Source organism: Adiantum capillus-veneris, chromosome 18 (genome assembly GCF_014529385.1).
Source record: "Adiantum capillus-veneris isolate H3 chromosome 18, ASM1452938v2, whole genome shotgun sequence".
Taxonomy (NCBI): Eukaryota; Viridiplantae; Streptophyta; class Polypodiopsida; order Polypodiales; family Pteridaceae; genus Adiantum; species Adiantum capillus-veneris.
In genome coordinates, this window is record NC_140948.1 from 91,946,230 (window position 1) to 92,018,318 (window position 72,089).

The window sequence follows — 72,089 nt, forward strand, 5'->3', positions numbered from 1 at the left end:
ATGCCTCAACGTTTGGCAGGACCAGGTTGCACGCCAGCCTACATTTCCGTCTATGGTCATAAGGCTCCACTAAAGATTGAAATATCTTTACACACTTGCAATAGCTCTGTTCACCTCCAGTCTTGCGTACAAATCAAAACCTTAATAGGATACACTTCAACACAGTTTGAAGTCAATACTCCAAAAAAGCCTATAGATTATGAAACTTACCTCTAAAACTAAAATCAAAATTTGAAATGTAGTTCTAAAATTTAAATTTGAAGGTGGGAAAAGTGGACTTTTTTTTGTGCAAAACTCATGAACGTGAGTATATTATATTAGTAGCCCAAAATAATTACAAATACTAGTCATGGTCATGAGGAGCCATGCCATCTTCAAGCAGACACTAGTACCCCGTGGTACTACTAGACTATACTTGTACTGATATTGGCACTATACACTACTGGCATTGATACTGCTATACTATTATATTGCTATACTAGTACTGGTACTATTGGAGTTGTACTGGTACTGTATATACTGGTACTGGTATTGGTACTTACTGTTACTGATCCTTGTATGCACGCACACACACACATATGGCTATTTATAGCGTGTTGCTATTTTCCTAGTATATTTTTGTTGGGACTATTGGCCTGGGGTACCTTAGGGAATAACTCACTAAAATTCACTACGTAATTTTTGTAAGGTAATACCTTAATGGTACCTAACCATTAGATACTAAATGGGTCATGGGCGGGTGACTCGGCTCTGTAAATGATATTGTCTTCTGCTTAATAGCGAGGTGGATCCCCCTGACAGGTCTGCGATACTGTTCTCTTAAGTGCTCTCTCTCTCTCTCTCTTCCCCCCTCTTTCTCTCTCTCTTTACATGGTGGCGTTGTTACACCATCCCCCTCTTGAAGACCGGAACTTCCATACATCTAAGAAGGAAGGTGGCCACTTGCTCCTAACCGTATAAAAAGGTGAGCTTTACATGCTCACTTAACATTGGTGGCATGTGTATTTGGGAGAAGTGTCTGTACATTAGGACTGTGAGGACTTTATTTGCAAAGGGGTAGTGTTAAGTGTCGGATATATGGCAAACAGCATGGATGAGCAGGCTATTGTGCAGGTGAGGTTACCTTCTCAACTATGGTTTTCAAAGTTCCTTGGCTGGTAGATGTGGACTATTATATCTTCTAGCTCTTGATTTTAGCACTAGTGTATAAAGACTGTTCTATACTATGAATTATACCTCCTTTTCATTGAAATAGTTTCTAGTGTCTTTTGTGATTTGAAAGGATTCTTTGGTGTATATGTTATTGTTATTGAAACACACACACACACACACACACACACACACACACACACACACACCTAACACCAAGAATAGATGTGATACTATTCAAAGATCTAGTTACTATATTTTAATCCCGTGATGTCTATCCAAGATTTTTTAAACCTTGGAATGATCCTTGAGAGATGGGGCTCTCTTCACACGGCCTTTATAGGTTCTCCTGATTGGTTGAAGGCTGAAGAGGCTACCAATTTTCTCCATTGATGGTATATTTCTCTAAATAATATTTTATGAACTATGTAGAGCTTAGCACTATCTCAAGGGCTAGAGATTCCTCATGGAGCCTCTTTCTAAAGCCTCATTACAGGTACTTAGATGGTTAATTTATTTTATTCTAATGATTTCAGGAACACGTTACTTTTAAACAAATCAAGGGACCTTGTTGAACATTTCAGCAGCTCCTGCAGATACTGCAAAATCAAGCAATTTTTCATCCACACATGCAGGATTTTCAACACCATCCACCCCTTCCTCCTTACAATTTGTAGCTCGCTCATAGGCAGAAGAAACATCAATGTATGTCTTTTCGGTGCTAGTCACTTGAAGCTTCAAGATTACAGGCACTTCTTCATGTTATGATGCTTCTGAGTCATTGGGGGGTTCCTCTGTCCCCATAACATCATCTCCAAGAAATATATCTTTGGCCTGCGCAAAGTCCACATCTCTCTTTAAAGAGCCTCTCAACAACTGAGGTGGTCTCCCTTCTGCTTCCTGTTCACCTAAGACAATTTTTGGATCGACCCTCTGCCTCTTGATTCTCTGAGATCTTAATCCTAAGAAAGACATAATACATGCAATAATAGGTAAGTATCAGGACTAAGAAGCTTCAGCCACATACCATAGACACACCAATATTTGAATTTTTTATTAAATATTACAACACATTTTCTCAAATATTGCAAGTTATTCCTCTCTCTCTCTCTCTCTCTCTCTCTCTCTCTCTCTCTCTCTCTCTCTCTCTGACAAAGTGGCATGTTAAAGAGGTTAGTAGAGCAACTCATTTTATTTGAGTTCCATCTCCTCTCTCCCCCTGGTTTGCTACCCCTTATATTCTCACGGGGCAGGAAGGACAATCGGAAGACCAATAGTACATATATGCACCCCCATAGGAAAACAACAAAGTTCCATTTCTCTCTCTGCGTGTTGGTCTCTCTCTCTCTCTCTCTCTCTCTCTCTTTCGTTCTTTCTTTGGGTGACAGATTGGTCTCATAGGTCATGTTGGTATTTTAAAGAGGTCAGTAGAGCATCTCCTCTTATTTGAGTGCCTACCCCCCTCTCTCCATGATTTGCTAACCATTTTGTGCTCTACGACACGCGAAGGAGAATCAATGGACCAACAACCCCCATTTGCGTGCCATAAGACGAGAAAAAGTATTCTCTCTCTCTCTTTCTCTCTCTCTCTTTCAATATTTACATCAAACCATGCGTAGAAGAAATAAACAACAATATGTGTTACCTTTTCCTGGACTTGGCATGGCGACCTTCTAGAGATGAAAAACTCACTGGTACCTTGGGCATAGTTCAAGCCTTCTCTCCATTTCATGCACAACATTTTTGGGTACCTCTCTCTCTCTCTCTCTCTCTCTCTCTCTCTTTTTGTATGACCTCTACCTAAGTGCATCTCTCCTTCTCTCTCTCTCTCTCTCTCTCTCTCTCTCTCTCTCATAATCTAATTGCCACCGTGCATGATAAATAACAACTACATGCTTTACACGTGTCAAAAAGCTAAAATTAACTAGTGGGCATTTATTGCACCGTATAATTTTGATAGAGAGGTCACTTTCATACTTAATGGGTTGTACAACATTCATTGGCATACTTATTGAAGCACCTTAGAGAGAGAGAGAGAGAGAGAGAGAGAGAGAGAGAGAGAGAGAGAGAGAGAGAGAGAGAGAGAGATAGATTTTATTATCGTCCTCGAAGGTCAAATATGACCTATGGGACCAAAGTTACATGTGATGTAGTATGTGTATGGCTGATGAGTGACTCTCGATGCTCCAAAATTGTAGTGATGAGAGTCGCAATGGAGAGCCCACACTTTGGCTGGGAGAGGAAAGTGTGTAGGTCTAAGTTATGGCAGAAAATGTGAGAGAAGCAAGTTCGGATGTGATCAAAAGCTGAGCACTCTAGTAGTGTGTGGTACCCAGACTCTCGAACTTGCAGTGAGCATAATGTGCACAATTGATTTGACTCTTCTCCATTGGCCCAACGCCCTATCTCGCATCGAAGGAAATGGGAGCTAAGCCGAATTGCTGCGATAGTGCATATCGCGGACAAGGGAATAGGCTCAAGCATGTAAGTGTGAGTACGATTTCCTCTCTCAGCGAAGAACATGGTTTTGTAGTTGGGGGCAATATAGGTGGTGTAATGTATGAAGCGTGACCCACCGGATTTCTCCCAAGCCGTAATACATTGGCGTTGTAGAAAAGCTTCATTCACTTGAGAGTCAATTGAAGCATCATGTAGCAAGTGTAATGCATCCCATCTCCCAAACCACTTCTTTATGTCTTGCATCCATCCCGTGCTCAAGATCTTGCTTTTATGCGTCTTTTGAACTTTTTTTCTTGCTTCCCATGCAATTGTAGGAAGTCGATGTGAGGGGTTTTGACGCATCTTTATCATGTACTCCACAACCCTTTCCATGCCCATAACCTCAATTGGAAGAGATCCCGACTCAAGAAGTAGGAGCATATATGGTGTTTGTGTCTTAACTTGGAGAAAGTTTGTAAGAAAACGCTTTTGGACATTCTCAAACTCTTTCCAAGTAGACTTTGAGATGCTCCCGCCCCACACTTCAACTCCATAAAGAAGAACCGGTGTCACCAATGCATCAAAAAGATACTTCTTGAGAACCCAACACTTGATGTTTCCCGCATTACACATGTTCTCAAATGCATAATATGCTCTCTTTCCCGCTTCCAAACAACGCATAGCACATTCATGCCACTTGTGATTGGATGGAACCTCAAGGCCAAGGTACTTAAAGCTCTCAACAACTTCAAGTGTCTCGTTGTTGTACACAATGCATGGCTTCTCCTTATGGTTGGTTTTCACAAGCATAACCTTTGTTTTGGATTCATTTACAATCAGCCCACTATGCAAGCAAAAGTTCTCAAGGACAACCATAAGATTTTGTTCATCTTCTAAAGTGTGTGCTAGAAGCACTACATCATCCGCATACAACAAAAGCATGATTACCACATTGCAAATAGTGACCTCTTCAATGCCTTCTTCTTGCATAAAGTCAAGTACCATTTGTTCCAATTGATCGATGCATAGACCAAAGAGAGTTGGTGACAATGGACATCCTTGTTTAACCCCAATAGTGCTTACAAAAATTTCTGAAATTTCTCTTCCCACGCGCAATTGACAAATCACCTTCTCATAGATTCGAGAAACCGCAAGCATAAACTCACTTGGCACTTGGAGTTCTTCCATCCTTCTCCACAAATTGTTACGTGGAATCATATCAAAGGCTTTCTTAAAGTCCACAAAACAACAATACAATCGCTTGCCTTTCAACCGACTTTCCTCCATGAGAACACGAAGAGTGACAAGATGATCAATGGTGCTATGGTATCGACGAAAACCCGCTTGTCCCTTTGCACACTTGTCCTTCTCTTCAGCCCAATCACTCAATTTCATCTCCATTATGCACCCAAACAACTTTTCCATAAGAGACCCAATCATTATAGTCCGGTAGTTGCTTACATTCTTTACATCCCCTCCTTTATGCAAAGGCTTAACCCAATTAGTACTCCAATCATGAGGCATACCATGTTGAAGTGCAAGATTGAACATATCACACATCCACTCATGGGTAAAATCTCCTGTCCATTTGATCATCTCCAGCTTGATACCTTGAAGATCTCCCGCTTTGCGAGTGGCCAACTTTTCAAGCCCACCGCATACATCCTCAATAGTAAAAAAAAGACGGCATACATGGGAGTGAACCATAAAATGGCATTTTTTCAGTATTTGCTTGCTCATATAATTGCCTACAATGTGTGTACATATCCACTAGACTCAAGTTACCAAAATTCTCAACCCGCTTGCCTCCCAAGTTTCTCCAAAATCTTCCACATGCATGTGCCTTTTCTTGGACTTGAAATTCTTGTTGCTTTACTTCCCATCTTCTTCTCTTCTTTTGAATCAATGCCTTGTATGTATGCAAATGACTTTGATAGTTGTCTTTGTCCATAGTTGCATCAAGCTTTATCAAGGACTTTCGAACATCTTGACATTCTTTATCAAACCACCTTTTGCGTGATCTATCTTTGTTGATACCATGGAGATGCTTTATGGCAAAGAATTCTTCCGCACAAGAACAAATAGCTTTCTTGAAAGCTTCCCATTTAGTTTCCAATGGTGCATCACGTTGAAGCTTTGTCATCCATAATTTTTGCTCAACCATTTCAATGTACATTGGTGCCCGTTTGAAATCCATACATAGTGATAACTTCTCTTTCCTTTGGCTGAGATTATCATCCTTAGTTGCTTCTCCACATGAAAGGTCAATACATAAGGTGCGATGGTCGGATTCCGAGGTCCATTGACCAAACATAAAACTCTTTATGCGATACATGATGGCTTCAGAGAGTAGCATATAGTCAATCACACTATCGCCATTATGTCTCCTACATGTAAATCCATTGGTTCCACTCCACAAAGATACACCATTGGCAATGAGCATACGCGTGCTATTACACATGTGTAAAAGTAACTTTCCATAGTGATCCGGCTCTTTCTCATCCATTGAAGTACGATCATACAAGTGAACTTCCTCCAACTCCCTTAAAATGTATGGCATATCAAATTGTTGAGTATCATGTTGCTATGTTTTTGTGCGAGCATTCATATCCCCAAATACAATAACATCACCTTCACCTTTGAAATAAGCAATGTCCTCTTCCAAATCAGAAAATGGTTGATCTCTATTCATGCAAGCATAAAAGGGAGAATCATGATGAGGAATGTAGCAACCGGCTACAAAAATGGGTGCTCTTTTTGGTGTCATAATTTTCAGCCATACATAACGTTTGTACTTGTCATCTTTCACAATTGATACAAAATCTTCCAATCCTTTCTTAACCATACATGCTAACCCTCCTTGTTCTCTTCGTTGCTTGAGATTCTTTGACCACATCAATGAATGTACATTGTAATCCTCCAAGCCATTAATCCTTTGTGTATCATGCTCCCAAGTTTCAACAAGAAGTACAACATCGGCTTTGCTTGTTAGTTCATCAATGCCAACCCCCGCATTCCATGGGTATCGATTACAATTCCAAAAGCATATTTTTGATTGTAACTCGGTCTCATAGGTCACGCATCCCTATTTGCTTGAGAGACTTGCCTCCTCCTTGGGCACATTTTCTTCATGAGAGATCTCCTTGTTTTTATTATTCTTTTCCTCATATGCCTTGCGACGCATATTTTGTTGCTTAATAGTGCGATCTTCACATACAAAACATTTTGTATCCCTCAAATAGATCCAACTATTATCAAGGATAATCTTTCGCTTGGTCTCATCCGGCATGGTGCATACAATTGGCCGTTCTCCCAAGCGAGGAGCTCCTTGCTTCCCCACTCTATGTGCTCCATAGACCATAACTCCGGACATGCCAAAGTGGGTTTTGAAGAAATCTTCAATAACAATGGCAAGAGAAGGAGGTGTCTCTAACTTCTCTTCGGGAATTCCACGAATAAAAATGTTCTTGGAATGTCGCTCCCGTTCCTTCAACTCCTCCACATCCACATTCTCAACATTCTTTGTTTGAACCATAGCTTGCATGAGTGAGGAATTAGAAACCACATTGCTACCACATACATCAGCCCAAGACTTGTTTGTGCATACATTTTTCATGTCGCATACATCCCGGCTCATAGTGTCAAATTTCTCCTCTTTCAATACATGGTCATGCTCTACTTTGCTCATCCGCTCCTTCAAAGCATTCAAGTCCACAAGAGAGCGTTTACATTCCTTGACTTCCTCTTCAAGTTGCATCAAACGCGTTGTTTGCATCTCAAGTGTCCTCTTGAGATTCTCATTCTCAACCACAAGTACCCTTAGTGTGCCATTCTCCATTGCAAGTGCTCGTAAGTCTTCGCCTTGTTTGTTTACGGTCTCTTGCAATGATACCAGGTACGCCATGATCATGGTTTCCGATGTCGTTGGTTGGGTGGTTGTGTTGCTATCTCCACACTTAGGAGAAAAACCACAACTCAGAAGAGCATCACACAAGGTGACAATGTAGAGGTCTCGTTGTCCATCAGAGCAACCCAAATATTACATATACATGCTGCTATGAGAGAGAGACATAGAGAGGGAAGTAGATTAAGGATAGGGAAGAGAGAGAGAGAGAGAGAGAGAGAGAGAGAGAGAGAGAGAGAGAGTAGAGTTGTGTGTGTGTGCTTAACTGAAAATGGTATGTTATTGACACTATTTCATAAGCCAAAATGACCACTACCCATAAAATTTTCCAGTTTGCACAATGGTGTGCGGAGACCATTCTATTATTAGCAAAATGTAATACATGTGCCATAATGCCACTTTGTCACCTTTAGATAGACATATATGGGAATGAAACGAGGGAGAAGAAGGAGAGTCAGGGTACAGAAAGAGGGGAGAGAGAGAGAGAGAGAGAGAGAGAGAGAGAGAGAGAGAGAGAGGGTAAATGTTTGTGTCCTTGTGTGTAAAGAAGAAATGAAATGTTATGGCAGTCCAAAATGATGTATGACAACGACTTGGACTAGTGTGCACAATGGCGCATGGATATCAATCTATCTTCTCAAAATCGCACCTACGTGCCATAATTCCACTTTCTCAAAGAGAGAGAGAGAGAGAGAGAGAGAGAGAGAGAGAGAGAGAGAGAGAGAGAGAGAGAGAGAGAGAGAGAGAGAGAGAGAGAGAGAGAGAGAGAGAGAGAGATTGGCTTACATGTAAATGGCAAGAACAAAGGTGTCATTAGAATCAATATCTAATTCTCCTAAATGATTTTCTCATATTAAACTGATCATTTAATGTGGGGAAGTGCCGGGGGAGAAAAAGCTAGAATATTGGTTAAGCTAGTAGACCGGCCACAGTAGGAATCCAAAGGAGGGAAAATAGGGATCCAAAGGGGGGGCCATCTGCAAAAGAGCCATGTGCAACAATGGGCTAAAAAGACCCTAAGGTTCAGCCCATTAAGACTTCCAAAATGCTAAGGTTCCAAAATTCAAAGGTTGTGTCCAAAGGTCAACCCTAGGGGAAATTGGATGCTTTGTGTGTAGCTAAAAAGTCTTTGCATATCCCTACATGGGAGGGGGCGAGCCCTTCTTCTAGGGGATGAGAGAGAAAGTCACACACACACACACACACACACACACAGAGGCTCCCTTTACACAAAGGGAATTAGGGACACATGTCAGCTCCCTAGCCCAGATGCCCACAAGGTGTGCCCAATTCCTATTGGATGGCCTTGGAGGTGGACCAATGAGAATTAGACTAGAGTAAATCTAGTTTAATTAATTTAAAAACACATAATTAAAGAACCAATGAGAATTAAGTCTCCTAGAAGACTATTGGACAGTCTCCCAAGGGGACCAATGAGCATTCAAGAGCCCAATGGCTTGCCTGATTCCTATTGGCCAGGAGGCAAAGGGGTCCAATGAGAGTTTAGTTTAATTATTAAATTACCTAAAGCTCTCACAAAAGGGGAAAGGGGGACACATGTCAGAAGGCTATCACTTATGCTGCTAGCTAGATAACACCTAGCTAGATAGCATCAACAATACTTTCAAAAGAGAGAGAAATTAAGATATTGACAACAGTTGAGGACCGGATTTGCATGGAGCCGGTCCCCCCTCCAAAAGGCTTTGTATTATGGTTTCTCCCATCAAGAGAGACATTGTACAATACAATTCTTTGTGTTCCTTCAAGACTAGCTAGTGCAATGAAGATGAAAAGCTTCATGCAGTAAGCAAAACACTTAGTAAACACAACTTTAATTATCCCCGTTCTCAGACCCAAGACCTCACACACCTTCGAAGATGGTGAGAGCTAGTAGGGTATGAGAGTAGATTGAGAGGAAGAAGTAGTATCTTACATAATCACTCATATTAGCATAGGTTTAGCTAAGTAATTAGCTAAGTACATCTCCTCACATAATCACTCATATTAGCATAGGTTTAGCTAAGTAATTAGCTTGGTAGAGGAGATGAGCATGCATTGAAGCTTGGCTCTTGGTTGGATTTGCATCCACAAGCCAAGAGTGTGTCGATGTAGGCTTCTATCTCACAAGCCTGAAGTAGGTGATGAGCTCTCCATTAAAGCTTGGGAAGAGATAGTCTTCTCTTTCTTCACACATGAGATTGTGTGAATGTGTGTGTGATAATGCCTTGCAAAAATCAGCCCATTAAAACTTCCAAAAGGTTAAGGCCAAAATTTCAAAGTGTAAAGTCCAATGGTCAATTGTATATGGAATTGGATGCTTTGTGTGTGTGCAAAAGGCCAATAAGCTAGAGGACAAAAGAAAAAACGTTTTGGGAAGATGACAAAGCTTAATAAGGACTAGACACACACACACACACACACACACACACACACACACACACACACTATGCACCTAAGCTTACCCTTTCCACAAAGTAAAGAGGACACATGTCAAGCATGCAAAGAAACCCCCAATTCTTGCCTGAATCCTATTGGATGGGCACAGAGGTGGACCAATGAGAAGTTAGCTAGTGTAAACTAAAATTTTATTTTTATAAATGCTCAAAAAATAACCAATAAGAAATAGTCTCCCTAAAAGACTATTGCACAGTCAAAAGGTCCAATGATTTTTATCTAATTCTCCTAAATGATTTTCTCATGTTAAACTGATCATTTAATATGGGGAAGTACCAGGGGAGAAAAAGCTAGATTATTAGTAAAGCTAGCAGATTGGTCACAGTAGGGGGCCCACAGTAGGGATCCAAAGGGGTACCATCTGCACAAGAGCAATGTGCAATGTGCAATGAATGGGCTCCAAAGACCTTAGGGTTCAGCCCATTAAGACTTCCAAAAGGTTAAGTTCCAAAATTTCAAAGTGTAAAGTCCAATGGTCAATTGTAAATGGAATTGGATGCTTTGTGTGTGTGCAAAAGGCCAATAAGCTAGAGGACAAAAGCAAAAACGTTTTGGGAAGATGACAAAGCTTAATAAGGACCACACACACACACACACACACACACACACACACACACACACACACACTATACACCTAAGCTTACCCTTTTCACAAAGTAAAGAGGACACATGTCAGGCATGCAAAGAAACGCCTAATTCTTGCCTGAATCCTATTGGATGGGCACAGAGGTGGACCAATGAGAAGTTAGCTAGTGTAAACTAAAATTTTATTTTTATAAATGCTCAAAAAATAACCAATAAGAAATAGTCTCCCTAAAAGACTATTGGACAGTCAAAAGGTTCAATGATAATTAAGTAGTTCCTAAAATTGCTTAATTCCTATTGGCCAAAGGACTAAAAGGTCCAATAGCAAAGCAGATAATTAAATTAATTATTTGGCATTTACAAAATGGAAAAAAGGATGGACACTTGTCACAAGGCTCTTGACTGGGCCTCTCAAAGGCTATTGGCCAAATTATTTACGGGCCAATAGGAAGCCAGCAAGAGTAAAACTCATACTCAAATACTATTGGCTAGGCTTTTCAAGGGCCAATAGGAATGCAGCATGAGTAATTGGCAAGGGGGGTCAACCAAGAGGAGAGAGGGGGCTGTTTTGGAAGGGCATTATTCCACACACACTCACACAACTCATGTGTAGAGCAAGAAAATCATCTCCTTCTCCAAGCTTTAATGGAAAGCTCATCTTCTTCTCCAAGTTTGAGAATGGAGGCCTACACTAACAACTCTTGAATATGGAATGCAAATCCAACCAAGAGCTAAGCTTCAATGCCATGCTTCTCTCCTCTATTATCTAATTACCAAGCTAAGCAAAGCTACAAGAGTAATGAGTAATTAAGTGAGGAAATACTTCTTTCTCGTAAGAATACTCCTTCTTCCTCTAGATCTACTCTCATACCCCGCTAGCTCTCACCATCTTCGAAGGTGTGTGAGGTCTTGGGTCTGAGACCAACGAGTAACTGATGTTATGTGTTATCACATGTAAGTTTGGTGCATGAAGCTTCCATCTTCATAGCACCGACGAGTTTTTACCAAGGAACACAAAGAATTGTATTGTACAAAGTCTCTCTTAATGGGAGAAGTTATAATACAAATGCCTAATGGAGGGGGGACCGGTCCATGTAAATCCGGTCCTCAATAGTTGTCAATTGTTCTATTTCTCTCTCTCTTTCAAGTATTGTTATGCCAAACTAATTAGGTGTTATGCTAATGTTGTTATCTCCAACCAAACACTCTTGTATGCTCATTAGGAATTTGCTCTTAATGAAATGCTCATTATGTTAAGTTATTTTCCGCTATTTACAAGATTTATAGATCAGTAATTGTTACAAAGAGCATCTCTTTTCTTACCTATGATGGCACCTTTGGTGCTACGGACAAAGTCTTGGCCTTTATCCATCAATTTGATGCGGCGTTTGGAGATGAGGGCTTCACGGAGTCCTCTAAGCTACGCCATGTAGCTATGCACTTTCAAAAGTCCGCCAGGCAATGGTGGTCTAGCCTATGAGCCAACGATGAAGCTCCACGAACATGGAAAGCTCTAAGAGCTTCCATTATGAAGCAGTTTTTGGCCACCGATGCCAAACACAAAGTACTCACCGAATGGCGAAGCTTAAAGCTCTCTCCCAGTGAATCCATCCACAAGTATGTAGACAAGTTTTGGGACCTACAACTCAAAGCCACTGTCTTTAAAAAGCTGGATTTTGGAGAGCAAAAGCAACAATTTTGTGCGGGCTTAACCGAAGAAATGGCGGAGTATGTCAACTCCCAAAGGCCACGTACCATATCGATGGTAATACACCATACTATGGTGGCCTCACGAATGAATTTCCAAATGGGGGCTAAAAGGAATAAGAAGCCCCCGGAAAAAAAGGTTTCCAATGAGCCTAAGGGAAAGGACAATGTCCAAAAGTCTCCTAAGGGCAACTCCAACAAAGCTAAAGAGAAGGGAGTTTACAAAGGTAATAACAAACTCTCTCCTGAAGAGCTGGAGTGTTATCGCAAGGATAACCGGTGTTTCAAGTGCGGCGAACAAGGGCATGCATACCGCGCTTGTCCCCAAAAGAACAACTGTCAAGATCCTCCTAGAGCTTCCTTGGTTGAAATCCAAGAGGAGGAGACTCACCAAACTCATCACAAAGGATCTCCTCTATGCCATGCTTGGGGAAAGGTAAGAGAACATGATGCTTTTATTCTCTTTGACCCTGGTTCTACTCACAATTTTATATCTATAGAGTTGGCCACCAAGCTAGGCATACAAGCCTATGAGATGCTAGATGTCCTACCCCGCAGACAGTGCCTTCAAGGGGCAAGAAGCTTCGGTCACTCCCTTAATCGGGAAATTGAGGGTTCATGTCCAAGGCTATGTGGACAAAGAGGACTTCTTTATCTCTCCTCTCAAGCATGAGGATGTAATCCTAGGGGCACCATGGTTTGACCGCCTGGCTGCCGATGTTAAATTTCCTGAAAGGAGAATCTCCTTTAAGTTCAGGGAAGAAGACATGTATATAGATGCTAAGGAAATGGGTAACACTATCCCCATTGCATATACACCAGCTTTCAACAAGTCAATAAAGAGCTCTATTTCCGTGTACATGATTTTTGTTAAAGATTCTCAAAATGAACCTAATGCTTTAACAAAAGAAAATACAAGCAACCAAAAGGAATTAGAGTTATCCAATTTTCTCAAGGGGTTTCAAGATGTTTTTATTGACGACATCCCTTGTGAGCTACCTCCTAAACGAGGTAATGATGACCATGCAATTGAACTTCTTCCAGGAAGTTCACCGCCTAACAAACCTCCTTATAGAGTTTCTCAAGCTCAACAAGAGGAGATTATGCGGCAAGTGCATGAGTTAGTTGAGAAGGGCATGGTTAGGCCTAGCTCATCTCCATTTTGCTCACCGGTGCTATTAATGCAAAAGAAAGACGGCACATATCGTATGTGTGTCGACTATAGAGCACTAAATAGGATCACTATCAAGAATAGGTTTTCCGTTCCACGGGTAGAAGACCTATTTGATAAGCTACAAGGATCAACCTACTTCAGTAGGATTGACCTAAAAAGTGGCTATCATGAGATAAGGATAGTTGATCTAGATATTGTAAAGACCGCATTTCGCACCACATTTGGTCTTTACGAATACATTGTCATGCCTTTTGGCTTGACCAATGCACCAGCCACATTCAACCGCTTGATGGAGAAGCTGTTCCGGACTCATCGAACCTTCATTGGAGTGTTCTTTGATGATGTTATCATATGAACACAAGCCACACCTCCAGGTAATATTTCAAGTTTTGAGAGAGAATAAACTTTATGTTAATCAAAAGAAAACTGAATTTTTCTTGCAAGAGATTCAGTATTTAGGTCACATTATCTCTCAAGATGGCATCCAAATGGATCCGTCAGAGTTAGAGGTAATAAAAGGATGGCCTAAACCAAGGAATCTTCATGAACTAAGAAGCTTTATAGGTATGTGTGCATACTATAGACGCTTCATAGAAAATTTCTCACAAATTACGGGACCATTACATGACCTAACAAAGAAAAGCGTTAGGTACACATGGTCTGCTAAGGAGAACAATGCTTTCGAAAAGCTTAAAGGAAAGCTTATCTCTCAACCTGTGCTTACACTACCGGATCTCTCAAAACCATTTGAGGTCGAATGTGATGGTTGTGGTGATTGCCTTGGAGCTGTTTTACTCCAAGAAGGGCACGCCATAGGCTATGAGAGTCGAAGGCTCGACCCTGTTGAGCAAGCTCTAGGCATATATGAAAAGGAACTCCTTGCAGTTCTACATGCCTTAGACTCATGGAAGCACTATTTATTGGGGAATCCTTTCATTGTGCGAGAACGGATCACCAAAGTCTTAAGTACTTCATGACACAGACCAAGCTCTCCGACAAACAAATGAGGTGGGCAAATTTCCTTTCGCAATTTCATTTTCATATTGCTCACGTTGCTGGCAAGCATAATCAAGTAGCTGATGCACTCTCAAGACGGCCGAGAGTGAATACGGTTTCCATAGCAACTCACAATGATCTATCTTCAATGATAGATGAGTATGCTATTGATCCCGATTTTAGAGATGTGATTTCAGCCCTTGCATTAGGGAAGAAAGAAGAACTATTTACTTTACAAGATGGTTATCTTTTCTATGGCAATAGACTATGCGTTACTAACTCACTACGTGAGAAAGTAATGTATGAATCTCATGCTCCACCGTATGCGGGGCATAGAGGGATTCAGTCTACCTTAAAGGGAATTGAAACATATTTCTATTGGCCTACCATGAAAGTGAACATACAAGAGTATGTTTCTAAATGTGTGGTATGCCAAAAGACAAAATTTGATAGAGGGAAGCAACTTGGATTGCTTCAACCCTTGCCAATCCCTAATTCACCATGGGAGAGCATATCCATGGATTTTATCTTTGGATTGACTAAGTCTATCCATGGGAATACGAGAATATGGACGATAGTAGACAGGTTCAGTAAACAAGCCCTTTTTATACCTGTCAAAAAGACTATCAAAGCCCATCAAATGGCAACCCTCTTCATTTCACAAATTTTCAAGTACCATGGCTTGCCAATGTCCATAGTGTCGGATAGAGATCCTAGAATGACCAGTAATTTCTGGAAGGGTCTCTTTGAGAATTTAGGGACAAGGCTAAACTTCTCTTCGGCCTATCATCCACAAACGGATGGCCAAAGTGAAATAGCTAACCTAACAATTCTCAATCTACTAAAAGCCTATGTAACGGAAGTAGATCAAAGATCCCAATGGGAGAAGTACTTACCCTTAGTGGAGTATGCTTACTATAACACTGTACATACTTCCACGGGAAAAGCACCTTTCGAGGTAATTGAGGGAAGATAAAAAAGTCCCTCGCTACTTAAGGTAGATGGCAAGATCTTCGCTATTTCTATCTCATAGCAAAGGCAAAAGGCTACTTCTGACAAGCACAGAAGAGCCCAAGCCTTTAAAGAAAACGATTGGGTCTTATTAAAGTTTCCCAAGGCTCGATTAAGGCACACGACGGGCAAGAATCCTACGGGCCACCAAAAGTACTATTCTAAACTAGAAAAAAGGTACTATGGTCCCTTCCAGATTCTTAGGCCAATCAATGAGATGGCCTATCAACTCAAGTTGCCCAATCATTGGCTCATACAAAATGCTTTCCATGTGAGCCTATTAAAGCCTTACAAAGGAGAGCCACCTCAAGAACAAACTATTGAAGACCCACCGGAGATCGAGGACCAAGAGGAGGTGCTACAGTCCGAGTCCATTCTCCGACATGAAGACAAGGTATTAAGAGGCGGTAAGACTATCCGACAATATCTTATTAAGTTTAAGAATTATCCTTTTGAAGATTCTAGATGGATGCAAGGCATACAATTAAAGGATAACCTAAACCTCGTCAATGCTTACAATGCTTCCCAAGAGTAAGCAAATGTACAAAATGTTAAAAATGAACAAAGTTTTTTTTTTTGTCTTATAAGACTCTCTTTTTCTTTATTGTGCACAAAAATGAAGTAGTATGCATGCTTAGATCAAGTTTGCGGAGACGACGTCTCCCAAACACCAAGTAGAGCTTGTCACTCTACTATGGAAGACTGATAGGACTAATGTGCAGACATGCTTGCGGCAGCCTCAGGCTCTCAAGCGCCAAATGGACTAGTCATCCATTGTGGAATGATGTCGTAGGGTAACATAGGGATCCTCTACCCGCTAAGAAAAGGACTCATGAATATGCTTTATCTTCTCTACACCATAGTCGAGGACGACTATGCTTTCAAGAGAGAGGTATTGTCATAATAATCAATATCTAATTCTCCTAAATGATTTTCTCAAATTAAGCTGATCATTTAATGTGGGGAAGTGCAAGGGGAGAAAAAGCTAGAATATTGGTTAAGCTAGCAGACCGGCCACAGTAGGGATCCAAAGGAGGGAAAATAGGGATCCAAAGGGGGGGCCATATGCAAAAGAGCCATGTGCAACAATGGGCTAAAAAGACCCTAAGGTTCAGCCCATTAAGACTTCCAAAATGCTAAGGTTCCAAAATTCAAAGGTTGTGTCCAAAGGTCAACCCTAGGGGAAATTGGATGCTTTGTGTGTAACTAAAAAGTCTTTGCATATCCCTACATGGGAGGGGGCGAGCCCTTCTTCTAGGGGATGAGAGAGAAAGTCACACACACACAGAGGCTCCCTTTACACAAAGGGAATTAGGGACACATGTCAGCTCCCTAGCCCAGATGCCCACAAGGTGTGCCCAATTCCTATTGGATGGCCTTGGAGGTGGACCAATGAGAATTAGGCTAGAGTAAATCTAGTTTAATTTATTTAAAAACACTTAATTAAAGAACCAATGAGAATTAAGTCTCCTAGAAGACTATTGGACAGTCTCCCAAGGGGACCAATGAGCATTCAGGAGCCCAATGGCTTGCCTGATTCCTATTGGCCAGGAGGCAAAGGGGTCTAATGAGAGTTTAGTTTAATTATTAAATTACCTAAAGCTCTCACAAAAGGGGAAAGGGGGACACATGTCAGAAGGCTATCACTTATGCTGCTTAATAGCCATTGGCTTGACTTGGGGAGGTCCAATGGGGAGCCTGCAAGAGCAAATAGCAAGAGGGCTCGCCCAAGAGAGAGAGGGGGCTGATTTTTGCAAGGCATTATCACACACACACTCACAAAATCTCATGTGTGAAGAAAGAGAATACTATCTCTTCCCAAGCTTTAATGGAGAGCTAATCACCTACTCCAAACTTGTGAGATAGAAGCCTACATCGACACACTCTTGGCTTGTGGATGCAAATCCAACCAAGAGCCAAGCTTCAATGCTTGATCATCTCCTCTACCAAGATAATTACTAAGATTAAGCTATGCTAATATGAGTGATTATGTGAGGATATGTACATCTTTCTCGTAAGATACTCCTTCTTCCTCTCAATCTACTCTCATACCCTGCTAGCTCTCACCATCTTCGAAGGTGTGTGAGGTCTTGGGTCTGAGAACGGGGATAATTAAAGCTGTGTTTACTAAGTGTTTTGCTTAGTGCATGAAGCTTTTCATCTTCATTGCACTAGCTAGTCTTGAAGGAACACAAAGAATTGTATTGTACAATGTCTCTCTTGATGGGAGAAACCATAATACAAAGCCTTTTGGAGGGGGGACCGGCTCCATGAAAAATCCGGTCCTCAACTGTTGTCAATAGCTTAATTTCTCTCTCTTTTGAAAGTATTGTTGATGCTATTTAGCTAGGTGTTATGCTTTTTGGTGCTCTCAACACCCAAGCACTCTTGTAATTCTCATTAGGAATCTATTCTAACGAAATGCCCACTATGTTCATGCTAATTTCCGCTACACACAAGTTATTAGGCCATTAAATGTTACAAAGGTGACTGCGTAAAAGGTAGGCAATAGACCAGGTTTGGCTGCTAAAGCAGGAGGAAGATCTGCTAGTAAAGAGAAGAGACCAAGAAAGCCCATGAAAATCTTGAAAGCTCCAAGGATGAAGAGTCTACAAAGACACATCGAGTTGCTCAAGGAAATCATGAAGGCTTAGAAATGTATTCAGCTTCTAGCACCAAAGCTTCCATTCCAAGGACTAGTCAGGCCAATATGTGAGGAAGCATGTTTTGGGACCATGAGGTGGAAACCTATTGCACTGTTGGTACTACAAGAGGCAACAAAAGATTTTTTGCTAGAACAATTCAATGACATTATAATTTTTGCAGAACATGCGCACATGGAAACGATTATGGACAAGGACATTGAAAATTTGAAAAGAGTAAGGTGGAGATATGATAAGATGCTCTAGCCCAATGAATTATAGACAATAAAATGAAGGAAACTTTCCTTATTTCTCCATCAAGGCCACATGCATAGGTGAAGATTGTAGAAGTCACCCATGATGTGAATACCAGGGCCAGGGTTGAGCAGGAAAATTGGCGTACAGAGGAGATGAATAAACCGAAAGAGAAGGAAAAGGTAGCAAATGCTATAGAAGAAGAGATTAATAGCTACCACATTGTTACACACAAAATTAGTGTAAAAAATAACAAAATTTTATCATCTATGGAGGAAGGATTAATAGTAGATATACAGCTAGAAGATGGCATAAGTAGACCTACATTAGATTCTATGGATATCAATATATTGTGGGATCCAAATGCCATAGATTCAATTGTCTATATCTTCCTGATGTAAGATGATTTCACCAGCTTCAACATATTTTTATTCAGTCTTGAGGCTAGATTGTCTTGTAGTTTGATCAAGAGCCAACTACCTGCACAAAGTCATGCAGAAATATATCTCTTGGATTCCCAAATTTCTATCTTTCTTACAATGAAAAATACCCCTATCGGCACATTCAAGAAGTGGCTTGCCCATTGTCCAATGATACAAGTAACAACCATAGTTTTTCCATATGAGAGCAACCACCATTGGAGCCTTGTTTGCATTGAACTTGACAAGCCAACTGTCTAGACACTAAACTCAATTCGAAGAACGCATCCAAAATTAAGGCTGTGAGTATTGAGAATTATAAATTGGTTTTATTTTGGATAAAGTAAGGAGACAATTACTGTGTTGGGTTCATACCAACTCCTCCTGCCTGCAGATGCATAACAAGACTATTGCACGTATATGGAAGGCTATGCAGAAATCTAGAGCTGTACATGTCACAAATTAAGGAAGTCATGGTGCCTTTATAGATGGATGCCAACTCGTGTGGACCTCCTCCATGCTGAGTATATACTGCATAGCTTTTTTGCACTAAAGCCATTCATGTCAAAGGTATACATTTTGCACATCATTACTATAACGTTGTGATTGTTTGGACAATAATGTGTCTCAGTTCCTTTTTGTTTTTGTTTTTTCTTTTGTAGAGTGCATTGGAGAACAAAAGAGTGCATTGGAGAAGTACACCGTACAATATTTGCACCAATATCGTGCCACCCTAATCAAGCATCTGATTTCAATTTCACATCTTGTGAGCATGGATGCAAAATAGACCCTATTGGATGACCACATTGTAGAGTCAATGATGATTGATGAGGGATAGTAGCAAACAGATTTCATAAGGACAACTGAGAGAGAACAACAGCAGGAGGAGGGAGGAACTTTTGAGAAGAGAAATGCTACATCGGGAGAGTTGAACAAGGAGAAAATTCAAGATGAGGGGAATCCCACACAGGAGAAAGATCACACAGATCGAGGGTCTGAGGAAGAAAATAAATGTTGAAACTCCCTCTACTCTTGAAGAGTTTCAGAAGGAAGAAGTCTATGTAGAGGGAGGGGCTAAGAAAGAACACCCTAACCCTCTAGCAAAGCACACCTCTGCCACAATTCCACCTGTTGAGATTGAAAATCAAGAGTCATTTATGCCTGACACACAAACATATCATAGCACATTAGAAGCTAATTCCGGTGCAATGGAGCCCTCAGCATTGGAGACATAAGTGTCTCGAACAACAAAGAACAAGGGACTAGTGAGAATAAGCTCAAGGAAGTCAACACTACACAAGACAACCTCCACGGCAAGCAAACCAAGTATGGACCTTTGATAGAGATTGACATGATTGTTCCGGTAATAACCAATGTAAAAGAATATGAAAGTCAACCTATTGTCCAACTACTTATTTGTTTTACAAAATTTTTGCAGAGACTAATTATTTTGGACGTTAATGGATTGTTGTTGTTTTGGGAGCCATATAATCCCCACACAAAACTTGTCAACCACGCAGCTTCATGATATGCAATCACAGAGCCATTGTGCATCTGAGAACCAAGGAATTTATACATTTTCTACTTCCAAGGTTCCGAGTTGTGATATGGTCCTCTATGCAGCAGAGAAACCTCAATCCCCTTGTAAATATGATTTGCAACGTAGCAGGAATCAAATTTTTGCAATTTGATTTTTTGTATTCATAGGAGTGTGTTTTCATTGATGGCCACTACCACCCTACCAAACCAGATGTATTCCTATACAATAAACCTTTTTATCAAATCTATGTCCCATATGATGATATCAACACTTTGTTGATAGATGACACACCCCATAAGGGCTTGCTAAATCCACCGGGCACCACCTCTCTCCCCACCATCATTTGAAGGGCATGAGCATGACTCTTATCTAGAGGACATTTTGATCCTTTATCTTCGGAATTTGTATTTCAGCCCATTCACTGTTTCAGAATTTGTACTTACAAATACTCTAAAAAAAGCTAACTACGTACATTGATTCTTTGTACTTCTCAATGTGGTGCCATGTAAATGTGTGTGTGTGTGTGTGTGTGTGTGTGAGAGAGAGAGAGAGAGAGAGAGAGAGAGAGAGAGAGAGAGAGAGAGAGAGAGAGAGAGAGAGAGAGAGAGAGGTAGTGAGACAATTTCATCTTGTAATTGAAATAAAGATATAACCAAACTGTGGGAATCATCTCACAACAAAAAAACAAAAGATTTAAATTGCAAGAAACATTGCAATGAAAGTCATGAATATAGATTTCAAGTAAAGAAGAAGTTACACCCAAAGGAATTCGTTCAAGTTACATTGACACGATTTGAACTCGGCTAGTTAATTCTCTACAGACAATCTCTTTTCCCTATGTTGAATTACTTTGCATCCATTGATTAAGAAATAGAACTGCGAGGGCTCGTTCTCCGCAGTCTCATCCACTATGTCATGCCGAAGTTGCAGAAGGTTGCATTGCTCTCTTATTGTGACCAGTGTCACAAGGTTGAGCTCTTTGTCAAATACCTCCACATATATAACCTTGAAGGGTGAACTATGTAATTATGTTAATGTATAACGTGAGTTCAAAAGGAAGGGTGTTAAAATGCATAACATTTACGCAATTTAATAGACATACATTAAAATAAGGGGTTTTTGTATTCAATTTTGGAAAAATTTCTTAAAATAAGGGGTCATTTTATTCATTCAAACATGTTAAAAGAGGGGTTCTTTTAATACCCCATGAACGCATGTTATATAGGGGGGTACTGAATGCTGAACCCCCCGAGTCTATGGCACCATTGTTCTCCACGCCTCTGACTCTTGATCGATAGGAATAAACTTAGAGTAGCCTGCAACAATTTGAGAGCGTTGGTACGAGAAGGAGATGAGAAGGGACTGTGTTCCAATCATGTACTTGGCCACCAAAGTGTCCACCGCAACCTCGTAATGTATGCCGTCCACCTCTTTAACATACCACCCTCTATCAAGAAGCTTGTCACACAGAAGAAAGCATCTAGAGATTTACATACAAACATTATCTTTGCAACATGTATGTGGTAGGTGTGAAATAATTCCACAAATAATCTTATAGGACAAAAATTAAAAATCTTTACCAATTTAGTGGACATTGAATTTTGTAGTGACCTCTGCACATCCGTAAACAACTTGCTTTTGAGAGCTTCAGATACTGTGGTGTCCGGAACTGGCCAATCAATACATCTCCAATTGACAGGGAGAGGGAGTTTAACCAGAGTACCTTTTTGATTTTTTTGGTTGAGCTGGTAGAAATGCTGGTCGTAGAAGAAAGTCCCTCATCTGCAAGACTCTTGCTAATTCTTCCATCATACTGTAAAACACCAATGTCAGCCTGGATTACAGAGACGATACCTATAATACACTCAACTGGCTCCCATTCTTCATATGATGAAGGATAGACATCTACAATTGCAACAAAAAAATGTAATCGACAACCTAGTCTAACAACTGAATAGAATTTAGAACTTATGAAAACTTGATCTACCTCTGTTATTATTGTTCTACCTCTTCAAAAAGAAAAAAGAAATTAAGAGAACACCAAGGTTTGAAAGAAATAATAGAGATGGAAGGCTATGAACACACTTACAGCTACATCGAGGATGATAAGCCAATGAGACATCTCCGCCATTAGCAATCACATTGGAGTGACTATAGACATACTGTACCAAAACTTCCTTTACAGTTTTCTTGCCCAGCTCCACTTTGAAATCTAGCACTCGTGGTTTCCATGCTGATTGAAATAGGATTTTTGTTGAGGATCTTTTTGTGATTCTTGGTTGCGTAAGAACCCAAGAACCTTTGTATATTAATTTTTGTTGCCACTGGCTATCTATATTGATGGAGTTTGAGATAGTGATAGAGCCTATGGTGCTACTTGGCCTCTTTGGGAGACTAATGGCGAGGCTAGCTGGGGAGAGAGCACAACAACCCCTAGAGCTATTAGGGTGGGAAGAAGAAGAAGAAGAAGAAGAAGAAGAAACCATGGCTCTTTTTGAGTGGTAGAAGAAATCATGAACTTGCTTGCAATGGAGGGAAATTCAATTTTGAACGCTTAGTTAATTGTGGGATGGGTGTCTAACCTCACTCCTATCTTATTGCAGACGTAGCAAGAACCACGATTAAATTGTCAATCCATGGGATGAAGTTGACTCAACTAGTGCATAGAGGCTACAAGAGGTTGCCAATCTCTTGGAAAACAACAAACAACTCACATCTAACTCAGGCTACACTCAAGTGACTGAAATCACCAAAAGCCAATCGCTCATCGGTAAACAAATCACATCCGTTACAATATCAAATGATATCCAAATGTAACAAAAATTCTAGGACATGTTTATAAGACCTAAGCACACATGCTTATGGTCTCAAATCCCACTGTAGGTCAAGTGCAAAAATTACGATTATTAACAACATTGGATTTTTGAGCTAGTCGTTTTTGACCCAGAATGCATCTAAATGCTTAGAAATGATGCCCCAATACCCCACCTATGCTTAGTTTTTGATTTTTTAGTGTAAATTCCTACTTATGATGAAATTATGCGGAAGGTCGGTGATGCCAACAACTATGAAATACTATGAAATGCTTACGTCAATGCATAGAGCTCTTACCTGTGGTTGCAATGCAACATACACGACTGCAATGTGACAATCGAAGAGGGAGTAGGAAGCACGAGAAGGAGAGAAATGAGCGTTGTTAGCTCATGCTGTGTATTTCATTATCCAAAACTTGTAAATAACTTGCAAAAATTGGCTTCTAAATCTTAGCCAAGGTTTTTGGTGATCAAAACTAATAATCTGGGAGCTCTAACTAAAGATAGGTAAAGACAGGTTGATACAATTTAGAAGCTTGTAGCTCCGGCTCATCAATTACAAGGTTTATCCAAAAAATAGGAGTTACAATATTCTTGATTCATCAAAATAATAAATATTTTTACAATGAGAGCTCCAAAAAATGGTATCCGAGTTAAGCTTGCGGCTAACATCCCCCCCCTCCTCGCTTGTGTCGTCCCTTGACACAGCTTTATGGGCTGAAATAATCTCGGGTTGACGGCTGGCGAGGCGGTCTTTAAGTGCATGTAGAGCCTTTTTGTATCTGATCTTTCTCTCTTTGTCTGGCACCCTCAAAAATTTCATAGTGACTTTGTTTTTTTAGCTCGACTGCGGAGTAGCCTACAAATCCGGAAGTCACGTTGGTGATCACTGGCCTAAAAATCTTCATTTTCCAAGTAGAAATCCTGTGTAGAAAGCTTCCTCAAACGCCAACATATTATGAGATGGCAAGAACATGCAGTGGACATAGAAGACATAGAGGACTTCTTCGGAGGGCTAGCCACTGAGATTGTAGCATAAACCCTTATTGCCCTCAAGGAAGGACATCCATGGTGCTCCTGCTTGCTCTGGCTCATGAAAGACTTTGATGCATGTGAGAAACATTTGATAAATTTTGTAGAGCATAGAACATGAAGGATCAGGGAGACTTTTGAAGAATGATATGGCACCCGTTAGGGTTTTCACCATGTATTCTTATGTCAGCGTTCCATGCTCTGGAGCTGGAAATCTCGGATAATTCATCCATGTAGGCCACTTCTTTGTCATTACCTCATGTGCTTTCCACATCCTTACTCTTGGTACAAGGACAAAAAGTTGGGTCTCTTTGAAGTGCCCCAGGTGCTCTTGTGAACATAATCAAGTATCTAGGATTCTTGTTCAGCCAGATCTTTCTCCACTTGGGGTGGACTTCATCTGCGTCTTCTACTTGCATGTCTTTATAAAGTCTCTCCTTGACCTAGCAGCTCGACCTTGATCAAGGGATATGGCAGTGATTGCTAATGCCATTGTGCATTGATTTGGTTGGAAGTGAGCTGAGTAACACTGAAAGAGTGAAGAACTCTCAACTCCAAATTCATTGCTCATCCGTCTCTTGGGTAACCTTTTCCTTAAGTGCATCTTTCTCAGCTTTTGACAGCTAGACCATTGGCACCTCATCAATATTTGTGAATGGTACTTCAAATTCTTCTTCGCCACCTAGCCCTTCTGCTAGCTGTGTTTCCATATCAATGAAAGAGACTGAGGGAATATCAATATGTGGATTCTCTAACGTACCTACTTCTTCTTGTGTCTCTTGCTATCCATCTCGCAGTAGCTGGTTAACTCTCTTCAGCTCGGCTATTTCCTTGAGCAATTCTTCCTCTCTTTGTACCCACATTAATGCAAGGTCTCTGCGTTGTGAATGCTCCAGCTTTAGCTCTAGCTCAAGATCTTTATTCTTTTTCTCTAGTGATTTATACACTTTGTCTGTACCTTTGATCGAGGCAACTGTGGAATTTTCTCTTATCTGTCGCACAAAGATTGCCTGATTATTGATCCTCTGCTTTGAATATTGCAATGAGATGTTTGCTACTTCTAGTTGTACTTGGATCTTCTGAACTGACAGAGTTGTAGTTAAGAGTTCGTTAGTAACCTTTGTCAGCTGTTCGTCTTTGGTTTTGCAGGCATCTATTAACTTCATGAGAAGTTTGCCTAACTCTTCCATTTCCTTTTGCTATTTTTCTTGAGCTAGCTGGTGTTGTTCAGCTTCAACTTTTAATTCTTGGACTTGTTTTTATAGAGCAGTGATGACATTTAATCTGTCCTCTAAATCTCCTTGGAGAGCTTTGATCACCATTTCCAATTCTCTAGCCTTGGTACTGCGGCTAAGTGCTTCTGATCTCATTTTTTCTGTCTTCTCCTGCATCTGCTTTGCATATTCATTTACTTGGAGAATCACCTTATCAATTGTCTGTCAGTCTTAAGTTCTGTGGGTTGCCTAGATGTTTCGGCAATCTCTTGTGATTCTCTTGGTGGGGGTGTGGCGGCTGTTTGTTCCTTCCCTTGAGGCTGTGCTTGGACCTATTCTGCTTTGTTTTTTTGAGGCTTCGTAGATGCCTTGGTTGTTTCCTGCTGAATGGTGGGAGATGGGATTTCCTCTATTTCTTGTTCCTTTGTTTGCTCAAACCTTGTGGACTCTTCTAATGCAGAACTTGCTGCCCTTTTTGGCTTTGGTTCTTTTGCTTTAGCTTGGTCAGAAGTAGTTGTTGCTTGTGAAAAATCTGTTGTCTCTTGTGGTTCAGGCTCCTTTTCTTTGGTTGGCGTGCCCTCTATAGGTCTATCTATTGGTGATGGTGGAGGGGTTGGCATGGGGTGGTCGTGTTGTGATGTAGCAGGTGAAGACCGTTGAGGAGACATCTCACTTTGGTCGTGCTGGGTCTCACCTTGGTTTGTCGTGTGAGCTTGTTTTTTCTTGCTCGGATGCATCTTCTCTAGCTTTTCTTTTTGCTTCTTGAGCTTTTAATGCCTCTCCTTCAGCATACATGCATTCCAAAAAGTATGTGGGGTCTTCAGCCTCTTTCCTAGTAGGGTGCTTTGTTCTTGGTCCTTTTACTTCTTTAGGAACCCACTTTGCAGGGTCCTCTCCTCAGCTTGGTGGCTTCGTTCATAAGTGTGCTTCTCCCTTTCAAACCTTGATTTCTTCTGTTGAGGCTCCTCTTCGTGTGCGGCTACTGCTTTTCTTTTCATTTCTTCAATGCGAGCACTTTTCTCCTTGTTGTGTGAGATCTCATTGCCATGTGCTTCATGAGAGCTCTCTGCTGATTCTTCATCGGATTTGTAAGTCCTTTTGGTGGACCTTGTGGTTCAAGGAGATAGCTGTGCAGACACAATCCATGTGTTCTGATCTGGGGCAGGTGCCAAGTTTTTTGCCATGCCGATAGCATGGTATGCTATTCTTGTAAGTACTTTAGGTGCTCCCATATAAGTTATCTTGCCCTCTTTCTTTGTACCTTTTAGTGTGGATAACACATACTGTGCGTGGTCGATGGGTTGCCTGGTTGTCGACTTTAACACGTGTAAATGTAGTCACAACTGCATGATGATTGGGTGTTGTGTATCTTGGAGGTCTCTTTGCGAGAAAGTGGAAGTGTTGGTGATATAATATTTCTTGTTCTTCCACTTGCTTCTGAATGAGATCGGCAAAATTTACCGCAACAGTCTCCTTGGTGAAAGTGCCTGCTGTCTTTTTGTCTCTAGCCCTCATGGTCATCCCTTCTGTCGGCAACTTGAGAGCTTCAACCACTATTTATTTTGACATGACTACTTCAACTTTGTGCCCTTGCTGGTCAGTAATCTGGGCTGTTCCATCTTCTTTGATTGTGGACAGGAGCTCATAGGCTTTCTGAAAATCCACACCAGATGGCTCTTGTTCGTAGAATTCTCTAAGTCCAAGAGGTCTATTAAATTCTTTTATTTCTGGCTTTGCCGTGACACTGTAGACCTCTTTTGGCAAAAGCTTTAGTTCTACCTGATGTCCTTCTTCACTTTTGAATCTACCTGTGAAAACTGTTGCATTGTTCTCCTCCAACTGTTCTTTTGATAGATAGGTTGCTTTGACTGTTTTTACTAAACTGGGGTCCAGTTGGTTTAGTAGCTCTTGCGGCTTCTCTTTTTGAGTGACCCTCCTCGTGGCTTTCTCCACAGCTTGCATGGCTTCTGTTAAATGCATAGGGTGTCAAAGTTAGAAAATTTTACAGATTCCTCTCTGAAATGTCCTTCAGTTTAAATTGCCAACAAATTGAGTCCAATTTGAAATCAATTTTTGAACATGCATAGATGCATAAAAACATGTAAAGATCAAATTCTTGAAGTTCAAGCAAAAATTTGCACAAAAGTAAATAATCGTGATTATTTATAGCTGAGGAATTTTTTCAACTTTTTGCAATTTTGGTATTATAGGCTTGAAGTATATATCAAATAGATGCTCTGAGTAAAATATGGGCTCATCTGAGTGCACAGAGTGAAAATGGTGCCAGAATAAGGCTTTAGGTCTCTGAAACAATAGATATAAAAGAAATTTGAGATTTTGAGCTCCAAATTTGTTCAAAATTGGTAAGTGGACTTAGGAAATCATGTGCTTTGGTCCCATGAAGTCAAAGTTGCAATTTCCTCCCATCTTGGCCAAAATGTAGCTAACTGCAATTATTAACTTTTTTATCAAAATGAACAATTTTTGAAGCAACTTGGTTCTAGGCATGATGTAGACTGTGTGTATGAGATTTGAGGTGATTTGGATCAAAAAATGTGACACATAACTCAGAGATTAGTTTGAAAGGATCTCCTTATATTTTTCTTGGCAATTTTCCAAGTTATCATTGATCAATTTGTCTCATACTTGAAATGTGGCATGTAATAGGTGTACACAAGTGATAGACGAGGTAATGATACCATTTTTAAGCCAAAATATTACAAAAGTAAATAATGGTGATTATTTACAGGTGTCAACATTTTCTTGCAAAACTTGAAAATTTGACCTAAACATATTCTATACACCTAAAACAAGTTCTAAGTTGAATTTGGTAAAGTTTTGTGTTTCCAGTATCACTTCGTGCTTTGTCGACTTTGAAATCATTGATTTTTGTGACTACATGGCATGCAGAGTTGTTTAGTCACTTTTGAGGCTATGGATTTGTCCACGACATAGTCCTGAAGCAACTCATCCAATTTTGGCCCATTTGGAGTCAGTTTGACCTCGTATGTTAAATTTGACGCTTTGTAGCCTTCGAGCTTTTTGAGGACTTGGCTTGATTGATTTTATGAAACCAACCATATACATTGTATATACACCCCGTATATAAGCTGTCTGTGGAGTCAAAATCCAATTTTGGCATTTGCCAAAAACCTAGCTTTTCTACTTGGGACCCCCCTCGACCCCTGCCAAATGGTCAACTGGTGATATTGAAGTGTTCTATTATGTTAGGGCATGCTACAGCTCAAGTCTCGTCCGATTTGGTTGAGTTGACAGGCCGCTATGGTCAATTTTTGGTCGTAGGTCTTCGTGTACTGCTCTGATTCTAGGGTTTTTTTCAAGGGTTTAGACTAGCTACCAACCGTACAAAATGGATCATTGATAAGTATAAAACTTACCCCTCATGTCTCGTGTAAGACGGTGCTATAAAGAGGCAACTGTGGACTCTAGAAAATGCGTGAGAAGAAGGTCGAAAAGCTCTCTCTCCAAAGGCAACAAGTGAAAATGAGGTGGTTTTAGCCTACCGTGGGTATCTATACTCTGACTTCCCGAACCATTTTTTCCCAAATTCCCATGTTACTCTACTAGGCAGTGAAATCTATGTTAGAGTCAAATTTTCTTCAATCGGATTCTTGTAGCTCATTCTGCAAGAATTTTGCAAAAGTAGGTTTGGTCGCCTAATTTAGGCTTCTCGCTTCTATCTGCCGATTTGATTGAAATTTTTTGTGTTTGTCCGCCTTGTTCTTCTGATCATTAGTGTGTCTTTTGCTTTTCCATCTGAGCTCATTTGCTATTTATTATTATTTTTGACGTGTTTATTAAAAAATCAAGGAAAATAACAAAATGCGCTAAAAAGGTAAAGTGAAAATCCAATAATTAAAAATATCTATTGAAAAACACAGCTTTATTGTTTTTTGTTGGATTTCTCCATTTTTAAGTCTCAATATCAAGAAAAATGATGAAAAATAACAAAAAAGGACTAATTTTTGATGACTTTTTGATAGTATATACACTATGTACACTCATCGAAAAGATATTATCAGTTAAATTTTCCCCTAATGATGATTTATAATGGCATTATTCGGTAATTTTGCAAAAAATCACACATTAACATCAAACTCTTTCCTCCCTCTTCAAACATTACCCTTAACTACTTAGTTCCCTTCCACCCCTCCTAGATGGCGTATTTCGGGACGACTGTGTGCATCGGTTGAACAATTGTGTCTATGCATAGCCTTGGTTGGCTGTACCATGCTTTGAAGATCAATGCAGTTCAAACCGTCATGCTGTGCAAGAGTTGGGTCTTGAGTAATTAACTCAAGGGTTTCTGATGTCGAGGTTTTCTGATGATGTTTGCCAAAGAGAAAATCTTGTAGCTAGTGTGGCCTTTGCTTGATTGTACCCTCAGGATGCTTTGGCATGCTGATTTCCTGAGCTGTTGGTATCAATAATGACTACTGGCGAACTTTTAGTCGCCATTGATATCTTGGTTTGTCTTGGACAGAATGGTGTGGTTGAGTCGTCTGCGACTTAACTCCCTATTGGTTGATTGGTTTTGCAATTTGCGGAGAAGATAAGTGCTTTGTCTTCGTCCAAATCCATTTCGTGTTAGGCTTCTTTCTCAAAGATGCTCGTCGCTGTTTTTTGAACCTTGGTTCCATCTTCAGTACAGTAGATGATGTTTTGGGCACCCAGATTTGAATCGGCTTGTCCTTAAGCTGTGATTTTGGTACCCAAATTTGCCTCGCTCTTTGAATGCTACTTGTAGCATTTGCTTGTCAATAGGATGGATAAGATTGATTGCTTTGTTTCTTGCTTTGTTGATAACTTCCTTTCCATTTCTCCTTGATGGGCATAATTGGAACAATGAGTTGTCCGCCTTTAAGTGATAGCTTGAACTGATTGGTATCCCAATCTGGTACTACCTTGTATGTCTGCATCCAAGCGATTCCAAGAATCATTTTCTCATTCATGTGTTCATCTGGTAAGCATAAAAATTGATGAGGGCATGAACATCCGTGTGCTATCACATTTAAGTTGACTACTCCCAAAGTTGGTGTTGGGTTCTTGTTGCATCCCTTGATAGTCGCTATTCCTGTTGTCAATGACTGAATTGTTGCTTTCTTGTATGTGGAATAACTGATTGCATTTACTTGAGCTCCTGTGTTGACCAATGCATTTGTGCTATGGTTGTTGAGCTATACTTTGATGCAAAGGTCCTTTCCATCTAACCATTCATCATCTGTTGACATTGCATCTTTCTGCAATTCCCATTGTCGGTCATCTATTTCCAGAGTGTTGATGGGAATAGGTATTTGTTGATTCTTGAGAGAAACTTTCCTTTTGAGTACCCGAAATCGAGCTTCTTCTTGGGCTTCATCAATAACCTACTATTGTTTTATCTTTCTTTGCTTAGCTACATGCATTCTTTCTAGCAATTCATTGGTTGGTGAAAAATTGTACTTCTTTAAATGACATCCACTAATCCAATTAGCCATCGGTTCACCATCTAGGGTGCACAACTTAACTGCTCCACTTGGAGATACATCTTCGATGACAAATGGTCTATTTTCCTTTTCTTAAACTTGGAAATGTGTTGCTTAAGGAAATAGACTAAAACTAAGTCCCTTTCTTTGAAGATTTTTGTAATTAGATGGGAATCAAAAAACTCTTATGTGATTTTACAAACACAAGAGTGGGTGTTATAACTTGTGGATGATGGTACCAACCATTTTGGTTACTTTTTCTCACATTGTCTCTTTATTGCTTGATTTTTTGTGCAGGTGGAATTTTACAGGCGGTTTTAGGAAATGCATCCGACGGTGCGCATTTTGTTGAGATGGTTTGAGAATTTGAAGCCCTTTTTTGTTCGAAAATTGCAGGACCGCAATATCTACTGCTGCAAGTATAACGTGCAAGCTATCTACTTGCAAGAATCTTTCAACCAAATGTGTCAAGTTAGGTTTGGAGTAAATGGAGGCTCTTATCAGTGTGCTTGTGATGTTTGTGACCCTGCAGTAAGTGCCAGTATATGTGTGGCTGCAAAGTCAACATTTGAGAGCCTCACAACACTATGGGAGTCCTTTTTGTGTCTTGAACCAAAAGATTCCATGTTTCATTTACACATCTGCTTGATGGGAAAATGTGATCAGTGCGATGCCAAACAACTTAAATGTTGTCCTTTTGAAGTACATAATGACAACTTTTAGGTGGCTGCAAAGGTTTTTGTTGGTGTGGAGACACGATCCATAGATGAAGATGGCCAGCACCACAAAAGGAAAGATCTTGTTATTCAGCAGATTGGGTGCTCCACTTTCATTTCATTCATGTAAGACAAGCTGACCAAGTTTATCAAACATAACTACATCTACAGATGGCAGGCCAACCAATTCAAAGAGTATCTATAGAGTTTTCCAAGTGATGTGGTTGCCTCTATCGTGGACTTTGTAGAAACTTACAGTTTTAAAATTCAGACTGAGATCCAATCCATGCACTGGTATTCTAGTGAGGTGAGCATTTTGGTCCACATCTGCTATGTGCGCTCGACAATGGGCAACATCATAAAGATTCTCTTTTTTTATATATCCAAGGACAATGTGCATGACACATTGTTCGTTCAACACTGCTTCCTTTTGCATGATCAATGGTTGAAGGATCAGGGTTTTTGTTTAAAGTGACACTAGGTATGGTCTGATGGTGCAACATCACAATTCAAAGCACGACAGCCTTTCTTTTTTGCTGCACAACTTACTGGGCTTGAGATGATGCACAACTATTTTGGGTCAGGTCATGGAAAAGGTGAACATGACGGTGCTGGCGTGGTCATAAAGAGGGCATTAACCCATGGGCAATTGAAGGTGGATGGACACCCCCTGTATAATGTAGCAATAGTGGTCAATTACCTCACCCTAATGAAAAATAGTAAAGACTGTTGGTCATCCACAAACAAGGTTGATAGGATCTTCTAGGAAATCAAGGTGGGTGATGTGCTGAGAGATATAGAATGGGATTGAAAGAAAATCAGTTGATCACGTTCGATGCATTGTGTGAATGGTTTCTCTTCAACATATATGACTGCACTGAGGTGTAGAAATCTGTCCTGCTTCTGTGCATGGTCGATGGAGAAGATGTGCAAACAAAGCTCACGTAGAAGCATGACAGTACTTGAGGATCATACCAACAGAGCCTAACATAGATGAAGATATTTCAAGTGACGAGGAGATTGATGCACCTATGCATGTTGGCCATCATGATGATTTAAGCAATGCCTTACGAGTTGGAGATAACTTTGCAGTCAAAGCTAAGGAGGAAGACTCTGATTTTTATATACTGAGGTGTTGCACAAAGAAGAGGCTATCCACCACGACTCAGAAGGATGAGTGGCACAATCAGATAAAGAAGAACTCTTACTATGTTGAGGGACACTTTTATGATAAAGTCAAGGGACGCTCCGATTGATATGTGTTATTAGATGATAGGCCTCTTGGTTCCATGTATTTGTGCCTAGTTCAATGCCTTAAGTTCCCCTTGTAATGAGCCTAATGTCTACACTTTGAGTGATACCCTGTATGAGCATATTGGATAACAACATGCCCTCTGATACCAAGCCTATTTAAAACACATTGACCTCATAAATTATACTTGGGTACCGCTTTCTTGTATCTGTTCCTCACAAAAAAATATGTTCCTCATCCAAAAGCTGAAGTGTTTTTGACACTTTTATATTCTTTTGAGTACATGTAACTTACAAATTTCCATCCACTTGCAAGTGCTTTAAACTACCTTCAACCAGATTTTACAAAAATATCTAGCCCTTTAAGCCACCCAAAAGTTGTTAAGACACCCTTATATACGTAGTTTCAATATCATTGACCACCTACAAGTGCTATCTAAACCACTAGCAAGTGGTTCAGAACCTTTTCCAAACTACTTGCAAGTGGAGGAGAAGACCCAACAAGTGATCTAGAAGCCCTTTGCAAGTTCTTTAGAACCACTTGCTTGTATATGTAGTTTTAATCTCATAGACCACATGCAAGTGCTATCTAAACCACTAACAATTGGTTTTGAACCACTATCAAGTGCTATCTTAACCACTAGGACTAGCTAGTGGTTTTGAACCACTAGCTAGTCCTATCTTAACCACTAGAAAGTGGTTCAAAACCACTTTCAAGTGGTTCTTAACCACTAGCAAGTGTTATCTTAACCACTGTAAAAAGGCTATCTTAACCACTGCAAGTGGTTCTGAACCATTGGAAAGAGGTTCTCAACCACTGGCAAGTGCTATCTTTACCACTAGAAAAAGGTTCAGAACCACTGCAAGTGGTTCAGAACCATTGGAAAGTGCTATCTTAATCAGTAGCAAGTGGTTCAGAACCACTTTCAAAGTGCTTGCAAGCCTGAATAGAAGACCTAGAAAGTGGTCCAGAAGGCTGTTGCAAGTGGTTTAGAACCTCTTTCAAGTGGTTATTAACCACGTGCTAGTGGCTACCAGCTTACATAATGCAAATGGTTTTCAACCACTTGCATGTGGTCCACAGTTCACAAGTGATATATCTTACACTTCTGCCCACTAATCGTTGATTTTTATCTTCTACCAAATCCCTAAGAAAAACTGCTAAAACAATTTAAAATCAACTTATAATATGACATCTTGCAAGGAACACAACAAAATGGTCGATTGAATAGCAAATCATGTTTCTACATTAGAAATCGGTATAAAATTCCGCAATACAATGTTGATTTTTTTTCCATCTTACAAAACAAAAGAAGTCCTCATCATGAGTTACACTATCAAACTCATCATGGGTATCTACATACATGATCACACGTACACAACTCTTAAGATTTTTGTTCAGACAAGAGATCAGAATGTGGCCTTTTATAACGTGGTTGTGGAGGTAGCACTTTGCCTTTGCCACTTGATAATGTTTCCCTCACAGATTCAACGTTTTGAAGTTGCTGCCACCTTCTTCTTCTAGCATCTAGTTTACAAACAATAATAAACTTAGATCAATTTTTTGTTTTCTTCCACTCATAGATAAATGGTAAAACTTCATGATGCATAAACTTCTCGCATTGGTCTTCCATTTGGTCCTCTAGAGAAGGCAAGATAACATAGAAGTCTTCATTGTTCAAGTAGCACTTGGGATATTTGTCATCTAGCAGAGGGTGTTATCTTTGTTGAATTGTGCAAAACTCTTTCCAAAAAGTGTCCAAGACTAGAAAGAGAATTTGTTCCCCTTGCTCGTCAAGCCATGAGATTCTACTATATGCCTCCTTTGCAATCCACCCATTCAAGCACCTGTGGACCTGAGAAAATCACAATTCTAATCTCTTTTTCAGGTCTTGGTAGGGGCTTGTGTTCCAAACTGTTGCAGCAAGCTAACACGGACACCATTTTTTGGAGTTCTCCTTGTAAAAAATTATTAATTTGATAAATCGGGAATATTGTAACTCCTATTCTCTTGGATAAACTTTGTAATTAATGAGCTGGGCTACAAGCTTCTAGATTGTATCAGCCAGTCATTTTCCAGCTTTGGTAGAACTCCAGATTATTAGTTTTGACCACCCAAAAACCTTGGCTAAGATATAAAAGACAATTTTTGTAAGTTTTTTTATAAGTTTTTAGATAAGAAATACACAGCGTGAGCTAACGGCGCTCACTCCTCTCCTTCTCGCGCTTCCAACTCCCTCTCCGGTTTTCACATTGTGATTGCGTTTGTTGCATTGCAACCGCTAGTAAGAGCTCTATGCATTGATGTAAGCATTTCACGATATTTTGTAGCTTTTGGCGTCGCCAACCCGCGGCCTCTAATTTCATCATAACTAGGAATTTACACTTTTAAATCGAAAAAAAAGCATAGGCGGGGTATTGGGTCATCATTGCTAAGCATTTAGATGCATTCTGGGTCGAAAACAACTAGGTCAAAAATCCACTGCTGTTAATAATCGCGATTTTGGAGCTTGACCTAAAGTGGGTTTTGAGGCCATAGGAATGTGTGCTTAGGTCTTATAAACTTGTCCTAGAAGTTTCATTACGTTTGGATGTCATTTGATGCTATAACAAATGTGATTTGCTTGCCGATGAGCGATTGGCTTTTGGTGATTTCAGCCATTTGAGTGTAGCTTGAGTTAGATGCGAGTTGTTAGTTGTTTTCCAAGAGATTGACAACCTCTTGTAGCCTCTATGCACTAGTCGAGTCAGCTTCGTCCCATGGTTTGATAAATTAATCGTGGTTCTCGCTAATACTGCAATAAGATAGAATGGTGAGGTTAGACATGCGTCCCACATTTGGCGCTGCTGTCGGGGATCGAAGAGACCTAAAATAGGAAAAACCACGAGCTGTTGTGTAGTTATCCTTTAACTTCCTCTAGGTTCGCCTAGAGTTCAAAACTTTCTTTTAGAAACCGCATAGCTTAAGATTGTTATCTTTTGCTGTGTTTCAATAGAAGTTAGAGCTACTACTTGAGGATAAGGATGAGGAAGAAGGATTAAAGACTAATTTGAATGAAGTTGAAGATGACATTTCATTGCTAACTAAGAGATAATGACAAAGAGACAAGATGATAGTCAACCCTACTCAAGTCCCAAGTGTTCCTAAGAGTCCCATAAAGCCTGTTATTGTGGTTCCAAAGAGTGACAAGTCCATTCTAGATGATATTGTTAAGGGAATGCAAGAGCTCAAGATAAAGCTTACAAGGATAGAAGAAAAGGGGAAACCATTAGGACAATCTACAAGGCAAAGACCTCAAAATAGAGAAGGCTTTGTAAATAGATGCATATGGTGTGATAGTACTGACCATGGAAGAAGGGATTGTAAAATTTTTAAAGACGCTTTGACAAAGGAGCTTGTTTTCTTTAAAGATGGAAAAATTCACTTAAGTGAAACATGTAAGCTCTTGGGGACAAAATTGGGGAAAGGCAGGATGAAGAAACTAGTTGAGGACATGGCTGTTAGCCATGCCATCTCAATGGTTGAGGCAGCCACCTATGGGTTGAAGGTGGATCCTATTAAGAAAAAAATATTAGTCAAAGTTGGAGAAGAGGAATCTAATGGTATTGGAGAGATATGGCTGTGCGCTATAGAGTTTGCTATGAAGGGTAAAATGACTTCAGAGGTTTTACATGAAGCTCAAGATTGCATTCAGCTTGAAACAAGTTGGAATGACCCTATGGACTCTTTGTCAATGCATGCATACATTGCCAAATGTCAAGCAAATGAGGCCATTGTTGAAGAGAAATGTAGGCACGAGAATGGGGATGAAGGGCCTTCAAAACGGGCGATGAGGAGTGGAGGCAGAAATGACACAGTGCCTCCTAGATCACCTTCCCCGCAACAGATGTTTGTCCCCGAAGTGCCTATGCAAAAAGCCACTAAAGAAAACAAGAAGGATGGAACAAAATCCAAAGCAAAGGGTTCGGACTACAAACTCCAATCTGATATAGAGTTAGTAATAGATCTCAAAAAGGTTTTGGAAGAGAGGATTCTAAACAGTGTTAGCAGGTCACCGCAACGGACGTCTGCAACATAGCTTTCTGGCACTAACATAATGTCAATACTCAGGGAAAGTGACCCGGATGGGACGCAGAGACTCTTTGAGATCATCGATCTAAAGAAGTGAACCTAAACAAGCAAACACAATAACTCTACAAGCAAACCAACACTCAATGATCAGGGAAATTTGCCTGTGTCCTTTCTCACAACTCTAGGTCATCACGCCATTTCGACACATCCTTGCTGGATAGTTTTTTTGAAGCTTTCAGGACCTTTTTCATGATGGATCGTGATTTTGGTACTTTATCGGATTGCAACCAGACTTGCTAGGATAGTGCAGTCTTGTCATAGGTTTGTCTTCAGATTTGTCTGCAAGGTTGGACTTCAACTTGGGAAGTGCTTTGTTGTTGATGACACTCCCCCCTTACTTGAATGATTCATATCTGTCGTGAAGAGTTCTTTTGATGTTTTTTGCAATACTTCACTAGCTTCAACACTATGGAGCTTGTTATGTTTTGCTATTGGGAGTTTTTTTGCTGAAGTTATCATTGTTTTTCTGTTGTCTTTGTGTGACATTCTTCATCTTCCCATTGATCGTTGAATGTTTGTCTTCAAGGTTGGTCTTTAGCTTCGGAAGATATTTGGCATTGATGAAACTCCCCCCTTCCTTGAGTGATTCATATCTTTTCATTGCACAGTCTTCTCTTTGTTGCCAATCTTGGCCGCCGTGAAGATGTATTTTGATGTGTTTGAGTTTGTAGAATTGACTCTCTTTGTGGCATGGACTTTATGAATTTATATAAAGGGCAAGACCCGCCCTCTAGAGGTTTATGTTCATACACAGAGAGGAAGAAGAAGTAGAGAGATATGGAGAGAGGAAGACATGAAGACATCACTCCATTAATGCTTATTCTTAGAATTCCCGATCCCGCGTACAAGGAGGACTCCTCCCCTATATAAAATAAAGGTACCCTTTGATATCCCATTGTGACCCGTCGAGATGCTCTTTGGTTACACCCTTTGAGATTCCTTTCTAATAAGAGTGCATTCCCACATGAAGGTACACGAAGGTACTCCCAATATACAATGCGGTCATGTGCGGTACATTCCGGGCACATACACTTTATGATGGGTTTGCTTTCCATGTCCCCTGCAATTTGAGTTGTCTACAATAGGTCACCAATGTTGAAGCAATGTGTGAGCTACTTTTGGTTGTTGTTGATGACTCTCTTGTGGAATTTTTTATTGCTTGTCATTGTAGGCCATTGTTTGACTTGCCATTGTTTGATGTAGCTTTGTTGTCGACTGTGAAGATAAAAGATGCTCTTGATAAGCATATGGAGACCTACAATGTTTGCTCCAAGTCGTTGTCGATTGATTTGAGTAGCTATTTCTTTATTGCTGATGTAGAAGAAATATATACAAGACGATGATGTGATTCTAGATTAGGGTCTAAAACCTGGATGACCAAAGGGAAAAAAACCCGGTGGGAAAAAAGTGCCTTTGGTATATGCTCTTATTGGAGTTGAGCATTTGGACGTGAAGTACCTGTCATGCAAGGTGAGTGCTTGGGAGAAACAAAGAAAGAGTGCCTAATGCAAGTATGAGAAATTTGTTGAATAAAAGAATGTAGTGTAAGAGATGGAGTTGATGGGTGCTTGAAGGAACAAATGTAGCACATGTAACATCAAAGGATGTCTCAATAGATTCCACGTTTCCAAGAAGGGTTCTTGATGTAGAATCTTCTCCACTCATTCCTCACTGTGTTGAGTGCGTGAGTGTCTTTTGGGCTTCCTGCTTTACTTACCACTATAATACAATGACTTTGACTCTTATGCTCACCTATACCAGCATGAGCGACATAACATAATTACTCTCAACTTTTCTAGCTTGAGTAGTACCTAGAATAACTAAGACGCGTAGACCATAGAGAATATTACATGAAGGTTTGGGACTAATGTCTCGCTCATTTAGTGGCTTAGCTGCCTGACTTTGACTTTTATGCCATTTATTTTTAATGGCAACTTGGACTTACCTGTTCAAGGCCAAAAACCCAATTCCATAAGTTTTGGAAATTTAGACCTTTTCCATTGTGTTGGTCTTTGGATGCCACCATTTTGTCGAGTAGGTTGGCATGTTTTGGCTCCTCTTGACTTGCTTGTTGTGTGTTCACAGTACTTTGTGAAACAAGTCTTTCAGCTGCTTAGAGACTGATGTAGCGTTTGCTTTATCTTGCATGAGAAGTGGTTGTCGAGATGTGTGGGTTCTTTGTGATTGCCTCTCCAACGAGCAATTATGGAACCAATCGTGTTTTTGGTCCTTGCGTGATGTCTTTTGAATTTTCTCTTTTTGTGCAATGACTTGATGGACACTAAACTTCGGTATCCATAACTAATTGTTTCCTTTGTAGTGGCCTTGATTTTGATGTTAATGATGAGGTATCCATGGAGATATTGCAGCAGCCTTGGTGGTGGCTGGTTGTTGGCTATGCCTGTTGATTGTGTGCCTTTGGGTGGAGCCTTGTACTTCTTGATTGATCTTTTTTGTTCCAGGTTGAGCTACAATTTTTGCTAACCATATTTGTGTGTTACCTTCATAAAATCCTTGTGCTTCAAGTAGCTGGACTGGAATTATCCGCTATTGCATCTGTTTGTGGTGGGTATCTTTGTTGAAGTCTAATTTCGGTACCCAAACTTTTCGCGTTGCCCGCTAGGAAGGTCTTTTTGTTTGTCTTTTGTTGGTGTTCTTTCGCTTGCCTGAGTATTTTGTATTCCATTGATAGCGCATCTTGTTCCTTGTAGAACTTGTTGGTTGAGGTGGGTAGGTCCAGGCTATTACTTTAGGATTTCTGGCCCAAACATTAGTGTTTCCTTGGAAGTAGCCCTGAGCAATGATTGAGTCATTTGATGCTACCCACCCTATCACCTTTTATTGATGTTGAGCTTGTGCTTCATGTATCCAAATTGGGTCTTTGACTTTGATGTGCTCATTGGATACCAACACTTGGTTGACATTCTTTGGATTCTTCCTAATGCTTTGATGTGATGGAAACTTTGGTTGGTAGACTTTTTGCTTTGGTTTCCATTGCATTGTTGATAGTTTGGCTCTTGATGTAAAAGCTTCATTGGAAGTTTTATGTAGGCTCGTTGAAGGTAAAGTCTTCTTGTAAGGTTGATATAATTCAGTGTTTAACTTTGCTTTACCTTTTTCTGTGATGGTTGGCAATTTCTTCTCTGCATGGATTTGAGAAGCTTCATGAACTATTACAGTTGTTGTTGTTGAAGCTTTTGATTGTTGTCGAAAGAAGATGTTCATCCAGCTTTCTATCATGATCAGACTCTCTTTGATGTGATGAGAGTCCATTATGTGGAAAGTATCCTTATACTCCCCAATACTATTTTTGAACTTGTGTACATGATATTCTCTAGCTCTATGATTGGCAGCTTTCCCATCATTATCCACGTATCATAACACATTAGATTCTTTGTTGCTTTTGGATCTATCACAATTGAACATGTGATTTTGAGTCGTGTTTCTCCACATATGCTGAATTTGACCGTCGTAGGAGACAATTGATCTTCTTCCTGGTCCCTGTTTTGCTTTTGATCTTGCATTTTCTGAACATTTGATGTTGAACTTGGAAACTTCGCTCCTTCATCTGATTTCATTTGCACTTTTTCTGTTGTCGATTTCTTTAAACTAGATTTTGTCGATTCTTCAGGTATGTCAATGATGACATATTCTCATTGTTTCTCTGCTTCCTTCATGTGCACTTTGGCACCATGCTCTAGGACGTAGCTATCTGTCAGAAACTTTTTGATTTCATAGTCACAAACTTCATTAGCTTCGTTCAACACCTTTATCGTAAACAAGGGAATTATAGCATATCCATCTTCATTGCAAAATTTGGTGTATGTCACCTCATTTACGCACACATCAAGAGTGGCCAGTATTTGATCCCATCCAAAGGGTTCAAATAACTCCTCTGGAAATGGTTCTTTAATGTAAGCTCCATCTTCCTTTGAATGCTCTAGGATGCAATATTCCTTCCTAAAACTTCCACTCTCAAATGCTCCATACATCCAAATATGCACTTTGCTTTCTAATTCAGTGTGGAGTTTAAGTCTTCCCCCCGGGGTTCGTACTACATCTCTATAACTATGATTCATGACACAGATCTTTGTAGTGACATCCTTGTGTCTCAGGTAGATATAGTCATAACCCCAGTCTTGTACCATTTTGAGCTGACGCATGACTGGTTTGCCCAATATGATATCAAGTTGCTTCTCTTGTCAAAATTAATTATGGCAAAGGTGTGCTCATACTCTATGCCACACGAGGATACAATGATTTGTTTTAATATTCCAATCGGTTTCTCCATATATCCAACCGCTAATTGCAGTTTCATTCGAGTTTTCCTAAGAGCAAGCTTTTCCAAAATTTTCCATATCTCTTTGGTTGCAATGGCAATTCCTGCCCCACTATCTAATATAGAAACCGTCTTTACTCCTTTGTAGTCAAGTGGTAAGGTGGTGTTTCCTTCTTCTTGTTCACAGTAGTCACCCTCCTTCATAGTAGTCACCCACCTTATTTACTGGTACTGGCTTTGTCTGTGGATTCTTAGGCGAGGAGTCATTCATGTTTTTGTCCACAAGATGGTCATGTGAAGGGAGTTGATCCATCTTTTTCAGGTGTTTGCCCATTTGGTCCCATAGATGCGGTCTAATTTTTAGTAGTTCTAAGAGATAAAGTGTACATTATATAGGAGAAGACATCAATTCATGCAAGCTCTTGGTATCCATCATTTTTGGTGTAGCTTTCCACTGAGAAGATACCATTTTAACCTCCGATTTTGTTTTGAGTTCTCCTATGAAAGATGGCAAAGTCCATAGAGAGCGTGGTTTACTCTCTTCTGATGTGACAGACTCGACATCCCCATATAGAGATCGGATATCCCCTAGGAAAAATTCGTGATCCATGTTTATCTCAGGGATAGGTGCTGATTATAGAGTAGCACTACCATCTTTTCGGTTTCTGATTGATCGCTAAAAGCATGCTTTGGTGGTACAAAATGACTCTCCTTGACAGCACCCTTGACAAATCTTTGAGTTACAATTTCTACATGTCACATAAAAAACTACCTATACTATATATTAGTGGATAGGTCTTCAAGAAGAATCTAAAAACACAAGTCCGAAAAGTTTTGACCTAAATTACAAAAATTGTACCAATCCCAACTTTTTCATTGGTATAAGTAAAATAGGTCCTTTTTTTGTACCACCAAACCACGCTTTTATCCTGATTCCCACAAGGATTGTGGCCACGGTTCTTCTACCTCTGGAATAGGCATCACTGCTTGTGAGCCCACCCCATCTGGGGTTTTGGCTACTTCCCTTGTATGTAAAGGTGCCTCAACTTCCGGCTCTTCCTCTTTGTTTACAATACCACTACTTTCCAATTCCTGGACTTTATCGTCGCAGATTAGCACCTTCGTTTTGGGAGCATCTGGAACTGGTTCCATAAGAGCTTGGGCCTTCTGGATGAGCTCCTTGCACATTTGCAACCTCTCTTTTTCATACCCTAGATGAGGATATGTCAGCCATCTATCCTCTTGGGTTTGGTTGGGTTTTAGCCTAGCTTCATAGGCCTTCAAAATTGCATCCAAAGGTTCAAACACTTTGTCGACTAAGACTGAACCTCCCGAGTTAGTCTTTGACTCTTTAGGTCCCTTCGCGTTTTTGTTCCTTTCTTGCTCTTTTCTAAGCTGCTCTCTTGTTTGATTCAGTTCAATTTCCAAAGCCGCTTTCTCCTTTAGCCTCTTCGCTTTCATTTTGTCTCGTTTGCCTTTCCATGATCTTCTTCCAAAGGTTCTCACCGATATGTTCTCAAATTCTGTTTGAACAGGCAATGTGGTTTTTTCCTCAACAATTGCGTTTTTAGCAGCTTCTTGAGCTTGATCTCGAGTCATCACGTTTAAAGGAACGGCAGGCTCTACCTCGGATCCGCTTGAAGAAGGCATTACGCCTACAACATTCATTGTTTCTTTCTCTTTGTAGTTTGGATTTTTAGCGCATTGTTGGCGTAGATGATCTGTCCCACAACATTCACAAAATACAAACGTTTCGATCTGTGGACCCTTGTTTGGACAACTTTGTGCCCAGTGATTACCTCCACACTCATAACATGGACCTTCTTGTTTCATAGATGGTGATACCACCAATGGTTGTTTTTGCCTTGTAAAGAATGTTCTTTGAGCCATACTCCTGATTCACTATGAACATGAGCGTATTCGCATCCATGGAATACTGGTTTTTCATGGGTTGTGGCAAGTGCATTGGTGAGTGTAGTTGAATACTATTGTACCATCGTTCAAAAGATGCGGTTGTTTCTGTAGCATTTGTTGTGTTTTTGGTTGAGTGCTATACCATGGAGTGGGATGATCCCCTCTACAAGTACTACATATCCTCAATTGAGGTTGTCGCACATTTAGGTTTTGTTTGTAGCCTTGGTTAATTCTTCTAATTACACCCTCAACCACTTGATCAATGATTGGTTCCCAAGGAGTTTGAACATCCTTCTTTGTTGTGGGTTCGCTCTTTGGAGATGAGGCACTACTAGGAGTGTTGTCTATATCTTCACTCACCTTTTCGTAGGTTTTACAATTAACTAGATATAGAGCCTCTCTAGTGACTTGGTCAAACATCGTGCATCCTTTAAGATGTAGGTCCTTTTTGAGAGTTTCATTCCTCAAGCCCTCTATGAACAGAACTAGTAATTTCTCATCTTGTGGTAACTCTCGCACCGGATATCTGTCTATGTATTGTTTGAAGCAAAGCAAAGCTTCCTTCACTCTTTCATTCTTTTTTTGTTTGAAAGCGTAGATCTGGGACACTGTGTTGTGCTTGATTCCCCTTTTTGAGAACTCCTCTACAAACTCTTGTAAGATTTGTGCTACATTTGGGAAATCATCCATGTTTAGAGGTTGGAACCACGTCAAAGCCGTTCTATCTAATGTCAACCCAAATCCCTCATACTGAGTATGGAAATCTACAATCTTTTGAGCTCTCAAAACTTGTTTGAAGAGAGAGACATGAGCATATGGATCCCTTGACCCATTGTACTTTGTCTTGAGACATTCACCCACTTGATATGGTCTTAAATGTTGTCTTTCAATCACTAATCTAACCAATTTGTGGTCTCTTGGAAAGATGTCTCTCATTCTCTCCTCTCGTCTTTTAGAGAATCCTAGTGGAATCCTCTCTGATGTGTACTCTGCATAGTTTTTGGCTAAAAGTAGGTAGAGATCGGAGTACCCTTGTACATATATCTCTCTAGGTCAATTGGATCAACAAGTTGATACTCACGTCCATACTTATCTACCATCAAAACTTGCACTTCATTGGCATCTGTATACGTGAACTCATAAAGATTCTTATGGGTGGTCAACTCTCCATCATTGGGTTCTACACATCTGTAGAAGATGTATGGATCCCCGTTTGTGAATTTTTATAAGCCATCATGAGTGTAATCCGTAAGAAATTTCATGGATTCATTGGCTTTGATGAATCTCACACTTGGTTTGTTAATTAGGGTATGCCTCTCCTCTATGTATTCTCTCAATCCCCCTATTGTTGGCATTTTTGCGTTTGTCATGTTTCTCAGTGGAGTAGAAAACCCTAGTGGTGGATGATCTCATGGTTAAGGCTCACTCAAAACTCTCAAGATAGTCCTTCACAATCTCACTTTGTCTTATTGCAACCTATCCCTTTTTGCCCCTTGTAAGATCTCTCAAAAGTCAAGAATTTGTGACTTATTTGATCTCTGGAAACTGGTTTTGGGTACCCTCAAAGTTTGGATTTAAGAAACCTAGTAAAATTCAGCTCTAAAACCAAAACCAGCTTTCTTCCTAGCTATACATCACTCAATTTGGAGTTGTCTATTAAAAGTTGAAGCACTTTTAGTTAACTACACTTGAAACAACACTCAAAACAGTCTCACGACTAGAACACAGGAACTTTGGCTTGTATCTGGGTCTCCCGAAGGTAGTTTTAGCTCAAACTTGAGATTTGGGATGTCCTCAAGTATGTCTACAAGATAACCAAGTCAGATACCCCCACTATGCTGAGAGGTACATGGAGCGCGATCGATGTTCCCTGTCAAATTATTATTATTTTTTAGTTATTTTTTCTCCAAATTTATACTATGTGTAGACTTTGGTGTGCTGATAGCTTATGATGTTTGTAGTTTGCTCACCAAGAATTTCTGGATTTGGAACAATTTTGCCCAGTCAAAACTGACTTCTACAGTCTGTTGTAACAGCTTTTACAATGTTCTGTTTTTTTCTCTTTTGACCAATTTTTACAACTTTTTTGCATATGGTTCTTTCAGAAAAAGTGTTTGTCTATGTCTCAGCTACCTACTCCTCAAATCTCAGCCAAAAAATTCCAAATTCTTTTCATGAGATACATGGATCGCGATCCATGTTTGACCACATTTTGACATGAAACTTGGTCAGCTTGTAGTCCATGTTATGATGACACTATTCACCAAATCTTTTTGATTTTGGTCAACTTTTTCCTAATCAAAAGTGAGTTTTTCTGTCTGCCTTGCGGTTTTGAACTAGTTTCTATATTTGGCTATTTTGAAAAACCTTTTTCAATTTTTTGACATGGTCCCTTTTGGCAAAGTTGTTCCACTAGTTATTAGGGATGTACTTGTCAAATATTAGCCCAAAATGTCAAAGAGGTACATGGATCGCAATCCATGTTTGGCAACATTTTTTCATGAATTTTTTGTTCTGCGAGTTCTCTATGTCTTGTAGAAGCCATATCTCACCCTTTTTGAATTTGGATCCCAAAATCTTAAGATCTACCCAATTTTGTGTTTAAATTCCTGTTTTTGATGTTTTTGCCCTAACAGTCTAATGTGATTTTTGATTTTTCTTTCAAGAAAACTTGATCAGATCAATATCCCACTAATGCTCAATGTAATTGGTCACTTTTTTGCAAATTTGGTCTCTGAGGTACATGGATCGCCATCCATGTTCCTCCACAGAATCTGGCAAGACTTTCCAGATTGCTTCTAGAGAGTATGTTGATGCTTTTGATTCACAAATTTTTGAATGTGGATCACTTTTGAGTTCTCTACCATCAAATTTTTAGGATTTCAAAGTTATGGTCGTTTTTGCCAAAATACCATTTTTTTCCCTCAATCTTTTAGCCCAAATTTGATGGTGGTAGTTTCTACTTACCCTACTCCTAAGTATTGAAATGAAACATGAAACAAAAACAAAATAAACGGTACAAAATAAAGTCAAAATGGAAAATGGAACAGCACTTTGAAAGCATAGAGAAAATCGGAGAATAAAATGCTTTTGGCTACCTCACTTACAACCCTCTTTACTTCTCAAGAATAGATCTAGCAAGTCCTCGACCTCTAGACTCTACCAAGCACTAAACCCCGTGTCTAGCTACTTCACTGCTAAGTGTAAATAGAATGGAGAGACAAATATTTCGAAAAGAACGCTCTAAATACGCATTAGGTCACTCACCATCTAAGGATAATATCCCCGGCAGCGGTGCCAATGTTAGCCGGTCGTCGCGACGGACGTCTGTAGCATAGCTTTCTGGCACTAACATAATGCCAATACTCAGGGAAAGTGACTCGGATGGGGCACGAAGACTCTTTGAGATCTCCAATCTCAAGAAGTGAACCTAAACAAGCAAACAAAACAACTCTACAAGCAAACCAACACTCAATGATCAAGGGAATTTGCCTATGTCCTTTCTCACAACTCTAGGTCATCACGTCATTTTGGCACTCGGAACAGACTCAAAATGCAATGAAACTTTAGGAGGAGGTCTAAGACACCTAGAGGCACTATCCTAGCAAGTCTGGTCGCAATCGGACAAGGTACCAAAATCACGATCCATCATGAAAAAGGTCCTTAAAACTGCAGCAAAACTATCAAGAAAGGTCTCCCTATGGTCTTGGAACACTCTCCTACGGTCAAAATGACTAAAAACCGTGATTTAAACACTCAAATCTGCATGTACAGCTCACAGACGCGTAATCATGAACCACAGCAAAACTGACAATGCTTACACTAGAATGAAAGAGCAAAGAAAGAGGAACACAATGCAAGTTTTGGAAATGAAATTATATCACCAAATCATTAACTACAATGATTACAAGTTTGGAGCAGCTTGTAGCTTGAGCGTATGTTTTTTAAGCTCTTTCTTCTCTAAAGATTACTATAATAGAGTATTACTATAATAGACTACAAATGTGGTGTCCGGCTACGTGTCCAACCAATTTGGCACCCGTTTGATCTGTCCTCAAACAAAAAATAAGGTGGAATTTACCTTCGATGAGTTCCTTGGTATAGCAAAATGGGAATTCCACGAAGAAATAATTGATATCATAGAGAGGAAGCGGCAGTCTCTTACTGAATCTATCCGTGTACAGACTAAAGAAGAGACTTTAAATGCACAGGGTGTATAGGTCTATGGCAAGCAAGGTGAAGAAATTATTGTTGGATGCTACAAGTCTAGGGGAGGAGTAGAACACGTTCGCATCTTGGATGATGAAGATGAAGTGGAGACCACTCACAAGAGCTACTACTTGAAGAGTCACTAGGCAAGAGCAACTATTAAGACCCTGGTAAAAGTGGGATACTTAAAAGAGCCATACATTGCGTTGATAGATCATGGGACAAAGATTAACCTCATGTCAAAGAGTTTTTATCAAAAAGGAAAATGGACAATTGATGTAAATCATGGATGGATAATTTGTGCAGCAAACAACTCATTAGGGGAGCTGTATGGAGCTTGTCCAAAAGATAAGGTGACTATAGGGGATGTGAAAGATGACCAAAATTTCTTTGTATAGGAGATGTCTACATACCCTCTTATCCTTGGGCAGACATACATCACTGCTACTCGAATGGAAATGAAAGTAATGGATGATGGGTCAGCTTATGCAAGGATAAGGAGCAAGGATAGGAAGTGTGCAATACAGTTCCTTATTGTTTGTGTGGACCATGAAACAAATCGTGAAAGTCTAAGAGAGCAACCCTTGCCTAAGACAAACAGAGAATTCAAGGACTACAGGGATAAGAGGGGTTTTGGCCATGTACCATTGTAGAGCAGGATTGCAGTGGTACAAGAAGAGAAAAGTTCTCGAATGATGTATATGCAAAAGAAAAATTTTCTACAAGTTTTGTAGGATTAACAAACTATGGATCTAGTGCTTTTACAAACTGTGAGGACTTAAAGCGGGGTGAACGACAACATGAAAATAGTGTACAAAGAGGTTTGAAGATGAATGGTTTTCTAGAAGATGGTGAATTCATTGCAGGTGTGTTTGATGAGTGTTTGTTTGTGGATACTATGCAAGACTTGGAGTCTTTAGTGGATTGCAATTTACATATGGGAAGTGAGGTCGTGAAAGTATGCTCAATAGAAATGTCCAAGGTCATTGAGGATTTCAAAAATTCTCAAGGTGTTGATGTACAAGTGGAGACTAAGTATAAGCCTGTGGCAAAGAAAGTGAAACCAGTGGCATTACCTCTACCAAAAGATTTTAGAAATAAGATGGCAAAGAAAAAGAAACCAGTGGCATTACCTCTACCAAAAGTTGCAACCTAGCCATTGTGACCCAAAGCAAGATTGGACACAAGTTCACATATGATTCTTTGAAGGAGTTAAAGGTTGGTTGCGAGGATAGTTTGACAAAAGCTGAAAAGATATGCTTTGAAGACATGCTTGTCAAACACGGAAAAGCTTTTGCATTTGAGCCTTATGAGATAGGGTGTGTTGATCCATTCATTGTTACTCCTATGGTGATCTTCACTATCCCTCATGTACCTTGGAACTTGAGGCCAATTCCTGTTTCAAAGGCTTATTTGCCAAAACTCATTGAGTTGCTTAATGAAAAGATCAAGATGGATATTTTGGAGCCTTCTTGTGCTCCATATTCAAACAACCGGTTTACAGTTTCGAAGAGAAATGGTTCTTTACACTTTAATGCAACCTGTAAATAAGGTGATAATAAAAAATGTGGGTATAGGGCCAATTGTCAATGAGTTTGCAGAGGCATTTGCAGGAAGGGCAATATATTCTATGGGAGATTTGTACTCAGGGTATGATTAGTTCCAACTATCAATGGAAAGCACGGACCTGACTACATGAGGACACCCTTGGGTTTAGTAAGGATGTGCACCTCACCTCTGGGAGCAACTAATTTAGTTGCAGATATGATGAATGGTATGAACAAATTCCTACGTGACTTCATACCGCAAACTACAATGCCTTTCCTTGATGATGTGCCAATCAAAGGATGTGATGTAAGCGATATAGATGTGGCTCCGGACTTGAAGGGGTGCCGCAGTGCTGCAAATATGTGGCAAACCATATCAATAATTGTGATAATATCTTTGTCAAGGTTGGAAGAGGTGAACCTTACCTTGTTTGGCCAAAAGCCAGTGTTTGGTGTGAGCGAAGTTCTTATTGTGGGACATATGTGCGGGCCATATGGTAAAAGACCTTGTCCTGCAAAGATTGATGTAATTCAAAGGATTAAAGAGAAATGTATAAATGTCATTGAGGTTGCAAAGGTTTTTGGGTGCATGCGTCTTTTATGTTATCTAGATTCCACATTATGCACATGTCGCAGTATTGCCTTTGTATCAACTTTTGAGAAAGAACCAAAAGTTTCAATGGGAAAAAATGCATACACATGCCATGAAAAAATTGAAGAAGTTGCTACTTATGTCTCCAACTTTGAGGAAAGCAAACTATGAATGTGGAAGATATATAATTGTGAGAGTGGATACTAGCCCCACAGGAATTGGATGGGCGATTGGGAAAGATGACGATGATGGCAAGCGATATGTGGTGAGATTTGGAGCAAAGGTTCTAAGTTCTCATCAACACAACTATCCACAGGTAAAAAGAGAGTTATGGGGAGTAGTCACAGCTTTGAAATGTGACAAAGAGTACTTGATAGAAGAAAATCTAATAGTGGAGATTGATTGTGTACCCCTTCTTGGAATGATCACAAGCTGCTCAACTCCCGACATTGCTATGTTGAGATGGATTCCCTACATAAAGTCCTTGAATCCAAAATTTAAGCATATTGCATGGAAAGATAATCCAGTTGTAGATATGCTTTCAAGAGCAAGGTATGAAAATGAAGAAGACATGGTTGTCGAGGGCGATGATGTAGGCACACAGTTCTATAGTATCTCTCATGCCGAGGGTGATCATGTTTGTCTGTCAAATGCACTTGAGTCATTTACAGAGGACCTATATCAAGGTGACTGGTTTCTCATTGGACGTTATCTCAGCACTTTGACAAGGCATGAAGGGTGGACTGACCAAGATTTCAAAAGAATGTGGAGAAAGGCCTATGGATACTTTTTAAAAGATGGGTACTTATGGAAGCATCCAAAACAAAGAAATGGAATGCGGTTGAGAGTCGTGAATGATAAGGACGCTCAAAATGAGCTTATGAAAAAGTTTCATGAGAGTCTTTATGCTGGACATAGAGGTGTATGGGCCACCTTTACTAAAATGAAAGAGAGGTATTGGTGGAAAGGTATGTATAAAGATGTGTCTCACTTTGTGGAGTCTTGTGAAAATTGTCAAATGTATTCAAATGTACATCATCGTGATGGGTTGCACCCTTCTTACCCATTGGCCATGCATTATAAGTGGGTAGTAGATCTCTTGACAATGCCATTGGGCTAATTGCAAATGAGATACATAGTGCTTGCACGAGAAGACTTAATCAACCAAGTTAAAGGTCGTGCTCTAAGAAAAAAAAGCACAGAAGGGATATGTAAGTTCCTCTTGGATGGTCGAATTAGCCGTTATGGCTGTGTTGGGAAAATAAAAACAGACAGCGGTGAGTTGGATGATGACAAAGCAAGGTGGTTTTTCTCCAGGTTGGGCATTAAACCTGCTCTCACTACTGCATATAATCTTGAGCGAAATGGTAAATCAAAGCGTGGGCATCTTCCTATTATTAAAGCTTTGGCTAAGGCCTATAAAGGTAAAATGAGAGAGTGGCCTAGGTTATTGACTTATGCTTTATGGTCTGGTCGTACAACACATAGCTCAGCTACTGATTATATGCCTTTTGAGTTGATGTATGGTCAGAAACCTATAATGTCAATTGAGGATGTAATTCCCACATGGAATGTATTGCCTTGGGAAGATGGAACGAGTAGGGGAGACCTTCTTGCTTTGCGCATACAACAGTTAGAAGAAAGAAGGCCCCAAGATATTGAAATTGCAGTAGCACAATCGATTGAAAGATGCAAGGTTAAAGAATAAGGACATATATGATAGGAGGCATAGGCTTAGACCTTAAGCTATTGAGGAAGGTGATTGGGTGTTGGTGTATGACAGTAGTCTTGAAAATCAACATTCAACAATAAGAAAGCTTTCAAAGAGATGGTTTGGTCCTTATGTGGTTCATCATGTACATGGGAATGCAACTTATACCTTGCATGAATTAGTTGGGACAAAAATAAAAATTCCCATCGCAGGGAAAAGAATCAAGTTATTCAAAAGAAGAGGTGATACAGATCCCTTTGATTCACAAGAAAGTCCGGATGTAGGCTTTGATGGAAATGTTATGGAAGTGGATGATGAATGAGAGGATGATGCGTTACATTTTGCTGCAAGCGATGATGAGATCGATATGTATGTTGACTTAAATGAAGACTAAATCTGCAAAAGATATTTGTGGCACATGGCGGAGGATCTGCAAGTTTAGAGGGGGTGGATATCATGCCGTGGAATGTTCATCATGTGAGATTAAAATATCTACCTCACTCTGAATGATTTTTTTATTTGGGACCAAATACTATGATCTACATAGTGTGATATATGTGAAAACAAATGCCATGGTTGTAGGTGTGTACATACCTTGCAAGGCAGGCAAGGCCAGGGACGTGGCATCGTTGCATGTTTTACAACATTAAATAATGTCTAATTTTCTTTAGAAATGTACAAATGTCGAGTGTATCAAAGTGGCATGCTCGTTTTTCTTAGAGAGTTCAATGCGGACAATCTCGGTAAAAAATAGCACGTTTCATGTGCGGGCATAAAAGACGTGTCCAAAGTGCTTACCAAGTGGAAAATATAGGTTCAACATGAAATTTGAGCCCAATGGGATTTTTCCACAAATTTAGGGATTTTTCCCAGCTCATTGGGGCTTTTTACGGACAAAAAGGGCCATTTTTGGACTAAAAATGGCGTTAAAAACGTCAAAAATAGCCTAAAAATAGCTCAAAATAACTCAAAATTCCACATTAACGATAGTACTGTTGTTGCTTAAGTTGTGAGGGAAGTTTTAGAGACAAGAACGAGCTCATTTGGGCATATGAGCAAGGAGATACAACCATTCCTTTAGAGGGTGCTAGTGCAGTCCCTTGCTGCTTCTAGTACATGGTTGAGGCTGTGAGGCCTCCAATTAGGGTTTCCCCTCCTCAAATAACTACTTGGGCTTTTCCAATGAAGTACTGAAGATTCCATGAAATTATCACGACGAAGAATTGAAGCATAAATTTAGGGTTTTTAACAGGTCGAATGAGCACTGCATCTGTGCAATTAGGAGCGAGGCTACACCTAATCTTCACACACACAAGAATTTTGAGTTGAAATTGGTTCATTTTCAAAGTGGAGCTTTTATGGCTGGAGTGTTTTTCTTTTCAGTCTGTTTTTTGCTTCAAAATATCTATGCCTTTCTTGAATTTGCTACGAATCCTCACAGTCAAAGGCCCGACGCTTTCCTAGTTGCACTGTACACTTCTTGACAACGCTGCAATGGCTCGAGCAGGAGGGTGATGAGGTTGTCATTTGTGGCATGTCCGCTATGGGTGTGACTGCATAGCATGAGACTATTCATTGCATTCAAGAGAGTGAGGTATGTGTGAGAGAATAGATCAACAAGGCAGGGCCGTAACAGTGCATGTTGTAGCTAGCCAAGGTAGAGAGTGGAGAACATAGTATGTGGGGTTCGATGGAGTGTGAAGGTGTAGCCAAAAAATTTGTAGGAAGAATGGCAAGAGTTCCCTTTTTATTTCCAAATCTTTCAAACAAGAATCATGGTCATGAGTATCTGCAGTAGGCGTCCCATCTACCACGAATGAGAGAATCTTTCTTGTATTGTTCACCACCACTTGATCCTCCGTCGTCAGCGAAGATAGCAAAAAAGAAGGTCTCAGTATCGAGAAGAAGGGTAGCCTATTTAGAGAGGGTACCATCCTATCAAGACATTAGGTGAAATTTGGACTCACAAAGGGGCCCTTTAAGGAGTTTGACTTTACCTCTCTCTACCAAAACGGGTGCATGGATAAATTTTTGCAAACAAACTCCAAAGTTGGCGGAGGTTTGACAGTTAGAATATCCTCCTCAAGATCTATCTACTGATATATATCACGCCATGAGATTCATCATATTTTAGAAGATTCTTTTTTCGATTCACCTATGATATGACAACTTTGTGGGAATCTAAGTGAATCAAAAAAAGAATCTTCTAAAATATGAGGAATCTCATGGCGTGCTATATATCAGTGGGGATGGATCTTGAAGAGGACATTCTAACTGTCAAACCTCTGCCAACTTTGGAGTTTTTTTACAAAAATTTAACCATGCACCCATTTTGGTAGAGAGAGATAAAATCAAACTGCTTAAAGGGCCCCTTTGTGAGTCCAAACACCTAATGCCAAATGCAACAACTAGCTGGATTAGTTGCTCCCTGGACACTGCATCTATACCTTTCACCACCTCATCTAGAATAAAATCTTGAAAATGTGCCGGCTTTGGTGTGTGATGATTCTAGGCCAGTTGGGGCTGGCTCCTTAGATTAAACTCAAAAAAATTTGGGGGTATGGAGCCATGAATGCTTCACGATGGAAATCAACTAATGATTTTGAAGCAGATGGGAATAAGGTTAAACTTTCAGAATCATCCAAAGCATGAAATGGCTCAAACTTAGCAAACTATGAAATCTGAAAAGGCAAGTGGATATGATGATGGGGTCTATGAAAAAACACAAGCCAAGAAATTGCCTAGTGATGTATGAGCTTGGCAGGCTTGGATGTTGCATGCAAGCCATAAGGGGGTTGTGAGAGAAGGTGGAAGGAAGCCTTTTAAAGCTCAATATGCGCCATATTTGGCATGGAGGTAGGGAGAAATTTTAGGTGTGTCTGTGTGTGTATGGTGAGAGAGAACCTCACTGCCAACATGGCAGAGTAAGATGGATTTCAATTTAACTTGAAGGTTCTTTCAAAAAAAAAAAAACCTGGGGTATGTTCCCACAGTAAGTGAGCGCAATTCAAGGCTACCTTAATGTAAGCAAAATTCCATCAGTCTTTCACAACATTGATCTCTTATTCTCGTGATCTTGTGAAGACTTTTAATACATACTAACTGCTCATAGTCTTAAAAACTCCCAAATCCATCAATTATGAGTTCGAGTGTAAAAGGATCTCAACCATAACAATATCACAAAATGATTGCAAGCTCATAAAAATTATCCATATTCTAGTCTGGATTGAGTTCTTATTAGCCATTTGATATAATGCACATCAAAATTTTGATACATTGATGATCGAAATGGGTAAACCATATGAAATTGATGCATCTTATACTCTATAAGTCATAGCATATGCACACCATTAGTGCACCAATTCTCTCATTTGCAAAACCATTCCCAATTTTCATCATTGCAATCTTAAATTACTCATGTCCAATGGCCCTCTCGTCATCCAATTTCAATTGAGTTTGTCATAATGGTTTGTAAAATTGCATGGCTATATACTTGTGATTATGGGAACTTGTAAATGAACAAATTAATGAAGTTTTTTTCATAGAGAATTGGCATACACGACAATGGTCAAAAAATCATCTTCAATTGGGTACCAATTGAATCATCCCAAGTCAATCAATTACATACAGAAACCAATATTTTAGGTCTTTCAATCATCTAATGGGAATCAAAGATCAATTATTCATTGCCAATTTGGATATCTAATGCCATTAGGGATTTTAATTACGCGATGACACATTTTGTTAAATGTTAATTATTGTTGTTATTATCACTATTTTTTTCATGTTAATAACATATCTAATGTCATGACCTACGAAAACCGGTAGAAAACGTAGAACCGGCGGGACAACCAACAATCCCAGCAGGCCTGACGGGTTTAATATGAAACCCGGCGAGCCCGACGGGACAAGCAAGAATCCCGTCGGGCCCGTCGTGTACCCCCTCCATATTTGGCGGCTCTATATAACCCTTCACATCACATCACATCACATCACCTCTTCCTCTAAATTTGGTCATCCTTTAAAATTTAGAAGAAAAACTAAAGGTAAAAATATGAATAGTCTTTAAAAAAAATTAAAACTTAATGTAACTCTGATCATGGATCATTAGTTCTTTTTTGGACTGAACTGATTCTTGAAAGGAGGTAGAAAGGTGAACCTTTGGGTCGGTATCTCTACATTTGGAATGGACTGATCTCATGTTTGGTTCACCGTTATATTTGCTAAATTGATTGCTATATTGATTAGAACATCTATCATGGGTCATTAGTTCTTTTTTGGACTGAACTGATTCTTGAAAAGAGATAGAAAGGTGAATCTTTGGGTCGATATCTCTACTTTTGGGATGGACTGATTACATGTTTGATTCACCCGATGTATTTGCTTGCTATTCCGATTAGAGCTCTAATCATGGGTCATTAGTTCTTTTTTGGACTGAACTGATTCATGAAAGGAGGTAGAAAGGTGAATCTTTGGGTCGATATCTCTACTTTTGGGATGGACTGATCACATGTTTGATTCACCGCTGTATTTGCTTGCTATTCCGATTAGAGCTCCAATCATGGGTCATTAGTTCTGTTTTGGACTGGACTGATTCATGAAAGGAGGTAGGAAGGTGAATCTTTGGGTCGATATCTCTACTTTTGGGATGGACTGATCACATGTTTGATTCACCGCTGTATTTGCTTGCTATTTTGATTAGAGCTCCAATCATGGGTCATTAGTTCTTTTTTGGACTGGACTGATTCATGAAAGGAGGTAGGAAGGTGAATCTTTGGGTCGATATCTCTACTTTTGGGATGGACTGATCACATATTTGATTCATCGTTGTATTTGCTTGCTCATGTTTGAGTAGATTGAGGTTTATTCCCTTCAGGCTTCACTACTACGCTTGTGTGTGATATTGATTATAACACTAATGTTTGGTTTGAATAATACTTGAAAGAAAAGATAGCATACTGAGCTACGGTGGGCCCGGCGGGCAAATAGCTTTACCCGGCGGGCCAACTAATTAGCCCGCCGGGCTACGAGCCGGTCTCCAGGTCTCTCTGGAGGTCAAAAAAGATGAATGTCAATTAACAAAATATTTGTTATTTTGTATTTCTATTGTTATTAACCTAATATTATAGTGTGATCACGTCATTTTGAAATCCCTGAATGCCATGAGTAGGCTCACACACCCAAATTTAGACCAAAAGTCATATGCAAAAAATCCATCAATTCCTGATTGCAATGACCAAATTGCAAGATCATTTAAACATAGACAAATGCATGCATGCTCAATTTTTGCAAAATCAATCTTAATTTTCCCGAACCAAGCAATGCACACACTCCAAAATTAAGCACAAAAATCCAAATTTAGCTCAATTGGAAATGCAATTAGGCCTATCTCTAATGCTTGCACACAAATTTCATACACATTTCACTACAGTAAAGCATTTGGGTGCCCCAATTGACCATCAATCATTGAAAATAAATGGTCTTGAACGGACATACACACTCAAATTTTGACCACCTTTTTTGGCAAATAGGTCTATCCAATGATTGGATTAGCCTAGCATTCACATCAATTACATGATTGCACATTCACATATCATCAATATGTTTAATTTCTATGCATGCACATGCTCAAGATTAGGTGCACACACATTTGAATCTTATGGTTTTTTTTTCTCTCTTCCGTGCATTGAACACACATGAATTCTTGTCCCAAATCAAGCTTAATCTTGACAGACACATCATTTATTAGTCAAAATTTACCATCAATTTCATTCCAAGTGAATCAAAAATTTAGGATCTCAAAGTATTTTAATTGATTTACACACCTACTTTTAGCAATAAATTAGCTACACATTGGAATCAAACTAATCACCCAAAAATTGAATGGAGTAAGCCAATGCACTTACAATCGATAGATATTCCACATACATGTAGATGCTTCCAATTTTTCTATCAGATGTATACAAGCTCAACCAAAAGACGGGAAAATTGATTTCCGTATTTCTTATGCTAGCTGACAGTTGAACATGGTGGAAAAGAATTATACCACCATTGAGAGGGAAGGACTAGGAATGATCTATGCCGTATAAAAGTATAGACATTACCTATTAGCAAACAAATTTTTGCTCTTTGTGGACTACCAAGCCTTGTTTTACTTGGTCAATAAGCCATGCAACACAGGAAGAATAGTGAGATGGTTCATCATTCTTCTGGAATTTGATTTCACCGTAGTTGTAAAGAAGGGCACTACTCATCAAAGAGTAGATTATTTGTCTAGGATTGTTTCAGGGGAACCACTAAAGGAGTAGACGATGATCTACCAGATGCATAACTGTTCTCTGTGGAAATGATACCTCGATGGTCGAAAAATATGTTCATTGATGACCATAGCTCAAATGGATTCGCAAATACCACTTCCTATTGCAATTGGATTAATTGAGCAATGAGCTATGTATCAATTACTAGCTAGAAGGCTCTACAAAAGAAATTGAGATGGAATATTATTGCTATGCATTAATCTTGAGGAGAAAACCCAATACCTAAGTCAAGCACATATTACCATAGTAGGAGTTCACGTTGCAGAAGAACAAAGTATGCAATGAATCTTGAGACTTGGAGTATATTTTCCAGCTATGAGGAGACATGTTTATTCTTTTGTGAAGGTTTGTCCTCAATGTAAAAAAAAACACCCATACCTCATGTAACATTGTTCCGAACTCGTCTGTTCCTAAGTGGAGTAACTATCTAGTCACTTACTTATCGAGTCGAACATTTCCTGAGGATATGAGTAAACGCCGTCAAAGAGCAATTGAAACTGAAGCAAGGGACTATGCTCTTATTTGAAACCAATTGTATCGGAGAGGTAAGGATCAACATTTGTATCTTTGTACAAATGAAAACGAATATATTCCCATTACAGAACAAGCACATGTTGGATTAGCTGGAGTTCACTTTTCTAGTGGGACCACTGCAAGAGCAATCTTAATGGCAGGCATATGGCGACCAACAGTTTTTGCAGATGCTAAAGAATATGTTCAAAGGTGTGATTCTTGTCAACGAGCAAAAATGAGAACCTGTGTAGATAGCATGCCCTTAAGACCAATGAAGGGGGCTAGCGGCATTCGCAAAATGGGGTATAGATTTTGTTAGGCCAATAGACCCAAGCTCAATATATCATTATAGCTATGGACTATTTGACCAAGTGGGCCGAGGCTAAAGCAACTCAAAAGAATGATTCCAGAACCACTACCACATTCTTATATGAGTATGTTTTCACAAGATATGGACTGCCAATAGAGATAGTCAGTGAAAGGGAAACTCATTTCCTCAATTAGGTAATTGAGTATCTGCTTAATGAATTTATGGTCATAAAAAATCGGCTCCCTATCACCCACAAGAAAATGGACAAGCTGAGCATACAAATAAAATTTTTAGCTCGATATTGACTAAAGTGGTTAGTTCAGGAAGGACAGACTGGGAAATGAATCTCCATGCTACTCTGTGGGCTTATCGAGTTTCATTCAAAACGGCTTTAAATGCTACACCCTTTAACCTTGTTTATGGTCTTGATGCCATACTGCCAACATAATTTCTATTGCCGACACTAAGGGTAGCTAAGAATCTTGAGTGGACTGGACATGAATTGTCAGAAAGACTTGAAGATTTAGAAAACCTAGATGAGCAAAGGCTAACTGTTGTAGCTCACATCTATACACAAAAGCGGAAACAAAAACAGTTTTTTGATTCCCATGTAATTACAAAAAACTTCAAAAAAGGGGACTTGGTTTTAGTCTTTTCCCTTAAACAACACATTCCCAAATTTAAGAGAAAGGGAAACGGACCGTTTGTCATTGAAGATCTATCTCCAAGTGGAGCTATTAAGTTTCTACCCTAGATGGTGAACCAATGGCTAATTGGATTAGTGGATGTCATTTAAAGAAGTACTATTTGCAACTAACCAATGAATTGCTAGAAAGAATGCATACATCTAAGCAAAGAAAAATAAAACGACAGTAGGTTATTGATGAAGCCCAAGAGGAAGCTCAACTTCGAGTACTCAAAAGCAAATATTCTCTCAAGATTCAACAAATACCTATTCCCATCTACACTCTGGAAATAGATGACCAACAATGAGAATTGCAGAAAGATGCAGTGTCAACAAATAATGAATGGCTAGATGGAATGGATCTTTGCATCAAATTACAACTCAACAATCATAGCACAACTGCATTGGTCAATACAAGAGCTCAAGTAAACGCAATTAGTTATTACACATACAAGAAAGCAACACGTCAGTCATTGACAGCAAGAATAGGACTATCAAGGGATGCAACGAGAATCCAACACCAACATTGGGAGTAGTCAACTTGAATGTGATAGGACATGGATGTTCATGTCCTCATCAGTTTGTATGCTTACCAGATGAACACATGAATGAGACAATGATTCTTGGAATCCCCTGGATGCGGACTTACAAGGAAGTAACAGATTGGGATACCAATCAGCTCAAGGTATCACCTAAGGACGGACAACTCATTGTTCTAATTGCACCAAGAAAAGAGGAATGGAAAGTAGATTACCAGTAGAGCAAACCACGAAGCAATTAATCTTCTCCATAATATCAACAAGTAAATGCTACAAGTAGCATGCAAGGGGTAAGGTAAATTTGGGTACCAAAAGCACAGCTTAAGGACAAGCCGATTCAAATATGGGTGCCCAAAACATCGTCGACAATACCAAAGATGGTTCCAAGGTTCAAAACACAGAGATGAGTATCTCCGAGCAAGGAACCTAACACAAAATGGATTTAGAAGAAAAAGGAGCATTTATCGTCTCTGCAAACTGTAAGATCGATCAAGCAAAAACCCTTGGAAAAAACCCTAGAATCCGAGCAGTGCACGAAGACCTACGACCAAACATTTACCATAGCGGCATGTCAACTCAACCAAATCAGACAAGACTTTATTTGTAACATGCCCCTAGATGATAGAACACTTCTATATCAACAGCCAACCATTTGGCAAGGGTTGAGCAGGGTTCCAAGTAGAAAATCTAGATTTTTGGCAGATGCGAGAATTGGATTCTGACTCCACAGACAACTTATATACAAGGTCTATACACAATGTATATGGTTGGTTTCATAAAATCAATCAAGCAAAGCCCTCGGAAAGCAGAAAACAGCTCAAAGTCTACAAAGCATCAAATTTGACATCCGAGGTCAAACTGACTCCAAATGGGCCAAAATTGGATGAGTTGCTTCAGGACTATGTAGCGAACAAGTCCATAGCCTCAAAAGCCACTAACCAACTCTACAGGCCATGTGGCCACAAAAATCAGTGATTTCAAAGTCGATAAAGCACGAAGTGATGCCGTCAACATAAAACTTTACCAAATTCAATTTAGGACCTATTTTAGGTGTATAGAATATGTTTAGGACCTCGGAAAGCAGAAAATAGCTTGAAGGCTACAAACCGGAAAGGACAGCAAGTCTTGAACCACAAGACACAACAAGTTATGCGCAACCAAAAACACACGAAATAGAGAAAACCCCGTCTACCACCACCCTTCAAGAAACGATTGAGGCATCCACGAACCCTCGAGAAGACAAAGTGGTAGAGGCAAAAGCACAGCCTCAAGGGGAGGAACAAACAGCTGCCATAGCCCCACCAAAGGAATCACAAGAGACTGCTGAATCATCTAGGCAACTCACAAGAACTGAAGACTAGCAGACCAATGATGAGGTAATTCTCCAAGTTAATAAATATGCAAATTAGAAGGCACATATGAAGTCCACCCCAGGTGGAGAAACAGCTGGTTGAACAAGAATCCTATATACTTGATTCTATTCACAAGAGCACCTGCGGCGCTTCAAAGAGACCCAACTCTTTATCTTGTACCAAGAGTAAGGACGTGGCCAACACACGAGGCAATGACAAAGAAGCGGCCTACAAGGCTGAATTATCCAAGATTGTTAGCTCCAGAGAAGGGAATGCCGACAGAGGAATACATGGTGAAATCCCTAACGGATGCCATGTCATTCTTCAAAAGTCTCCCTAATATTTCATGTGCTATGCTCTACAAAATTTACCGAATGCTGCTCACATGCATTGAAGTTTTTCATGATCCAGAGTAAGCAGGAGCACTGTGGATGTCCTTCCTTGAGGGAAATAAGGGTCTATGCTATGACCTAAGTGACCAACCTTCTGAAGAAGACTTATATGGATTCTACTCCTGCTGCATGTTCTTGCCATCTCATAATATATCGGTGTTTGAGGAAGCATTTTACAGAGGGTTCTTCACTTGGAGAATGAATATTTTTGGGCCACTGATCACTAATCTAACTTCCAGTTTCGTAGGCTACTCTATCGTCGAGATAAAGAATAGAGCCACTATGCAATTATTGTGGGTTTCAAACAGGTTTTAGAGAAAGAAAGAAAGATCAGGTATAAAAAAGCTTTACATGCACTTAAGGACCACCTGGCCATTCGTCAACCCAAAGATTATTTCAGCCCATAAAGCTATGCCAAGGGACGATACAGGCGAGGAGTGGAGAATGTTAGCAGCAAGCTAACTCGGATACCATTTTTTGGAGCTCTCATTGTAAAAACATTTATTATTTTGAAGAATCCGGAATATTGTAACTCTTATTTTCCGGATAAACCTTGTAATTGATGAGCCAGGGCTAGAAGCTTCTAGATTGTATCAACCTGTCTTTACCTATCTTTAGTTAGAGCTCCGATATTATTAGTTTTGACCACCAAAAACCTTGGCCAAGGTATAAAATCCAATTTTTGTAAGTTATTTTCAAGTTTTTGAATAATGAAACACAGAGTGAGCTAATGGAACTCATTTCTCTCCTTATCATGCTTTCTACTCCCACCCTGGTTATCACATTGCAGTCATGTCTATTGCGTTGCAACCGCAAGTAAGAGATCTATGCATTAACGTAAGCATTTCACAGTATTTCCTAGCTTTTGGTGTTGCCAACCTGTGGCCTACTAATTTCATCATAAGTAGGAATTTACACTTCAAAGTAGAAGACTAAGCATAGGCGGGGTATTGGGGCATCATAACTAAGCATTTAGTTGCATTCTGGGTCAAAAACGACTAGGTCAAAAATCCATTGCTGTTAATAATTGTGATTTTTGCACTTGACCTAAAGTGGGATTTGAGACCATAAGCATGTATGCTTAGGTCTTATAAATATGTCCTAGAAGTTTTATTACATTTGGATGTCATTTGATGCTGTAACGGATGTGATTTGGTTGCCGATGGCTTTTGGTGATTTCTGTCATTTGAATGTAGCCTGAGTTAGATGCGAGTTGTTTGTTATTTTCCAAGATATTGACAACCTCTTGTAACCTCTATGCACTAGTTGAGTCAGCTTCGTCCCATGGATTGACAATTTAATCGTGTTTCTCGCTACTTATGCAATAAGATATGAGTGAGGTTAGACACCCGTGCCACAACATATTGATATATTGTGCATCACAATCATATGAAAGAACATTGATTTATTTCATTTTTACTAAGCTCTTTGACCTCTCCTCTTTACCATCATTATCTTTACTTTTGTATTTTCCCTTATCACGCTTCCAAGCTTGCATGAAAATCTTTTTTTATGTGACCATATTTGTCACAATAATGACATTGCACATTTTTATAATTTCTAGGAGACTTTGACCTATCACGACATGAGTCCCTCTTGCCATCTTTACTTACATCGGGTTTCTTAGCTCCACCCTTTCTTTGGCTCCCATCTTTCTGCACAAAGTGAGCTTCGCCGATGCAAGCTACCCATAGACTTTCGTCGCATTTCCTTAGACAAAAGATAACTAGTGACATCATTATACACTAGTGTACCACTAGTTTTAGAGGAAGTTATCAAAATGAAAAATATATCCCAAGATGGAGGTAATGAGAAAAGCAAAAAGATAGCTTTTATCTCATCATCCATATTCATGTGCTGCACAGGTATCTGAACAAACAAAGAATCAAAATCATTCATATGGTTGGCAAACTACATACAAAGGTTGAACAGTTTCCACATTAAGAAAACTTTATTTCTATCCATATCCTTTTCATAGCTATTGCATAGATTCTTCCATACCCCGTATGCAGACTCACATTCCAGCACAAAAAAGTGAACAGATTCGGCAATATGAAATCTAATAGTAGATTTGCATAGCTCATCTATCTCATCCCACTGAAACTGAGTCATGTTCATTTGCTCAGTTATTTCCAAGGACATGATAGGAAACTTTTGCTTCTTTTGGACTTGAACCACTTGCATTTGGTTTTTCCAAAGAGCAAAGTTTGTGCCATCAAATTCATTTATGTCATAGGCATCACTCTCTTCAAGCAACATCTTGGCAAACTATAAGCCCAAAAGTTTTGGCAATATTTTGGCAGAGTCTGTTTTGTTTTTGGGAGAAAATCTCAACCAAAGTAGAGACCAAAAGTACAAAGAAATGTACTCAAACTCATAAAAGGGTATCTATGAACAAATAGCAAGATCAATTGAGAGTACTAGCTATGCATAAATTGTCCAACTGACATACCAAAGGCCATCATGGCTAACGAGCACCTAGTCCTCTTTATACATATCCTATGGTGAGTCCACAAAGGGAGATCTCTAGCTACCTGTATCACCAAATGTATCTCCACATTTGAGAATACCCCAGCTCAAGAAAACCTCACCACAATACTCTCAATGTACGATATGCAACAAACGTATGGCCAAGTCTCAAAAATGGCTATCTTCTGGATCAAGTCTTAGAAATGGTTGGGACTATCGTACAAGCCAAATATGGATCCACAAAAGCGTATGATGGTAGTATTTACAAATAACGTACAATACTCAGTGCTAATCACAGGATATGCGCACAAGAAAATGCCAAAAAAGTGCAAGCAATATGCCAAAAACTCCCAACCGATAAGAACTCTCGGGGGATTCACCATGGAAAACTTATTGCACCACATAAGTGCAGGGGAGGGGGGTTTTTTTACAAGTTACATAAGCATATAAGCTAGGGAGAAACCCCTGATAATTTATCTCCCAAGCTTAAAAATAAGGGAGGGGGGTATCATATTTATTGGGGAGGGGGGCGAGGGGGGACCTGACCCGGGTTGATTACTTGCAAGGATTGGTCATTGATGTGCACTAGAACTCGGATGAATTTAGGGGAAGTTTTTATGAGGTTATATATCCAATTTTGAATCAAGCCAATCATAGATAAGGGCTGATTTGGATCAGGTCAAGGGTTGATTTATAGGCAGCTTTTGATGGGTCAGAATTGTACGAGTAGCCAGAGTACAAGTTGATCGGGCACATAGTTTAAAAGTTATACTAAGACACACTTAGGGTACATCTAGTTATCAATAGAAGTGGTTTCTTAGTACATTACCAATCACTATGACATGACTACTTTTACTCAGCTAGATCATGTGAGACCTATATTTTATATGTAAGATAGGGGTTTGATAGTTTTCTTCATTGATTGTTGTATAAGCGTAGACCGGGGGTCATATTCCCTAATATGAGTCATATATAGGGGTTTTATCAAAGTTGTCCGCTCACAGGTGGCGTCTCATTTTGTATAAAGAGTGAATCCCCCGGGTAAGAACTCTGGGAGTAGACCAAAATTGTGGTCAAATTGTGCAAAGAAACGCTCTCAAAAGAGCATACTAGTGATGTACATAACAACCATAGTGTATGGCATATCAGAAAAGATCATCAAATCCCAACTCTGGAATCAATTGTGCATAAAATAGTCTAGTCGAGCAAGATCAATTGATCGTAACATTAAAATTCTCTCCCTGAGGATATATATATTAGCATACAAACATGTAGATACATACACATACTAGTAGACCTAAGTAGAGGCTAGTAGTGCCAAAGGTCAACTACACCTCTTAATTAGATATAATCGTAGTCTTAACCGTGGTAAAACCAAAGGTACCTTGTGGTAATCCATGCATGAGTGGATCAATGACCACAACGCCACAATTAAGAAAGGACTATACCCAAGAGGAAGCGTCTAACCTTCGGATGCTATGCTCCCGTACTTAGTGCCTACATACATGCATAAACAAATATATATGTACACACATATATATGTTAAATCTCTCTCCCTCTCTTTATATCTCTCTCTTTATCTATTTCTCTCTCTCTCTATCTAACATTTTCTCTCCTTCTTTATCTGTTTCTCTCTCTCTATTTAACATTTATCTCTCTTTATCTAACATTTCTCTACCTCTCTCTCTCTCTCTCTCTCTCTCTCTCTCTCTCTTTATCTATTTCTCTCCCTCTCTTTAAATCTCTCTCTTTATTCATTTATCTCTCTCTCTCTCTCTCTCTCTCTCTCTCTCTCTCTCTCTCTCTCTCTCTCTCTCTCTCTCTCTCATCTAACACTATCAAAACAATCATTTCCAAACAGTGCGTGATAAATCAATCATTTTCGAACGTGCGTAGCAAAGCAACCATTTGCAAACGTGCTTAGCAAAACAACCATTTCAAACAAGCCGTGCAAAACAACCGTTTCCTAATGAATGAGGTATGTTATAATGGATTCTCTATTTTCTCTATTTTATTTATTTATGTGTGTGTGTGTGTGTGGTAGAAAACAAAAGGGGAAGAGGGAGGATGTGCTTTTGTGTTTACCTCGTCTTTGTAGTGCGGTTGAGCTTTGAATAGGTTGAGCGTCCAAAGAAGATGGCGGAATACCCCCTTGCCAAAACTTGCACGAAACCCTCTTCATTTTTTAGCCTTTTGAGTTTTTTGATGAATATTTTTAATTTCTTATGGATACTTTATTTTGTAGTACTTTAAAATGTTTAATAATTTAATTTTTAAAATCTTTTTTATTTGAAAAATAATTTTAACACTCATTGTCATTTATTCCCTTTGACTTTAACTATATGTAATTTTTCTAATGGAATAAAGTAAATTTTTTAATGACGAAATAAACAACCTTTCGTGTGTGCAAGACATTGACTTGGATGATCGAGGTCCTCCTGGAGGCCCATAGCAAGATCGTTGGCTCAAGGAAAAACTACCTTGTCCTTGCGCCAAGTGCAAAAGGGCAATTCCTCGCTTGAGGCACATTGCTTTGGAGCACGTTGAGAACGGAGGGCTTTGGCATCCTCGAAAAAGCGCTCAGAGAGATAATAGCACGACTTACCCGTCGCTTGAGGAGGTGCCCCATTGGTCTTTCTTCGGTGGTGGTGCAATTTGCGTGCACCGCATGGTGATTCTGCCGTTGGCTCTACGTCGGTAGCTCCTACGACGTCTTCTTCCTCACTTTGAGGTAGAGGATGAGTACATGTTCGACATGTGTGATGAGTTACTAGCTCATAAGCGTGACATGTGCGAAGAAGAGTGTCAGCCCTGCACTAAACGGGCTGCCAAAACGGAGGATAGATTGATGACGACCGAGTGATCGAACACCTCTTTACGACGGTGCACAGTACTTGGTGCTCCGAGCATCGTTGGAAGTACTCAACTTGCAAGAAAAATTCGGTTGGAGTAATGCAAGTGTCAATGCACTTCTTCTATAAACATAGAATGTGGTTTTAATATACTCTCTCCCTCTCTCTTTATGGTGTTGTCTTTTAGGAAGTATACTAATACGCATGTTTGTTGTAGTTTGATGGGCCTATTGATCACCACATGACTCCAGATCGTCGACGAGCTAGATAGTATGTCAATGCACTTGGAATGGAGTATGAGCGCATCCATGCGTGCGTCAACGATTGCATGCTATACCTCAATGAGCATGCACATGTTACCTCATGTCCTGTGTGCGGGGAGGCACGATACAAAACAGGTGTGAGCGGGGAACACCTACCCCGCAAGGTATTAAGACATTTTCCATCAATTCCTTGCATCGAACACATGTTTAAAATCAGGTCTATCGTGGAGCTTCTCGCATGGCACGCAAACCATTTCTCAAATGATGGAATGATGCGTGTCCCTATCGATTCACCTGCATGGAGGCACATCGAAACTCAATGGCCAGAGTTTGGATTGGAGCCTCGACACTCAAGGCTTGGGTTAGCAAGTGATGGTGTCAACCCCTTCGGCACTAAGTCTACTTCATGGAGCACGTGGCTTGTGGTGATTGTCAACTACAATATTCCACCATGGGAGACAACCAAGAAGGGCAATATACTTCTTTCCTTGCTTGTGCCAGGGAAGTACAAAGTGTCAAATATTGACATTTACCTCGAGCCCCTGATCGAGGAGTTATGGAGAGGCATTCCTGTTGTCAATGTCTCACTTGCAAAGGGGTGGAGAGAGGCTCAAGTGAAGGGAATCCTTATGTGGACTATGCATGACTATCCTGGGCTTGGAGAGATTTCTGGTAACCCCCTGTCTTCTATCTCTCTCTCTCTCTCTCTCTCTTTCTCTCTCTCCCTTTAGCTCCCTTTAGCTCACTTTAGTTCACTCATCTCACTAACCATATGATATGTATGCAGGGTTGTCCACATCCGGACACAATGCATATCCTACTTGCTGGCCATCGTTGGTGATGGAGAGGCCATATTTCTTGCGCAAGGTAATCTATCCAAAAAACCATCGTTTCTTACCCCAAGGTCATAGGAAACACAAGGCTCCAACAAATGGGAAGGCTCCTCTAAAGCTCACAATGGCAGATTGGGAAACCATTTGGGAGGAACACCACAACAACAATCTGGCTCCGTCTCCTCCACCAAAAGGTACGTCGAGGTATTCCATATTTTTAAGGCTTCCATATTGGAAGGAATTAAAAATACAACACCTCTTGGATACCATGCACATATTCAAAAATGTAGCCCAAACACTATGGGATAACATTATTGGCAAGAAGGACTCTTTGGGTGCGAGGGAGGATTTAAGGCTTTTAAAACGTCTCCCCGCCTCTACCACTCCACAACGTGCCCCAAATGGAAAGATTGTGCTTCCTAAAGCACCATGGATGTTATCAAAAGAAGAATTATACAAGGTGAAGGGTACCATTGCCTCTATTCACACACCAACAAGATACATGAGGTCGCTAAAGAGAGCTTTCACAAAAGCGAAGAAGGGTGGAAGCATTCAATTGTATGGGTTGAAGTCTCACGATTGGCACAAGATGCTTCAGATATTCTTCATACTCCCTATTCTATCTATAGTTTGTGTGTATGACTATCACTCACTTTTCCTTTTCCTGATTTACATTGTAGTTCATTCTGCCGGTGAGTATGTGTATATGTCGGGACAAGAAAGACAGGGACGCTATTTTCAAATTAGGAGAGCTAGTAAGGTACACCACAAGACTCCACTCGACTACACCTTTTTTATGTACACAATAATTTCAACTAGCACTTAGTGTATCCTTGTGTGTTTTCTTGCAGATTTGTGAGCTCGGAGGAAATCAAAATAGATGCTATCCCTGCTGCTCAAACACTTGCAACAGAAACTGTGTGTGCCATTGAGGATGCATTTCCTCGATCGGTCCTTCTTAGTCAAATTCACCTCTTGGTTCACGTGGTGGAGGAGATAGCTATATGTGGAGTAGTGCACGCATGATGGATGTTCTTCTTAGAGAGGTTTTTAAAGACTCAAAGATTTTGTGTGGCTATGGTCTCAACCAGAGGCATGTATGGCCGAAGGATGGATTTTTCAAGAGGCATTTGTTTACATATCAGAGTATTTGGCACAAGTTGATCCTTCAATGCCTCGCATGTGGTCCGACGAGGAAGATGCAAGGATGAATTCACATTTGACAAGTGGAAATGGGAAACTACTTAACATGGATATGAATCTATTCCCAGTGTCGATAGCTTTTGCATTCTCAATGCAAAGGATATGACCAAGTGGGTGGACTTGTGGACAGTGGCAAAGTCCATGCGTTTGCAAGAGAGGGAAGCATGGAAACAAGCACATGGAGGAAGGAGGGTATCCCTAGTGCCTACACTACAAGAGGTTGTGTGCTCTTGTGACGCTTTTAGCGACGGAAATACACTGGGTTTCTATAACCCCCGATGTCGCTACGAGCGTCAATACGGGGACGTCGCTATAAGCGTCGCTATAAGCGTAGCTATATAACAACGGCTATAGCGACGCTGTAGGGCCATTGTAAGGTCCCCGTCCTAAAAGATTGGGGCGACTTGGAAGATAGCCTTCTTTATCCTCTAAATCCGCTGACGACACCTTAGTCCGATAATGCGAAGCAAGGATACGAGCATCGAAAGAGAAGAAGACTTCCACCTATTGTGTTCGTAGTTGCAAGACCCTACGCCACAAGCCAGGTCGATAAGGCTAAAGGTTCTATGGACTCTAGACCTACATTATAAGAGAAGAAGTCCCTTTCACACATTAAGGATCCAAAAACAACGCCTTTTTCCCCGCGTTTAAGAGGCACGACTGCCATTCTTAAATCCAAAATATGACATGAGATAAATTCTAACTAACTGAGACAAAGTGAAAAGTACTCGACTAATCGAGTCCACCCATCCTTGACTGGCAACCTGAGCCAGTCCCCACTTTCCACCCCACACGCACACTTTTTTCCACACTGTTTTACATATACAAACAATGTTCCGTAATTAATTCCAAACACAGGTTCTTTATACATACCTTCAAACAATATCAAAACAATCCAAACAATGCTAATGAAGGCAACCATATTATTCAACAAAAACAACTTTTCCAATTTCTCATGATTTTGCCGCTATGCGGATTTTCTTTGTCCAACCAACAGAGCCTTTGCAAAGGATTTATTCGCTAACCGCGAATTGCGCAACCTTCCCATCTCGCTAACCGCGAAGCATCTTGTTAACCGCTAGGCATCCCGCTACCCACGAGGCATCTCGCGAACCGCGAGGAACAAAAGAGAGCCGATAACCTCAGCTTAATCTCCGCTATCCGCGGAATCATCGCGCTACCCGCGAGAACAAAATATATTCTTTCAACAATTCTTCTCATTAATGATTCATCAAACATGATCAACCAATTCTTCATATTAATTAGAAACTGCTTATCAAACAATAACAATTGATTAAACAATAACAATCCAACAAACAGTGATAATTTATCAAACAGTCCTTTCACTAGTCTATGAAAACATATACTTGTTTCATGAGATAGAATCACGTATTTCGGAAGGTTTAAAGGTTTTCCTATGCTTAGCTTCCCAAGTCAAACATGAATAGCAATGCAGAATTATAAATTTGTCTTACCGGATTTGGAGCGCGTGCAGCTAACTCCTGTGCTGGAGATTGGACGCCTTCGACTTCTTCTTCGGTTGATGCTTCCGCATGAGATACGTTCGGAGTAGACACCTTTATTCCCACCTTCCTTGGTGGTGCAACGGCATGGACGTCCTTAGAACTTCGCGTTACCCGCTTTGGAGCCATAGCTTCAGAATGGAGAAAAGAAAAGCGCGTTGATGGAAAGAGAGAGAGAAAGTGTGTTCACAAATCGGTTGACGGCACGTCGACGATTGGAGATGGAGATGGCTTGAAGATGAGAGGCTAAGGGAGAGAGGTTTCCTCCGGCACGTCGTTGCGAGAGAGCTTCCGCTTCTGTAGATGTGTGTGTTCAAAGTGAGAAGAGAAGGGTCCTTTATATAGGCCCTAGAGGGTGTGAAGAATACTGAGAGGTTTCAAGAATAGGAGAGGAAAAAAGCCCGCGCGTCGTCGCGGCTCTAAAAAAAAAAAAAGGATTTTTTTTTTTGGTGATACGCGAATCCTATGCGCGATTTAAAAAGCTCTATACTTACAAGTTCCCATTCTATTTTGAAAGAGAGAAAGAAAGAAGTATCCTAATTTTGACCCACCTCTCTTTGTTTCTTAAAATACTATCTCTAAGCTTTTTCTTCACACATAGATTAGGTTCCCACATAAATCTATTGTTCCACATAAAGAAAGATCATAAATAAATAGATTCTGAACCCGATTTTCATTCCAATTGCTCTGATAAACACATGATGACTCACAAAATCGAGAATCTCAATTACTTTGCAAAATATCTGAAATGATTTATATGGATAATTATTGGGTACATTACAATCTCCCCAACTTAGGGATTCGAGATGTATTCATCTCAAGAAAAACTGAGAATACCCCTACTCTAATTACTATCTCGACCCTCATTATATCCAAAAGAGTGATGTCCTTAGTCTGCTTCACTTGCTACTACTTCTCCATTAGTCAGTCGTGGACAAGAGTTCCGATAATGTCCCAACTCCCCACATTTAAAGCATCGAACATTCAAGCGTCGAGATTCTTGCGCATTAGCAGCATAAACCCTTTGTGGTTGTCTATCTTTGATACTTTGATTTTGTTCAATTCTTCTTGTAATCCCTTGTTCCTTTATTAAAGGTTTGGCTCGTAGTAAAGCATCTTGTACATTGGTAGGTTTCAAGGCTTCCAATCGCGAGCTAATTGGTTCTCTTAATCCTTGACAAAAGCAAGCTCCCTGCTGCTCTATGGTCATTGATGGTGCATAACGTCTAAGCCTTACAAACTTTGAGTAGTACTCTTCCAAAGATAAACCGTATTGTTTCAAGCTAAAGAACTCATTCATCTTTATCGCTTCATGGGCAGGAGGTAAATATCTTTCCTTCACCGCTTGTTTGATTTCCTGCCAACTCTGAGAGTTCTCCAACACTCCCATGTCACGACAATGTTGTTTCCACCATTATTTCGCTTCCCCTGAGAGGCAAAACATCCCTAACATTGCTTGATTTGCAGGTGTGGTCCTTGCAGTAGAGAAGTAATCATCCATAGCTTCAATCCATACTTCTGCTTCTTTCTCAATATCATCACCCTCTCCTTTAAAAGAAGGTGTTTGCATTTGTTTGAGCAACAACTTCTTCTCCTGAATCTCCGCATAGAGAGCATCGTTCTGAGGGTTTTCCAATGTAGAAGTGATTTGAGGATTCCCCTGAGTG